Here is a 72,089-nt window from a genome sequence, read left to right as displayed (position 1 = left end):
CATGGTCATTAAAAGTCTTGATACAGAGAAAGGCTGTGGAGTGTCATTCATTCTCATAATTCTGTTTTGGTTGGTATCTGTCATTCCATTTGTTGTATTTCTCTTATAGTGATTGTTCTCTATGGCTGTAGTTAATTTAGCCCAAAAGATGATGTCTCCTGGGTCACAAGTACTCTGTTCAATAACATGTGGAAGGAAGGGCCGAAATTCAAACCCTAGTCTTTGGAGCTAAGGAGAGAGAAGGTAAAGAGGGTTCCAAGTATGGGAGAGTCATTGTGAGCCACTCCTGTTTGCTGCTTTCCCATCAAGCAATTCCTCTGATCCTACATTCACTTTTAAACTCAGCAAAGAAAAACAATTTTGGGAAGAAGTTTATCGTTACACTTTAACTCGCCAGTCCAGGGTGCCAAGAGGAAGAGGAGGTGAGGGAAGTATCGCCCCTGAAAAGGCAGTCCACAACATTTCTTCACCTACTCACACCAGCAGGACTTTTATGTTGCCTTGTTATTATCCACTGTTGACAATAGTGAATGTTGATGTCATCCAAAATAGGGGCAGGCTTGGGCTGCCTCAGAACAATCCTGGAGAGAGGTGAGAGCAAAAGCAGAATTCAAAAGCTCCTTCCATTCCCTCTTGCCTGCTGTCTCTGGCTGGCTGCCTCACGATACAGCCGTGTCCCTATACCCTCCAACCAACAACACACACACACACACACACACACACTTCCACAGTATTTTTGTTAGTTCTTCTTAGCTATGCTTTCTTTTTGCTTCTCTAATTTTGCCAAGGTTGTGTTCCTTCAGGGTTTGTCTGTCCTATCATTATGTAAATGTAAGGTTTATTTCAGGGAAGTTTTCTTGAATTGCTTTTTAAAATATTTGTTCTCTCAATTATTTTTTTGTTGTTTTTCCTGAGGGGACTGGGGGAGACAATTGTACATATTTTGGATTTAATTTGTCTGCCCACTATCTATCATTTTCTCTATAACTTGCTTTAGTCCTGTCTCTATTTCAACTTAATGTTGTTTACCTTTCTTATTTCTACTATCTATGTCCTTTACCACATTTTCAGCAGAGTGCAGTCTCCCTTGTGTTTTTCCTAATTTCTTCTTCATTTCTATGATGAATTGTCTCCTCCCCCCACCCCACACACATACACATGCATACTTCTTCCCTGGGTTTTGACAACACAAGTTTCTCTCTCTCTCTTCTCTCTCTCTTTTAAAATTCATGGATAAAGTATTGGTCACTTTTTTTAATCAGTTCTATGGATAGTAACATTTTCCTGGTTTCTACCACAATTGGTTCCAGTTTTTTTCTTATTGTATCTTGTACAGATTATGTCCTTGTTTCTTTTTTATTACTTGTCTGCAAAGAAGGGACGCTTTTTTTAAACCAGTTATTGGCTCGAGCTGTCTGTGAGGGCAGAGCCTGAGCCATGCTCCTGGCTAAACATAATTATTTTTGTCCAAGTTCATATGTAAGTTTTGCAAGCATAACTTCTTCTCAACTGCTAGAGAAAGTTAGCTGCGAAATTTCTCAGAATGCAGTTTTAGCAATCTTCTAACTTCACCAAAAATAAAGTTATGTCTTCATTCTTTTTGTTGCTTCTTGGTGCTTTCCAGGGAGAAAAGGAGGGGAAATACTGAGTTTTAGCTGCCATCTTTAAACCAGAATTTTACCTAACTTCTCAGAACCTCAGTCTTCTCCTCTGAAAAATGGGGATAAAGTGGATAGGTTAATGCATGCAAAATACTTTGCCAGTGCCTGGTAGGTGCATCACCAACAGTCACTGAGTATTTACTGTTACTATTGCAATAGGGTCACAACTACAAGACCACAAGTTAGAGGCAGACTGGGTCAGAGGCAGGGACTGGCAAGAAGAAGACAGAACACTAGTCCCGAGTAAAGAACACCTCCCACCATAAGCCTGAACATGTCAAATATTCACTTTTCCAGACTCATTTAAATCTAGGGCATGAATATATGACCTCAATTTTGAATTATGCTACCCTCAACATTGAATTGGAGACTACTGGCATGATGCAGCTGGGACTTCTCAGAATCCAATCTGGTGACAGGGAGTGGCAGTGGCAGCCTTCGCTTATGGTTTCAAGATACAGCATGGGCACCAGTTCTAGGGCCTCCATCCCGGATCCTATGCTGTGGTGACAAAGGCTGGCAGTGGTGGTGACAAAGCCCTCCCAACAGCCATTCTGAAGTGTGATCTGGGGTGTTGTTCGTGGTACTGGGGCACAGGAGCCTGATTCATCACCACTTCTGGAAATTCTGTGAGGTACCTACATGCTCTTAATATATACCTTCCTACTTCCGTCTATCCAAACTCAGCCTCTAAGGCTTCCAAGTCAGAAATATGACGGATCCAAAGGAGATTCCATTTGTCGGAGAAATAAAATAGCTAACCGTGCATATATTAGATACCAAACAGCATGCTAAGTATTTTATTTGCATTATTTAATTTTCCCAACGACCTTATGAAGTAGATGCTACAGTAGTTATTTTACAAAAAAAAATATATGTTTTATATATATATATATATATATATATATATATATATAAATGAAGGGCAAAGAGATTATTTATTGTGCTCAAGGCTATGCACAAACTGGGACTTGGGCCGGACCTGATGAGCATCTCTTAAGTCTATGAGCCTCCCCCAGAGACATGGCAGACACAGCGAGCGGCCTGCTCAGCATCCTTTCCTCACTCTTTCCTTCTCAGACTCCCAATTCTGTTTAGATTCCTATTCAAAACATTTTCAAAATTCTGTTAGCGGGTCTGCAAGCAAAAAACTACTTCACACATTTAAGTTGACTTCCAAAATTTGTCATTATATGTTTAAATGTAACAAAGAATGAATTTTCCAGCATGTTGCAAATATTGACAGTTTCAAATAAAACCATTAGATCTCTCTTTAAAATCCATTTTATGGAATTCAATACCATAGTGATTTGGGCCTCAACATTAAAATACCTGAATAATCTTTTTTTAATAGACAGAAACTGTATATCTTTGATTTATTTCTTTGAAATCCTATTTTCACTTCATTTCCACCACAGAAATTTATCCTAATATATTGGCTTAGAGATCTTTTTTTTCTGTTATGATTTTTAAAATTATTCTTATTTTAATTTTTTTTATTGTTGTTCAAATACAGTTGTCTCCGTTTTCCCACCACCACTTTCCCCTGCCCCACCCACCCCCACCTCCCACCCTCAATCCTTCCCCACTTTGGTTTTTTCCATGGGTCCTTGGCTTGGAGATTTTTTTAATGCTCATAACATAAACATTTTCCTACCATATGAACTTAAAAATGACTCCAAGCCTCCCCGATTTTGGTTTCAGGCTACATCACCACAAGTTGGCAATAGATGCAAAATAAAATGTCTGTGAATCATTCTTTCATCAGTCATGATGGTGTTTACCAAAATGTAAACACTTTACCAATTTCAGGGGAAGAAGTAAGACTTGTCAACCAGTCCCAAGATGGTATATTTGAGCATCTATCATCTAGGCAATAGCAACTCCTGAGTGATACGCTGGAGATAAGACACATAGAGGTTTCTCTTACCGCACGGAATCTCACAAGATTTATTGCAGCAATAAAGAATGTAAATCCAAAAAATTTTTAAGACTCATAACCATAAAATTCAAACTTGAAAAAGATAGAGAAACTTTCTAATCTGTTTTCTGAGGCCAGGAAACCCCTGGTAACACAATCGGACAAAGACATTACAAGAAAGAAAAATTATAGGCAAATATCTCTCGTTAAACACAGGCAGGGGAATTTGAAATCAAATATGAGCAAATTGAATCCAGCAATTTTGCAAAGTGTAATATGTAGGAGAGAGAATTTTTTCTGACAAAAATCAGGTTAACAAGAGAAAAGCATAAAAATTGTATGCGATGTAAGTGTTTCATGTGGCAGCAAGATGGGGGTGGGACTTCACAGAAAGAAGAAAAAACCCTCAAAGAAGCCACTAGGCACCAAAACTTTTATACCATTGCACAAAGGACAATAAAGTTGTAGGGAAGTGACAGGACAAAGGAAAGGGGCTTCTGTACCTTTTAGAGTGATAAGTTGTGGGAAGGTAAATACATGGTTATTTATTAAGGTGTAGACTCTTCTTGGTGCCATCTCATCTCAAGTGATAAGCGTGTTCTTCCTTTCCTGATACAGAAACAAGGTGGGGAAGGGCCTTTGCAAGGGAAATTTATGCCCCAGTTTTCAGGGAGGTGGAGAAAGGTAGAGAGCTCACCCCATGTCTGCTTTTTCTTGACTGTCTTCAGCTCTAAATGATCCCCATGTACAGTGGCACATTTTGGAATGGCAGGTTCTAATTGCCTACAAATAGAGCATGATAAGGTGGGTTTATCACAGGAATGCAAGGTTTCTTTAATATTTGAAAATCAATCAACGTAAGTCCCCATATTAGCATATGAAAAGAGAAAACCTGTGTGATCTCAACAGAGGCAGGAAAGACAGTTGATAAAATTCAACACCTGTTTTGGATTAAGGGGAAAAGCTTATAGCAAATTAAGAATAGAAAGGAAAATTTTTAATCTGTTCAAAGGTATCTGCAAGAAAATTTATAGCCAACACTTTACTTAATGGTGAAATATAAAACTCTTTCTCCCTGAGGTTAGAAATAAGAAAAGGGTGTTCAGTATTACCATATCTTTTGACTTGCACAAGATGTTCCTAGCAACACTCCGAAACAAGGAAAATAAAGATAAAAATATAGAAAGAAGAAATATTGTCATTATTCACATATGATTTTGTGCATCAAAAATTCAAAATGATGTGCAAACTATCATTAATAAGTAGATTTAGCAAAGCTGTTGTTGTCAAGTTCAATAACAAAATCAATTATATATGTGTGTATATATATGCTTTAAATAATTAGAAAATAAAATTTTTAAGTATCCTTTACATAGTATTTTTTTTTAAATATCAAAAACATAGGAATAGATCTAATTATAGGAGTGGAAGATCTCTAGTGTGAAAATCAACAAATAGTGTGGAGAGAAATTTTAAAAGAACTGAATAAGTAGGCAAATATTCTATGTTAATTGTCAATATAGATTGGGAGGTGACAATTCTCCCCATATTGATGTGTAGATTCAATGCAATCCCAATCAAAATCCCATCAGTATGCGTGTGGGTATATGTGTGTGTGAGCAAAAGAGCTGACTCTAAAATGTTTATGTTGAAATGCAAAGGATACAGAAAATGATCTTGAAGAAGAGGTTGAAGGATTTCCATTAAGAAACAGACTATGATAACGCTACAGTAATTAAGACAGTGTCATATTGGTGCGGCGATAGAACTGACTACGAAGTCCAGAACCAGATCCACATACTATGGTCCCCTAACTTAAGCCCAAGGTGCTACTGCATATATACTGCATACGATTCCATTTACAAAAATTGCACAAACAGAAAAAAACTAACCTTTGATAATAGAAGGAATAGTGGTTGCTTCTTGGGGGAGGGGGTGACTGGAAAGAGGAACAGGGGAGCCATCTGCATACTGGTAACATTCTATATCTGTCCTGGACTATGGCTTTATGGCTCTATATGTATTTTAAAACTCATAAGCTGTATGCTTGAGATTTGTTCACTTACTGTGTGTTATATACTACAATGAAAACATTTTTGAGGAATGTAAGCCAGAGTCTGACCCCGCATTTTGTGTTTAACAGCTGCCTGCCTATTAAGCTTCACCCCTTCCTCCTCCTGTTCTGCCCCATATCCAGACAAGTGGAGAAGAAAGCCTGGGTGCTCTCTACTTTAGTGCTCAGGGAGGTTAAATCACTCAGGCCCTGGCCCAGGCATGGGGGTCCTTAGCCCAGCCCCATCCCCTAACCGTCATAAGAAACCCAAGCCAGTCTCCTATCCTGGTTCTCCAAGTCATTTCTGGACCTGCTTGAGAGCTTTCCCATTATTCCCAGAAAATCTCTTTATGTGAATATTCAACCTTTTCATAGCCTCTTGGTGTGTGTATGGCATTATTAGTCTTGACATCCAAATCAAATTTTGACGTGGGAGTTCATCCTCCTTCTGCAAATGACCACAACAGAGGGAAAGTGATTTGCTTGCTTTTTTCTGAGGGGTTTTTTTTGGTAAATATTTTTTTAGTTTTCAGTTACTGGTGATATACAATATTATATTAGTTTCAGGTGTACACCCAGTGATTAGACACTTATATAACCTAAAAAATGATCACTTCAATAAAGTTAGTACCCATCTGTAACAACATAGTTATTACAATATTGTTGACTATATTCCATATGCTATAGTTTATATCCCTATGACTATTTTGTAACTACCAATTTGTGCTTCTTAATCCTTTCACCTTTTTCACCCAGCCTCCCACCCCTCTCCCCCCTGGCAACCATCAAAATGTTCTCTGTATCTATGAGTCTCTTTCTGTTTTGTTTGTTCATCTGTTTTGTTTTGTAGATTCTGCATATAAGTTAAAACATATGGTATCTATCTTTCCCTGTCTGACATTTCACTCAGCACAATACCCTTTAGGTTCATCCATGCTGTTGCAAATGGCAAGATCTCATTCTTTTTTATGGCTGAATAACATTCTATTGTATATGTATAGCACTTCCCTTTATCCATTCGTCTATTGATGGGCTACTGTAAATAGCGCTGCAATGGACATATGAATGCCTGTGTCTTTTCAAATTAATGGAGTTTTTTGTTTTTTTTTTCTTTTTTTGCTTCTTTGAGTAAATACCCAGAAGTGGAATTTCTGGGTCATTTGTCTTTTACTGTAGTCTTTGTTTTTAAAGTCTTATTTATTTCTGGTATAAGCCTTGCTACCCCAGTTTCTTCTTCTTGTTTCCATCCTCATAAAATATCTTTTTCCATCCTTTTACTTTCATTCTATCTGAAGTGAGTCTCTTGTAGACAGTATATGTATGGGTCTTATTTCCTTATATATTCCACCCTGTGCATTTTGATTGGAGCATTTGATTCATTTGCATTTAAAGTAATTGTTAATATACATGTAGTTGTTGCCATTTTATTATTTATATTTTTATTTTTCTTCTTAAAAAGACAATTTAACATTTATTATAATATTGGTTTTGTGTTGATGAACTCCTTTATCTGTCCTCTACTTCTAAATGATAGCTTTGCTGGTTAGAGTAATCTTGGTTGTAGGTCCTTGCTTTTCATCCCTTTGAATATTTCTTGCCAATCCTTTCTAGGCTGCAATGTTTCTGTTGAGAACTCAACTGACAGTCTGATAGGAGCTCCCTTGTAGGTAACTAATTGCTTTTCTCTTGCTGCTTTTAAGATTCTGTCTTTAATCTTTGGCATTTTAATTATGATATGTCTTGGTATGGGCCTCTTTGGGTTGATCTTGTTTGGGACTTTCTGCATTTCTTGAACTTGTGTGTCTATTTCCTTTGCCAAGTTAGGGAGGTTTTCTTTCATTACTTTTTCAAATACATTTTCAGCTCCTTGTTCTCTTTCTGGCACCCCAGCTTTGAATGTTGTATACTTGATACTGTCCCAGAGCCCCTTTAAACAATTTTAAATATTTTTTAAATAAGTATTTTCTGTTACCTTATATTCCAAATCACTAAATCAGTCCTCTGCCTCATCTAATCTACTGTTAATTCTGGTTAGTGTATTCTTCATTTTTTATTGTATTCTTCATTTCTCACTGGTCCTTTTTTATGTTTTCTATCTCCATTTTTACATTTCATATTTCTTTGTTGAAGTTCTCATGGACTTGATCTATTCTTTCCCTAAGTTTGTTGAGCATTCCTAGTGTTTTAAATTCTACATCTGATAAATTGTTTATCTCCATTTTATTTTGTTCTTTTTCTGGAGTTTTGTCCTATTCTTTCATTTAGGACATGTTTCTTTGTCTCTCCATTTTGGCTGTCCTCTGCATTTGTTTCTATGAATTAGTTAGAGCTGCTACATCTCCTGGTTTTGGTAGAATGGCTTTGTTTAGTAAGCGTCCTATGGGGCCCAAGTAGTACACCTCCCTGGTCACCCATGTGAGGCACTCAAGGTCCACCCCTTGTGTGGGCTGTGTGCACCCTCCTATTGTAGTTGAGTCCTGATTGCTGTTGGCATGTCAATGGGAAGGCAAGAAGAATCACAGATTGACGAAGACTCAGATTTGGTGTCCTGCACCTGCAGGGGTAAGGCTCAGCAAAGGAACGATGGCCTCTGCCAGCACTTCTGTCTCAGAGAAAGTTGGCCCTCCACCCCTTGCCCTGCAGCCAGGAAATCAGTCCCTCCCATATGTCCCTAGTACCTTTTAAGCTGCTACTCCAGCACTGGAACATAGAGCAAGTGAGTCCATGTAAATTTGTGTGCGGGCCCTTTAAGAGGAATACCTGGGACTCCAGAAGCTTTTTGTCTCACTCAACCACAATCTCTGTTGATTTTCACAGCTAGAAGTTATGGGCATTTCTCTTACTGGCCCTAGAGCCTTGGGCTGAAAGCCTGGTGTGGTGCTGAGACCAGTTGGTCCTCAGGGGAGACCTCTGCAGCTGAGATACCCCTTCAGTTTTTAACTACCACGCATAGGTGTGAGACCCACCCATTCTGCCTCTCAGCACCTCCTACTATCTCAATGTGGCTTCTTCTGTATAGCCTTAGTTATAGGACTTCTGTTCAGCTAGACTTTAAGTGGTTATCAATGATGGTTGTTCTGTAGTTGAGCTGTAATTTTGAAGTGGTCATGGGAGGATGCAAGCAGCATTTACCTAGCCTTCCATCTTGACCAAAAGCCCTTGTTTTTTCTGTTTTATTTTCTGTTGCATCCTCAGCACCTACAGCCTTGTTATGTGCCTTGCACATAATAATCGCTCAATAAATATGTGCTGAATAAATGGAGAGCTATTTGTTAAGTGCAAGGTTAGAAAATAGACAATCTGAATTGGTAGAAGAAGATATGTGAGGATGTTAGTGGAAATTTCAATGTATGTCTCTCTACCAAAAAAATAAAGACCCCAAATCAAGTATGTACTTTAGGAGGTGTTGAGTAGGGTGGAACTACATTCATGGTGAGATAAATATATTCAGAGTTATAAAAAAGGAGTTATCTGGTGAAGGAATAAAAATTGCACAATTTCTGGGGTAAAGATGTCAGGAATTTCACTTTTCATTATGTGAAACAGCAGGCAAATAGGTCTCTAAGGAAATACTCCACATTCTGGTGAGCACAGTGTGGCTCTTGCTTGAAAAAAATAAAATATAAATAAATAAATGAAAACAAAAACAAAAAAAAACTCCTGCTGCTCTGTAGTCATTATCATTGTTCTATCCATAGGATGCTTTATTCAGGGTCAGCTTAGTGATGCTTCATAAAACAGGACTGGAACCCAAGAGGCATGAGCAGGGTAGGACAACCAAGGCTAAGTCAGCAGGCAAGAATGTCTCTGATTAAAAATAACTCCCGTCAGAATTGGAGGCTGCACTGGGCTCCCCACTGAAGGACCAGCAGTGGAGAGTCAAGATTCTCTGGGGACAGTCTTCTTTGGTGGGCCCCATGATTCAGCAACACTGCCTTCCCTGTGTTATCCTGCGTTTCCTCATCTATGAATAAAGCCTCAATGTAAACCCTTTGTCTTGGAAGAGTTTAGCCTTCTCCTAGGCATCAGGTGGCATGTCTGTAATTTCAGATGTATGTCTTATCAGCTCACCCTAGGCATTAGGAAACCTCCAAAGACCCAAGGGGCTGGCTGGCTGTCAGCAGACAGGGAAGTCCAGGTCCTGTCAACTTCTTATGTCTTTCTACATAAGAAGTGAACTTCCTGCCTGTGGAGTAAAAAGGCTCAAACTCAGTGGGAGGCATTCTTAGGATAGCCACTAAATAAGGTCTGTGTTGATAAGCTCACAAGTACCCTTATGTGAACAGTAATTTCATTGGGTAAATAAGTATAGACTCTTTTTTTTACAGGCAAGAAATTAGGATAAGGATTTTTAGAACCACAAGAAAGAAGGGGTTCCACTCTGGTCCTCATCTCAAGCTGAGATAAAAAGTAGAAAGAACTATTTCAGGACGATGGAGGATCATCCAGGCAGGACACCCAGGCTCCCAAAATGCAAGTCACTCTCCTTGAAGTTTTAAATGCACACTGTGTTACATTTCAGAGTGGGATGAAGATCTATGAATGCTAGCCTTGAATGTGACTAAGATGCAGGGTTTGGGGGAAGGGGTTATGCAAATAAGGCTACACCAAAAGTTTGCTTTCCAAAAATAAAACAAAAGCATTTCCAAGAATCCTGTCAGTTAATAGCCACTAATGAAATCTCAGAGTGTTGTGAGAGCTAATTTTAGAATGCCTTCTCAGAGGCAAGGTTATCAGTCAGGCCTAAACACTTTGAAAGGGACTGTGATTATATGCGTTGATGTTTTCTTCATTAACTCTTAACTACCCACCAGAAAAACAGGTGTTAGATATTCATTGCCAGCATTTACTAAACACTTAGAGATATTTCAGTCATTGTCTCACATATTTCACACAGCCTAACCTCGCAATCATCCTATGAGGTGGAAACAGAGGCACAGAGAGGGTAAGGGACTAGGAAATAAGGTGTAAAGCTGCAATTTGAACGCAGGAGCCACCCCCTTGACCACTACCAGTTCTGTCTCTGATAGAATAACACATAGTATTTGAATTCAGTTGTAAAAGCAGAAAAATTCAACCCATAATTACGAGAGCAGGACTAACTGCATTCTGTGTCTCAAGTTAGCATCTCACATAACCTACTTGGTAGGTCAATATTGTTGCTGTCCTTTGGAGGGAGGTGAAGTTGATCTGAGATCGCTGATGCTCAGCCCGAAAACATGACTGACCAATTAGCAATGTCTGTTAAGGGTACAGGTTGAGATGTGGTATACTTGCCAAGAATGTGCCATACTTGCCAAGAATGTGCCATCCCTGATCTAATCGAATCCCATTATTCTACAAACAATAAAACTGAGTCCTAAAGAGAGAAAATGAACTTCCTAAGGCCACAGGAATAGGAAGTAGTCAAGTCCAATCAGAGCTCAGCTTTTCTTTATTTTAAATCCACCAGTGCTCCTATGAAGCCCTTTAGCCTTCTGCTTATAAAGCAACATTCTACCTCCCTTCACCAACTGACAGCATTGCTGTGAACAACCAATGTGCTAATGCTCACAAAACACCTTGGAAATCCATAAAGCCTGATTTTCTAGCAGGGGTTATAAAGATCAGCAGCAGCATCCAGCCATTCCTGACCTACAAGTTTTATCTTTGGAAAGGTTCATTTTCAAAAAATTATATAGTCAGAGCATACCTTCCAGTAAAACATCTCAGGCCTTTATCACCCTAAAGATCTTTGCTAATTATTCTTACTGGGGTACCGTTTTATACTCATATGAACACTGAAGTGCCCATTTAGTAATGGCTGTCTAGTGGCCAAAAGTAGTTAATGCAGCTTCCCAAGATGCCTAAAATTACCGCCAGGGAATAGTTTTAACACTAGGAAAATCACCCTCAGTCATGTAACTGTCTAGCAATTTGAGGAAAGAAACCCATCAGCTCTTCAGGGCACCATGATCATTTTTGTAATTTACCTTTTGGGGCAGTAGCTAGTACTTGAATGCACCAAAAATGAGCCTAATTTTGTTTTGGGCCCAATCTCTCACTCCATCATCTATTAGAAGTCCAATTTTGCAAAAAGCATCATCTTAATGCCAGCGTCACTAAGAAGGGAGCAGATGGACACAAAGAAGACCGAGACAGAGGTACCTTTGGATGGGAGTGAGTTGTGGAACTTCATGTCACCAGAAACAAACAGTAATTTTGACACCACAATTAGTCACTTAAAAGGGCATCCAAGGAATACTTAATGAACTCAAAACCTTTGCAGGTGTTGCAGACATCTCACAACACATAGAACTCTCTTCGTTCATGGATTTAGCTTGACTTTGTGATAAATATTAAAAGGCTTTTATCCAGTTTTCTGCCTCATTAGCTGAGTGAGTCACCACTAGCAAGGAAAGCCTTATTATTTTTTCAAGACAGTCTTTGATACCTCAGAATGTTTAGTTCTATGCCTGATACAAAGTCTTGTATACAGTAGTCAGTCACTAATTATTTGTAATAATTGACGCTGACTGTGTGCTAAGCACACTATCCAAATACTTAGCACTCAGTGCTTACCCACACTACCTTATTCATCAACACTCTCTGCTCCATGCATGACTGTGAAGATGGTCTTCATTTTACAGACAGCAAAGTGAGGTAACTCAGCCCAGATCATATGGCTGCTAAAGAGTGAAGTCAGGATCCCAAGCCAGCCTCCCTGGTTCCAGGACAGCCTATGCCCCATGTTGCATATTGTGAGTTTGGTCAAATAAAACATTCCATTAAATATCTAGGGCAAGATTGTTTGTGAATAGCATTCAATCATGAGATACAATGGCCTGATGTAACATGGCCAGTGTACAATGAATGTGTTTGAGCTTTGACCTTTGAAACCAACTTTACAGAGGATTACACTATTCTTGAAATCTCATCTCTGATCAGTTATTTATGTGTCACATGAGGGCTTGTGCCTCTCATATTACTCTGCTATTTTGGGTTGTTTGCTATTCAGATTACACACTGGAAAATAGATCAGGGATAGAAGAATATGAAATAAAAGATAAGATTGATATAGAGGTTGGGTAAATAAAATTGCTACAATAGCCCCACCCTACAACCTCCAAACCATGCCCTGCTATATTTTTTGGAGGGAAAAAAGAAAAAAAGCTCTAAATCATCTTTCCCTGGCCAGCTTCCTCATCATTGCAATGAAGACAAGGAGAAATTCTGAAGGTGTCTTCCTTTTGAAAATATGTTCCCTGGGCAACCTGAGCTTGTCTCCCACCCTTTGATCTGTCTATAAATCCTTAGTGTGGTCTGCTTCCTGCTCCAGAACTCAGCACCATCCAATCATTCTATCATGCACAGAGTAAAGCCTCCCTCAAAAATAAGAGTACAGATGAGAAGAAGTTTCATTGGTTCTTGTTCTAGCTTTTAGGTCCCTCAAGAGGCTCTGCCAAAGTCAACAATAAAATAAGACATTAGTCTTGTCCAGGAAAGTTATGTCTTTTGAATGAGAGAAGGGTTTCCTATATGAATGGTGCTCCCTTCTGTTCCAGAGTTTGCTCACCTCCTGCTGCGGCCATGTGATCCGGTGACATGACAATCCAGCACAGCACAGTGATTTGAGTGGCCAGCCACTGCTCAGCTCTACTAATCCCTCCCAAGGTAACGGGTTTTTCTATATTTTGTCAGAGACCAATAGGCTAATTTACTATGAGAATAGTTTTCCTGGTTGGAGATCTTGAAGAAAAAATGACTTATTTCTCAGTCATGCTCAGATTGGGTCAACGAGTGAATATGTTTACCAGGAACAAGAAAGGGTGGAATAGAAGCTATCAATTGCTCAGCAGCCAATCCATAATAACAAGACATTTTTATTCTCCAAATTAACAAGTGTCAAGCATTTTGGTCCAGTATTGGAGCCAGAAATCGAGGACTCCATCAACCCAATACTGTGGCTACCACCACCAGACTTATCAGGTTTTAAAAGGAGTCCCTCAAAATTAACAATGTCATATACTCCAAATGCTGTTGAGTGATATAAATTCTGAAGAACTGGTTGACAGACAACCCTTTGTCAGGGACAGAAGAGCTGGTTTTGTCTCCAGAAGACTTTGATATGGTTATATCCAAGCAGTAGAAGAACAAACAAATCCTTACCTTGTGTATTTGGGTTCCCAATCCTCTACGTCCCACCATTGGCATAAATAACATTATTTGGTCAAGATAAAGCAGATTAAAGCAAAAACATCAGGAGTCACCCTTAAGTTCTTAGACCTCTATTACTGACCTGGGTGCTGCGGGCCAAGACAGGCTTTAACAACATGGCTGGAAATGAATACAACTTAAAGGAGTGATGAATATTTATACAAGCAGGTGATGTTGAGCCTCACACTTGTAACATGTTTTCCCCCAAATTCTCAAGTTTCGAGGACACTCATTAATACTCATTTCAGAATCAAGAGTTCTTCCAACTCCATTTAAGACTAGTCTTAAGGTGGCATGTCCAATCAACTCCACCACCACCTCGGGACCCAATCCCTTAGCCTCCCTCCAACCTTTCCCTGATGGAGCCTGAGAATTGGTCGCCAAGGCCCAGGACTGCCTGGGGGGATGCTCAAATGCATCACACAACTGATAGGAACCCCAGAGACGTAATAGGAGAACGTTGCCATCACTGTTTGAAAATTCTCCAAGTTGCTACAAGTAAGCAAGAGAGTTTGAAAAAGTGTCATTGTTAAGTGAATCAAAGTGTCTGTTCAAGGACAGACCCTCAGTCAGTACAACCAGACAAGAAAAATGGAATGGTTCACACAGAGAGGGATTCCCATTCTGTAAAACACTATGAAATTCATTGTTGGATTTCATATAGAAGATTTACTCTATTTCCAGAGGCTCAAGGTTCCCTCTTAAGTTCCTTTGAACAGAATCTGGCTTGATCTCTGCCTTCAGTCTTAAAGCAGTTGGCTATCCTTCATGCTATCTCACCAGAATGGAAGAAAATCAGCACGTATGACTCAGAATTTTTTTTTATTTTTTGCTTAATATCTCCATGGCTATGGAGAAAAGAGCTGGAAGCTTATTCTTGCCACAGAGCTGACTGCCTTTCTGCCTTCTCCTTGCTCCATTAAAACCTTTCCAAGCAAAATTTCTACCTTGAAAGCCTTAGCTGGAAATCAGCAACCTAATGTCATTGGGGGATAGCAAATGTTGGGGTTTGGTTAAAACCCTTCGCATGTCTGGTCAATTTGTTTTGTGTTGGAAGGACATTTCGTCAATATCTGTCTGATTCACTTACACGTGTATCATTCAAAAGTCATTTTGGAAGAACCACTTCACTCCCAGGAAACACTTACACATCTGTTTCTGGAAATATTTAAGAGATACTATAAATCTGGTACCAAGAGAACCACCATGCAAATCTCCCACACATCAAAAGCTTCAGGAAACATGGGCTGCTCTAAACGTGTAATATCATAAAGATTCTCCGAATGCTCCTAAGTGCATAAGTAATGATTCCGTCATTTTATTTGTATATTGAACCAAAGGCAGCTTTTAGAAGAAGAAAGTGAGGGAACTGACCATTTCTTCACCAACCAGCTTCCCAAACCCTTTAATATAGAACTCTACATGTTCTCTCATGTTCACAAGAAAGCACCAGTTCAGATTATAAATAGACAAAAATAATCTCATTTAATTCCCCCAGGAAACTATATTTTCAAAACTCCACAATTTTGGCACGACATTTGGGCCCCATATTAATCTACAAATATATCTTTGTCATGGAAAACCTATTTAAACATGTTTCAAATGGACCCTGAAAGATCATTCAATTTGCCTTTCTTTTCTTTCTTTTCTTTTCTTTTATTTTATTTTTTTTGGTCATTGGTGTCCATCAATACATTAAAATTTTTCATAAAAATAATAATTAATACTTATTAATTAACAGAATTCAACCAATGAAGCGCTGTGTGAGCATTACCATCTACTCTCTCATCTAATCTTCACATCTACCTTATGAAACATGTTCAATCATCGCTCCCACTCTACCTAGAAGGAAGCTCAGGCAAACACACTGCTTGTAAGTGGCAATGATGGAATTCAAATCTAGTCTGTCTGACACCATGGCCTGGCTCTTAACACTATTCTGCCTCGAAGGAAAACAGTCACATAAACATGCTTTCAAAACTTAAAAAAAAATACGAAATAAAAACAACCCATTAATCCACCTACCACAACATTTTTAAGAATCTGATTATTTTTTTCTATGATATTCTCTCCTCATCTGTATGATAATATGTTCTTTTTTATTAGCTTTACATCAAATATTTTCCATGTTATGACAGAAGCCTCATGTTAATCCTTTTCTTCTTGTCTGCATAAACATTTCACTCTGTGGATAGACCATAATTTATTTAACTATTATTCATTTGATCTAGCAGTTAGGTTATTTCTGTGTTTCGTCTAATATTAAAAATATCATTGAACATCTTCATGTACATAGATTTTTTTCCTTAGAATATACTTAGAATTAATTCCAAGAAATGGAATTACTAGGTCAAGGAGCACAGATCTTTTAATAGCCCTTTACCAACCCATTATGTTCCTTTTCAAAAATTTATACCAGTATCTATTTGAGACTGCTTTCTTCATCACATCCTCATGAGCATTAGGCATTTTCTTTTAATGTGTTTTTGTTGTTTTAACAGGCTAAAATAAATAGTGACTCAGTGGTATGTAAAATTACATTTCTACAGCCGCTAATGAGATAAAAAGTTTTTCCATATTTAAATTATTAGATGTATTTTAATACTCTCATTTATCAGGTGAGTAAACAGAGACTCAGTATAAATGACACAAGGAGCAGTAGAATTGGTTTTAGAACCAGGATTTCCCCTCAGTTTTTATCAGTTGAATTAAAAAATGAAAGAATGAATAAAAAAAATAAACAAGCATCTCATTCCAAGTTTCCATCGACTAAAAACCTTGCCTTCCCATACATCTCTGGCTCTCCTAAATGCTAAATTATGTTTCCAAGCCTGCCACAGTGAAGTACTGATATTGTGAGTTGCCTTCCCATTTCACAGGAGCAGTGTGCTGATGTCATAAACACGGTATCGGGGTGATGTAAGCAGATGAGGACAGGTCTGGTTCTAATTCCCCCTGCATTGACCTGCATGACCGTAGACAGGTCATGAGCCACCTTTTTCTCAACTGTGGAAATGAGTACTTGAGCAAGTGATTTCTCAGATCTTTGCCACTTCTGACTACCACGGCTATAAAACAGAGAGCCACATCGGGCATCAAAACAGACCATAATCTCCTTGACACGAAAGCATGCCACAGAATAGTAAGGCACGAACCGTGTTTTGAAGCCCCCAGAACTTTTCCCACCAGGTCAATGTGCCAAATTAGAATGTTTTCCATCAATCACTAATAACGAAAGGAGAGCCCAGTTAGACTGCTCCCTGTGGTTTCACATAGTCAGCGGGTGATTGATCCCCTTTTCTCTAAAAGGAAAGAAAGTGGCTCCGTGGTTAAAAACATGGACTTGGGTCAGTGAGATCCCTGCCTCTCCACCTTCCTAGCAGCTAAGGGTCTGGGCAAGTTGTCACCCTACCATCCAGGGTCAGGAAGGTCCAAGTCTCAAATATCTATTACATGGATAAAAATGGTATCTCCTTATAAGTGTTTTAAGGAAGTTTATGCTTATAGAGTTCTTGCCATAGGCCATGCACTCTGAAACACATTCAATTAATGGTTACCCATAATCGTGAACTTTATCATTAATTTTATTAAGAAGCCAGAAGCTGTCTCTCAGAATCACAGGAGAGTGACAAATGGACTCTTCATAGGTGACTGGGTACCCACTGACCCAGCAAACTCTTTAGGCCAGCTGGGAATGAATTGCCTACTTTCTTTTTTCAGGGAACTGTCTTCAAGGGGCTCAGGCCTCAGACTCGCTGAAACACTGCTGTGTGGCCCGTTTTCTGCAGCCGAGGTGTCTGTTCTCTCTCACACAACAAACACTCCATGGTGCTAACGGAAGTTTAATCTGTGTAGCCCTTGGTACTTCAACTGAGCCCTGAGTCCACCCAGCGTTGGCTCACTATCCCAGGCTCCAATGAGCTTTTATCACCATGATTCTTCTGGATGCCATCGAGTGGTTAAAGACCTTTTCAGAGGAAACGGCTGGTGGCTGGTTCTGGAGACCCTTGGCATAATGGACACCAAAGATTCACTGAGAGTCAGAGGGGTCACAAACTGCCACGGTGATTATTTACATGATAGTTTACAGCCTGTTCATTTCTATTCCGCAGGGGTAGAAGTATCCTTTTGTTAGCAAACATGCCTGCCTTCATCACCTAGCCAAATTATTTCTTTGGATAATTGGGAAACAGAGAATGAGAGAGAAGAAACTTGAGGGTGTGTGCTGATTAATGATTAGCTACAAAGAACAGAAGGTCTTCTAAGGGGTGGCAGAGTGCAAAGGAGGATAATAGGAAGAAAGGTCCCCTTCAGTCTCAGTGGATAATAGATGGCTGCAAAGTTACTCGGGGGCAAGGGTTTTTGTTGTTGTTCTGGTCTGGTTTAATTTTGTTTGGATCGAAAGAACTTGGATTTGGCTTTTTGTTTGTTTTATTTTTGCTTACATCTAAGTATATAGTATCTACTTCAATTAGTTCCCCACCCACCTGCCTTTCTCCTATCATAAACTGAGCACCAGCGTTTGGGGCCCCATGTCAGGTACTTGCCTATGTTAACCCTCAAGCTCTTCTTTTCCCAATGTGTTAAATGCAATCGTATTACCTAGTTCACAAGGTTGCGGCAAGGTTAAAGTAACTTGCCAAAGGATATGAAATAGAAAAGACAGAGCCAGGATTCATATGTACCTTCCTCTTTTTTCCAGCCTCTGGAAGGTAGATGCCCACACAAGCCTAGCAAAACAACAAGAAGAACCCCTTTCCAAACTGCATATACCCAAGTCATAGGACTTACATGACTTCACCCGCCTCAACAGGAGGTGCTTACAAAGAAGGGTGAGAAGGTTGAGCACTATGCATAAAAAGCCCTGGTAATCTTATCCAGAGATACTCAGAGAGGAAAATAAAGATAGGTAGTTTTCTTCTGGTTTTCAGCCAGGGTCTTGTATCAAAGAGTCTCTAAGATACAAGAGGAAAGGAGCCTCCATTCCTCTGAATATATAAGGTTACAAACCAAAAAAAAATCAATTTGGATAAAGAAAACTACAAAGGAATTTCGAAAGAAGTGACTCTTACCTTCTTCCTGTTTGTCCTGAGCTCATCACTGTGCTCATCCAAGACCAGACGAGGGACACCAAATGCCCAAGCACTGATCACTCACTCACTCGTGCACTCATCCAGCTACTGTTTACTGAATGTTTTTCATATGCCACACCCTGTGACAGACACTAGTGCTATGTAGGTGAACAAAGTAGACACACACCCTGCCTTCATCAGACTTACAGATTGGTTGGGGGTCTCAGACATTTTTGTCTGTCTTTTTAATATATAAAATGACAAAATGTAAAAAGTGATATTATAGTATCTGGTTTTGTGTGCCTGGCATCCACTTTCCCTTCTGATAACTGCAGCCCCACCCCATTCACAGTCCCTGTCATTTGGGGAGCTCCCATTCTCATAGTCAGGAGTAGGCAAGGAACCCGGGCTTAGCCAGTGAGGCTTAGCTCACCTGGCCACAGGGATCGGTTCTGTTCCAGACGTGTACATCACCCAAGGCCATCTAGGGTTCAGATCCAAGGGCATCTCGGGTGGCCGAGACAGTGGGATATAAACATGAAGGTATCATGAGGCCATTCAGTGGGGCAGGCCTGCAGAGAATGAATCAACATGAAAGAAAGTGGAGAGTCAGAAAAAGGACATGTTCTAATAGCTGGATTTAGTATCATCCCTGAACTGTCTTTGTGTGTGTGTGTGTGTGTGTGTCTCTCTCTCTCTCTCTCTCTCTCTCACACACACACACACACACACACACACACATACGCATACGTCAAGTCCCCTTCATTGAGTAGTTGAGGCTGAATTGGGGTCTATCATGATGACCAGCACTGCCCAGAGGGCAGGGCACAGGGAGCTAGGGAAGGACAACAGGTAGGAACTACATTATTCCAAGAGCAAAGGAATGTCTTTGTGAGTAAGTTCAAGCTGACTCTAAGAATTTGGAAGAAGGAAGAAGACCCCTGATATAGCTTGGGTGTCAGGCAGAAGTCCTGTTATATCTATAAACAATTACAGTTAAGAAAAGAATCTACTTTTCTGTTTTGTCTTCTAAGTCAGGCCCTCTCCTCCTATACCTGCCAACCTGCTATAATTGGTTAATCATTCCTTCTCTGCTCTCATGTTTTTTCAATTCACCAAGAGAATAACATGGCGCAACACTCTCCCTGGGTCACAAAGTTTATCCGAGTGACCAGCAAAGAGGACATGAAGCTGTCCTTGTGCCTGGTTCTTATATCTAACTTAAAAAGTCTCCAGGAAGCTGGCATTCAGCAGATAGGTATTTTTTCAAAACCTAAGCACAAATAAAAGTGAGAATACCTGGCCCCATCCATATGTAGCCGCTGGCAGAGAGAGCACAACTCTTCACCCTTTGGGCAGCCCTTGAAAGCTGCTGACATCTGGATAGGACAAGAAGCATCTGTATCTAGTCCAGATTTCTTTTGGATCAAAGAGAGATGGATGGCTCTCTCCTGCATGTGCACGCCACTTACAAACACACACACACACACACACACACACACACACACACACACACACACACACACACACCCTCCAAATGACATTTAACTTCTCAAACTTCAGGTTGTATGCCTGGAAGCAAGAAAACCCCAATTTCAGATTCCTTCTCTAGAGACTCTTGTCTCAAACTGAGAAAGCAACCAAAACTAAGATGAAGACCAAAAGCCAGCTCTGGCCCAGTTCTGGGAGGAGGATGTCCCTTTGAGGGGTCTACACCTGCACCCTGAAAGCTGGTGTCTTTTCTCTTCTTGGCAATATCGAAGGCAGTGATCTGGAAAGTGATGGGGTCTTGCCAGCTCAGGGATACATGTCCTGCCCAGAGACATGGCCTCCTTTTTCTTCTCATAAAGAAGGCTAGGAAACTGAATTTGGTCACAGGCCAGGTGCTTAAGGCCCAAGTTCATCATCAATTGGGAATGATTATATTGTGCAACCCCAGAAATTGTTCCCAAGGTGACACTAGGATTCCTGCATGGCTCTTTTCCCTGACAGGTACCAATGTCCCCAAAACACATCAGAGACATCTGACAGTGAACAGTGAGATTGATTGCTCAGTGGAGAGCAAAGGTTTCTCTCAGCAGAAAATTCATCTCCCATAGGCATATGTTTCTTGGCCAATCAAGTGTCAGTTATAATACACTGATCTGCTCATTTCCAGGGCAGGATTACTCACCCCAGGGAAATACAGATGCCGTGTGGGCATAGGTGTCTAAGGGAATCTAGCCAACGTTAGAGGCCTACCACCATGTGAGTCTATTTCCAAACTGCTTACAGTGACTCTAAAAACATCTGCTTTTACTTTTTCACACAGGTTCCTGATGAGACAGACCTGGCACCAAATCCCATCTAGCACATTCTTACTGAGATCATGGGCAAGTTACCTAACATATCTGAACTTCAGAGTCTTCCCGTGTGGCATGGGTTGGAAGTACCTGACTCACAGATGGTCACGTGGATGAAATGACAAATGCAGTTGAAGTGTCCAAGAGAAACTAGTAGGTAGTCAGGGTTCAATCAATGTTAGTCTCCCATGACTGGTCTTTGGATTTCTTTTTCCCTCTTAGAAAATGACAGGTTTGCCCCAGCCTGAGAGAGTTCCAGCTATGTCACCTATCCGTGAGCTCCTCGAGGCCTAGCACTAGGATCTTGAGGGCCTGGCCAGGGGGAGCTATCTTATTTCTGCCCATTGGGTTGATAGTGTCTTTGCAACAGCAAAAAAAAAAATAATTGTGATGAGCAATAACAATGCCAGGAGTGCCAGTTGACTTAACGATGTGCTTAGCTACCCAGGCAACTAGTTGTCTCCACAACACCAGATGAGATAAATTTATTCACCAAATCTCTCTTTTGTAAGAGATTTGGAAATCCTTCCAGCTTCAGGGAGCTCAGCATAAACTCCTAGTGCGGACTGGGCACTGCATGTGGTTTTGCAGGTTAGGCCCTGCAATAGGAGGAGCTGAACCCCAACCTTGGTTCCACTTGCCAAGCCAAGGCCCCTGGCTCCAGGTTTTGTCTCTCTGAGGAAGGGACGCCTGTTTCCACTTCACACAAAAGTACTGTGTGCACCAGCAGCAGCCCTGGTCCAGATCACTGTCCTGGCTGTCTTCATGAGGGTTCTCTCTTCTCCTTGACCCTCAGGTCTACTTTCTAGCTTCCTGAGGTCCTAAGCAAGTTGCTCTCAGGAGTTTTGGGATTCTTGGGCCTCATTCTGTTTTGTCTAGAGGCTGACATTTGTCTGTAAAAGCGCTTGTCACTATTTCACCAAAAAAAAAAAAAAAAAAAACACTCTTCCTTATTGCTTTCCCTTGTCTCTGTGGTGGTATATTTGTCCTACCTCAGGGCCTTTGCACACACTGTTCCCTTAGGTGAGAGCAAACAGTCTTCCTATGGGTGAATCCATCTTGTGTTTCAATAACTGGCTTAAACATCAACTCTTCAGATGGCCTTCCCACACACATCTATTCCAATGGGTCTCACCTCATCCATACTACTCTCTGTCACCTTATGCTGTTTCCAGTAATTGCCGTGTAATAAACAAAAAATAATCATTTATTTGATTATTTGTTCATTTCCTGCCAATTGCTTTGAATTCTAAACTCTCTGAGAAAAGCACAGCCATATCTGTTTTATGCACCAATTATCATTGTATTTCTAGCACGTCCCCTGGAGCAGCCAGCCCTCTTCTTTCTATTTATTGGATAATGAATGAATGAACGAACGAACGAATGCTGGGATCACTCTTCCTCAAGAAATCTTTTCAGGTCAGCACTGTCCCCATTTTTAAGGCAATTTATTCTCCTTGGAATATATGAGACTTGCCTCTCGCAAACTGTAAACCAAAGTACAGAGGGGCCCCATCCTCCCACCGGTGTCGGTCAGGGAGTTCTAGTGGGGAAAACAAAGTGCTCTGAGTGGTTCAGAGATAAGAGTTTTATTCAAGGAATTAGACCATAAGCAAATGGGGGAAAGGAGCTGGGAAAGTGAAGGTCTGGAAGGAGGAGTCAGAAAATCAAAGAAATGGGTTCTAACCAGGCTACCTGATGCAGGTGGGCAAGCTGGGGCTGCCAGGGAGGTTCAAGAAGCCAAGCGCACCTAGCCACTGAAGAGGGCCTGGAAGGGGGATCTGTGCAGAGGCTATTGACGGCTGCTTTTGTGGGTCAGTTCCAAGGCCCTGGGGTCACTATTAATCAGAGAGCCCAGTCAGCAGGAAGAGCTGGACATAGAATGGAGAACATGGCCAAGCCTCGACTCACTGGCACTTGGTGTCCATCTGTCACCATGGATGACCACACCACCTTCCAAGAGGAATAGCTGCCGCTTCATTTCCACCTTCCAAATCCACACGAAGTCCTCCTTGGGCCCACTCTGACCCAGAGCCCCACCGTGAAGGGAATTGTGGAAACACGGCTCCAGGCGTGGCCCTGCTGACAAGGCACCGCCCCACAAACCCCCCTCGCCCTGTCATTGCCACTGCTTCTCTGACCACATCTCTCACTAAGGGGCTGCTGGACCTGGTGGCTCCTTGGCCCAGTCCCGATGACACACTGACCGATAAATTTCTTTTCCTACCTTTTACGACTGGCTTCCAGGGTCTCTGTGACCCGGACTCGCCACAATTCTGCTTGAGTCTGCAGGTAATTCAGTTGGACTGAGCCCCACTAAGTGCTAGAGGGGCTCAGCTCATCTTTATGGTTTGGACAAAGGAGGAATAGCTTCTGGGCAAAGTGCCTTTAGAAGGACGGAAGTAAAGGAACATACTGACTTGACGGGGCGGGATGGGGTGCCGTGCGACATGATCTTTTCCTGTCTCCTCATCAGAATGGCCCCTTAAATGTCCCAGGTGAGCAAGGATTAAATCCACACCTCTTCCCTGATCAAAGATTTTCCTGGTCTGTAGGAAAACCGAGTTCTTCTGAAGTCTCCAAGTGACCCTCCCAAGGCCACCCACACAACGTCTGGCAGGTTCCCGCTTGCAGGAGGGGCCAGAGAAGCAACCTTAGCACCTGTCTGCTGTCTGCCCCCTGCTTATTTGCACATCACTCCAGAGCCCCTGGACTTTGCCACCTGTTCTTCAGTTGTCTCCTTCAGCTATTGGACACAGATTTTTTTCATCTCAAACAGCCTCCCCCAGTGCACATGACAGCACCCCTGATGCTCTGGAACAAACGAGAGCTTCCAAGGCAGCTGTCACATCCCCCACTTGTCTTCTCTGGAGGTGACAAGCTGTCTGGCTAAACCCGTCATCCCACCAGCTCCAGAATGTAAATCACAGGAGGTCTCCTGCCTGAGAAAAACAATTAACATGAAATACCAGGATTACTGTCTGCCACGTTTACAAATCTCTCCAGCTCACATGTATCTCTCCCAACAATTTATGCCTTTGCAGTGTCAAGCTGTTCAAATATCTCGTCTTTTCCCTAAATGGGCTGACTTGCGGTTCTTGGCACTGCTTGGACCATTTGTTGTCAAAACCGAGCTATCAGAGATATGCCCCACCAGAAGAGCTCACGCCATGGAGACAGGTGGCATATTTATCTTCCTGTGTCCCGCCCAAGTGGAGGCATGTGTCCTCTTCCCAGTGAAAAGAAAACACAAATTTTGAAAACTTCCTTTTTTTATTGTATGCTTTGCAGGTTTTGCATCTCCCTTCTGAGCTGCTCATAATAATCAGTCATCTATGGTCCAAGTCATAAAGATAAGAAAGCATCATGACAGTGAGTGTGGAACATTAACTCCATGGTTCCCAACCAAGGGTGATTTCATCTCCTTGGAGGACATTTGGCAACGTCTGGAAAAATCTGTGATTATCACAACTACAAGGCTGAGAGTGAGTGTCTTTTGGGCATCTAGAGGGTAGAGGTCAGAGATGCTATTAAACATCCTATAATACAAAGGAGATCTCCCTCCACCTACAACAAAGGAGTAGCCTGCACAAAATCTTTACAGTGTTGAGGCTGAGAAAATTTGCAGGTAACCTAGTGCAGGCTGGCTTCTCTCCCATTCTGCTCCATGTAGCTCAGAGCTTTGCCTTAAAGCATGTTGGAATTTGGAGCAGGATGAGAGAGTAAAGCCCACGTTGGATGACTCACCACTTCCTGATTTGTTCTATACCTTCAAGAAATGGCCACCTTGAGCAAGATAAGGCAAAAAGAACATTTTACCAAAAACGATGAACGTTTGGGCATTCATCACCTCGGGTCTCAGTCTCCTTCCTTGCAAAATGTGGCCATGAGATACGGCTGCTCTGCCTGGCTCCCAAGGTTACTGTAACACTCAACGGAGGTGCTGCATTAAGAAGCTCACTGGAGAGCCCAGTGTTTTAAGTGGTAGTTAGGAGAATGCATTGAGGTAGTGATGAAGGGAAAAGACATGTTGTCCTAGCAGGTGGCACAAGCATTCCTGTTAAAGTAAGAATTACTGTTGAAGAGAGAATTCCCTTTCCTCTTGGTCTTTTGGGGAGAAAAATTGATGAGTACACTTGAGGCAGAAGAATCAAGCAAGGTTTCAGAGAAGAACTATGAAATTTCTCTGCAGAAGACAAAGAGCGAATTGTGTTGTTCCTCCTCAGGTGGACTCAGCCAGAACTGGAAGGGGTGAAGAACTCCATGAAGCAGTTACCTAAAGGATGTCCTAAAGCAGCGATGCCACCTTTTCCATTTAGGCTTGTTTGGGGAGAAATAATGTGAATTGCGAATCTGCCTACTATCTGGTCCTCAAATTCTCATGAATTCTTTGAGAAAAGTGTCTGTATTTGTGTGTGTGTGTGTGTGTGTGTGTGTGTGTGTATAAATCAAAGAAGGTAGTGAGTTTCACATCTGAATCAACACAATGTGGGGCAGAGGCAAGATACATGGACATAGGAAAAGCTATGATAATATAAGCCATCCCTAACACACACACATGCATTCACAGGAACCTTGAGAAAAGTCATAGGAGTTTAAAAGTTTAACACAGAAGTCTGAATTCATGTTACCCAGATCATGGAAGAGGAAGGCACCTTGCTCAACTCTAGACGTGCTGCCAGCATTAAAGTGGGATGTTTGTGCATTTTTAAGTTGTCCTGCATTCCCAGCCTAATCATTGGCGTACACCTCTGGTTTGCTAACTCCCCACCTCTAGCAGGTGTTACAGATCAGTTGCTGTAGAGGTGCTTGCTTGCTTCACCAGTTACAAAATCTTTCAAAGCATATCCAACCAAAAATGCCATATGACATTTTTGCCAGTACAGAGAGCCTCCCTCCCCCTTCCCAGAGGAGATGTGAATTTTTGAAACTGGAGTTTCTTTCCTCTCTCCCACCAACCTTAAATGGACTTGATGATAATCGTGATTTTGTCTAAGGAGCCATTGTTGGTATTAACTGGATGGCAGCCAAAATGGCTTTTAGAAAAAAAAATAAAAGTTTTTAAAAGATCAATAGTCATTAGTTTGGTTCTACATTAAGCAAAGCACATGTGGTGAAGGGAATAATTAGTAAAGTTAATTGTGGTTTCTCGGAGAACCAAGGGGAATCCACTGAAATGTCTTGACATTCATGAAGAGCAGTGTGTTCAGTGCTCCTGCAACTAGCTGCAATTAGCAAGTGAGGAAACATACATATGGTCTCTGTGTGTGTAATTAATCACACACCTTTATCACAGTAGACACATGCTGCTGAGTGACAGGAGACATCTGCCTTGTGCTGTGGCTCTGTACTCCTGGGTCAGTTCCTATTGTATTTCTTACCTTCCTTGCACCTGTTTTGTGCCTCTTGTACATTCTAGTCCTATCTTTCTGGGGCAGGATTTCTCAGCTACGTCCCCACTAAAATACACATCTACCATCTTCCTGGCATAAAGGAGAGGTTCGGTAACTATTTGATTAATGAATGAGTAAATGAATGGTGAGTCAGTAGGAAGGGTCTTCTTTCATTTGTGTAGATTGCAATGGTCATTGACCCTTTTAGAGCCATAGGGAGGCTGATACAAAGGGCAAAGGAGGGGATTTCAGTTGAATGGGACTAGGATGAGGCTATTTGCCTAAGATAATAGCTCCTGAGGTGCCCGGGTGAAGTATACAAGATGACCTTGGAGAGGGTCACCTCCCTCGTTTTCTGGCACTGTCTTCTCAAACATAACTTTGAATAGTCAGACACTGACTGGATTTCCTCTTGCTACCATTCCTCTCCCAAATTATATCTCTAACACTCTCCACCACCACTAAGAGAAATGTAATCCACCCATATGCAAAGTATAGATACATGTTTACTTGCTTTTTCATTGATTTTGCAAATCTTAGACTAGCAAAGGAGGCAAAGCCTCAGAGAAAGACTAGATCTTGACTCTTTAGTACCTGAAGACTGGAGAAGTCATTCTAGTTTGGGAGTATATATATCTTAGATGTGGAAGCATTCCAGAGTTAAGCTTTGACCCAGAGTTTGTCTGAATCCTATGTCTTCAGGAATCTCATGTAGCCAACAAAAACCTCAAAAAAGTACCTCAAAAAATTCATGACGACTTAATTTTTTACCATAGGAGCTATAATAAAGAGATCCTGAAATTCAGTCAATAGCGTACTTGGACATTGATTGCTTTCTCATGTGTCAGTCTAGGGCAGGTGGCCAGCTCTGTTCCACAAAGTCATCTGGGGAAGCAGGTGAGCAGGGAGGTTCTGTTCTCCTCAACAATGCCTTCTGAGGCTATATGGCATTGACTTGCCAGAAAGAGGGAAAGAAAAAGTGGAACTTCATAGCAAAGGATTTCCATTTAAGCAAGGACACAGAAGTTGCCCCCATCATTCTTGCTCAAATTCCAATGGGGAAAAATCAGTGACAGTAAGGTGCAAGCAAGACCAGGACATGTCATCTCTCTCCAGGTGCAGTTCTTAATTAAGTCCAGGAAGAAGGAAACATGGATTGGGAGAGGGGGACAAATACTGAGAAGAGAGATCTGGTCTTCAGATATTTCATAAAAGTAGCTTTATCTCCATCATTTCAGTTAAAACACGTATCACACAGTACACAATTACCATTCTACCGCTCCATCATGAATTGTTTGAGGCAAGGATTGATATAGAGCTTAACCCACACACAGTGCTAATAAATGTTTGGGACATGAACGACTCAGTGAATGAATGAATGTAATATTACCTGGATCCAAATTTGACTGGGTCCTGCGTTTTTTGGAGGGCATATTTCTTTTTTTCTAAACATTTCCATGGAAATTTTTCCCCTGCCATGATTCTGTTGCCTCTAGATAAATGAGGCTCTGTACCTAATAATCTGACATTCTCTAAAATATTCACTCAGTCTGGAAGTTTCCGAACTCTATTCTCCTCTCTAGCCCATGGGGCCCAGGGTCACTAAGACTCATTCTCTTCTCAGCTCTATGGGCACTTGATATTTACCTAGAAAACCCCTCAGTAACAGAAATTCCAGGAACATGTCAATTATCACAACCAAAAGAAAATCAGGCCCTGATCAATGGGGCTCAGTTGGTTGGGTGTCATCCCACAAAGTGAAGGGTTGCTGGTTCGATTCCCGACCAGGGCACATGCCTGCGTTAGGTTCTGTCCTCAATAGAGGTGTGTACAAGAGGCAACTGATCAATGTTTCTCTCACACATTGATATTTCTTTCCATCTCTTTCTCCTTTCTTCCCCCTCTCTCTCAAATAAATATATACATACATAAATAAAAATTGTTAAAAATTCCAAAGAAAATCAAATCAAAACAAAATGCAATAAGATTTTGTATCAAACACAAGAGAAGGAGAAGGGGAAGGTCATTTACTGGGTACCTATTGCGTTAAAAATGTAAAAAATAAAATTAAGATAAATTCTGAGTAGCCAGAATGTTCACATCACCAACAAGGAGATTATTATTATTGTCTCTGGTTTACAGATGAGACAATGAAAAGCCAGAAGGGTGAATAACTTTCTCAAGGTCACCAGTTAATAAGAGACAATGCAGAATTCAGACCCAGAATTACCTAAGTGAACCAGTTCAAGTCATACTAAACCAAATCACTCACTGAAGATGAGCAAATTCAGACCTCATTTCTGAGTTGACCTGCATAACAGTGGCCTGTCACGTTTTCTTAAAGCCAAAGAAAAGTGTCCCTGTACAAATGGCCTGAGTTAAGTGTAATAAGAGACTTTAGCTGAGTCTTGTATAGGGCACTTTATTGAAAGGATGGGAAAACCACATAAACCTCCCTTTCAGCCAGCAGAGCCTCCAGACCAGGAGACTTTGGGATCACATCACCATCCATTGCATGAGCAAGACAAAGTGTTTTTTAGTGATTGACTCAAGAATGACAGGTGACGAGTTCCCTGCTGGAAGACACTCTTCAGGGAGCAGGCAGACTATTTAAAAAGAAAGCCAATCAAGACCAACTGGCAAATCTAGTTTCCCTCTCACTTAGCCAGGAAACCATTGCCCTTTTAGAAATGCCCATGATGAAAGATAGATGATAAGAATGAGAAGACATTGAACAAAATCATATCTGACTGCCTAATTAGAAAGAGCTCCTGAAGCCAAAACTTGCATATTTTCTTCAAATGCAGGTGAAAACAAGGTGCTGAAAACAAGGGAAAAGAGGAAAACATCATGTAGGCTGATTTGAGTGGTTACAAGGGCTTAGGGCTAATGAACAAATGTCCCACTTGTCTATCAAGAATCCTTCTGTCTTCTAAGGCTGGATTGTAAATGACAATTATCTGACACACATGCTTTACTCTCTAATCTCTGAGAAGACATAATTTATGAATCTTAACAAAACTTTAGAATCCTTCTAAACATAGTAATCCCTCTGCCACTAACAATCCATCTGAATTGGAGGAAAATAATGCCTAAATGTCACCTCTTGCCTAAATCAACTTCCCATTAAGTTTCTTTGATGAAGGGGATCCAGGACAAGCCTAAGGCACAGAGGAGCCTGAACAAGTGTAAGCAGAAAGTCTACCTACCTGTAGACTGGTCAATGGTTGCAACACATGCTGGGCAATTCCCATAATTCCAAGCCTCTAAGCAAAATCCTAAAATATGGTTATAAGGTTTTCTCCACAGGCTGTCTAAAAGATAAATGACACCAAGAGCATGCACTACAACAGCACTGGCAGCTTTGAAGATAAACCAGAGAGAATTATCACAATGTTTCCAAGTTCCTAAAGTTGTTTCTAACCTACCTGAGGTAGACTAATGGTGAACTTAGTCTCTGTTTTGTTCAAAGGATTCTCCTTTGCCCCAACACTTTCCTTAAACATTTATCTCACTCATAGAGTTCTGATTTTTAAATGGCAGCTGAGCCATATTCTACTTAGGTGTGGTAATCAATTCACCTCTCAGGAACCCAACACTTTTCAGAGGGGAACATACACCAATAGCATCTGAGAAAATATAGCAAATTTAACAATAATGTCCCCTATAACTAATGACCAAATCTGTGTTAATCACCAACAGTCTAACTTTGTTCTTGAAATGCGATCCTTAAATTAGCAGCATTATCATTACCAAGTGCTTGTTAGAAATGCAAAATCTCAGGTCTACCAGAAGCCAACTGAATCGCAATCTGCAGTTTACAAGATCCTCAGGGGATTCTGATGCATGTTAAAATTTGAGCAGCACTCAACTAAAAGAGAGACCATTTGGTCTCAAATATCTTCGGTCTTCAAGGCTTATTGACTCCCGTAGAACAGTGTGCTGACTGGTTTTTTTAACCAGCTGCCCCCCCCCCCCCATAGAAGGCTAAGAAGTGCAAATTTGAAAGAAAAGAAGCAAGAAAATAGGATTAGGAATGAGAAAAAATAAGAGGACGAGAAGAGAAAGCTATGAACACACACCAAGGAATACACACACACACACACACACACACACGCGCGCGCACTCGCGAGTAATTAAAATATTTATTTTAGTCACCTTAAAAATTTTGAATGATTTAAGTGGAAATAAGAGAGAATACACGGGGAAGAAAAGCAACATAGAGGGTTAAAAAAATAAAAAGACTGTAACCAGTTTTTGTTACTACATGCCAATCTAAGTTCATGAAAGAATATGATAATCATATTACTTAAATAGCTACACACTACCCACCCTTGTGGGTTATTCCTTTGTGTTCTGTGGTATCCTAATTAGAGAATTAGAAGGATTTATACGCTCAGCAGGCATCAGTCATGATGAGCCCACAGGTCCTTGGAAGAGTTTCAAGGCCTCAAGGTTCTCTGTGAGTTGGATGCAAAGTCTGCAAGGCCTGTGCAAGAAAGTCAGAGATGAGGTGCGCGTGCCTCATTTTGTGAGTACACACTATTTTTCCAAGGTTACTTCTGCCAGTTCCTTTGTTTTCTTTTCCATGCTTATAGTGTGATTATGTGATTCATTCTAAATACACACACACACCCCACCCCCCAGAGTCCCACATCCAAGTATCCAGCATTTCCCACCTTAATCTCCTTAGACTGTTGGTCATCCATTGAGAAAGGGCCTTTCTAACTAAGGAAATGGATCTACTTCTCATTTCTGTGCTATTCTCTGGGGATACAAAGGCAAAGGAGACATGACTGTTGCTTTCAAGACATATTGGAACACTTCCAATAGCCAGGTTCAAGGTTATCTGAGAACACTGAAGAGGCAATGATTTATTCTGCCTCGAGCATGGGAAAGAGATGGGTCAGGGATTATGTGACTCTGTCATCTTTAAACCAAATATTGACAATATTTTTTATACTCCAGTGTTGGAGAGTAACAGTTAATATATGACCTGAAAGCTTCTCTCCAACTAAAGTTCTTCCTGCCCCTTCTTTTCTTAAGGAAATCTCCAAAAAACAAAGAAAACAAGAAACAGAAACTTTATTTTTAATGAAAACCAAAGATTTCTGCAAATCAAAACAATAGGCTATGAAGACCGAAAGCTGGTGAAAGGTATACCAGCTAGGGTCCTGGCAGGAGTCAGATCACACAACTAGGGATACTGAGTTTTTTTAATTAAGTGGTTTACAAAGGTGTCCACGTGGCTAAGAGAAGACCACAAGATGCAGTGGCAGGGCTAACAAGGGCAGAGAACTCTTTTCTACCCGAGGGGTGAAGGGAGAACGTGCGAGAACAGTTCCTAGAATCCAGATACGGAGCAGCAAGGAAAGGTCTGCCTCACAGGGGCTGTGGTTTGGTAGGGGAATACAAAGACTGGTCAGGGAAGATGCTCCTCTTGCCCTCCCATCTCTGCCAAGAGATCCTGTTCTCCAAAGCCAACCAAAACCCAGAGGACAAGGAAGTTTACTGATAAATATTTAACAAGTTTAGCTTTATTGGAAAAAAAGTCAAGCAATTATCACAAAAGTTTATCATCAGCATTTATCATAACTCTCAGACAGAAGCATTATAAGAAAACTACAAATCAACATTTCTTCTGAACATGGATGAAAAATTCTTCATCTATTAGTAAATCAAATCTACCACTTTATAAAAAATAATAAAACATCAAGCCCAAGTAAGCTTTATCCTGAGAATGTAAACTTGGTTGAACTTTCATAGCTCAATCAATGTATTTCAACATGCTAACTGTGTAAAAACAAAAAAAATAAATTTGATCATCTCAAAAGGTACAGCGAAAAACATTTGACAAAATTTTAAATGTATGCATGGTATTAACCCTTGGCAAACTAGTAGTAATAGGCAACATCTTTAACTCAATAAAGGGTATTTACAAAAAAAACTATAGTTAACACCATACTTAATAATAAAAAATTGTTATTATTATTTCATCCTAAGATCAGAAAAATCAAGGATATTTATTCTCATTATGCCTGTTCAACATCATGCTGAATATCCTAGCCAGTGTATTAAGGCAAGAAAAGGAAATAAAAAGGCAAAAAGGAATATAGGCTAAAAATGAAGGAAGGAAGGAAGGAAGGAAGGAAGGAAGGAAGGAAGGAAGACTTCCTTTACTCACAAATAACATGAGTGTTTATGTAGAAAATTCCAAATGAGCTACAAGAAGTCTACTAAATATAATACATGAGTTTAGTAAGGTTGTGAGACACAAAGTCAATATATAAAAATCAATCTTATTTCTATTCCATAGTAATAAAAAATTGGAAATTGAAAACCCCAAATAAAGCTACAGGAAGGTTGCTGTCATATTAGTCTTTATCATCTATTCTGTTTTTTAAATTTTTCAAAAATTCAAATTTATCACCCCAATCACAGAATTTCAGGTGAGGCCCAGAAATCTGTACATTTAGCAAAATCTTCAGGTAGTTCTGGCACATGTGGGCTCAGAACATGCCTTCTTTCCCTGGTCTTGTCTCTCAAAAATGAGCACGTCAAGCTCATCCCCTCCTCCTTACAAGAAACTCAGGAGCTTCCAGTCCAGGCGAATTTCGACACAATTTACTTCACATGTCAGAACCTCACTTTTCTCATATTCATAATAAAAATCATAAAATCTAACTTGAAGAATTTGGAAAGGATTAGAAAAAATGGAACATAAAAAAGTGCTTGTTACAGCATCAGGCACACACCAGATGCTCAAAGGGCACCGTTTCCAGTCTACCCTTTTCCCTTGATTGGCTAAGCGTGCCTCATGCCATACCTTATGCTTATATCATTTTTTAAATCCTATGTTACTATATTTTTAGTCCATGTTTATGATCCGTGTCCCTGAGTTGTTACATCCTTGAAATCACAAATGTGATTTGCGTGTGTCCTCCACATGGTAAAATGCACATCGGGGTCCCTTATCTCATTGATTAGAAAAATGCTAATAAAAACGGCTAATCCATCCATCTGCCCCAGCAGGCTGCCTGAAATTTCTCCATTACCAGTTAGTACCTCAAGTTAAGCCAGAGCTGAGTGCAAATGTGAAAATGCCCAGGGGTGTGTAAGGGAGGGAACACACTGAGTTCTACTCAATGTGCTATAGCGAATGAAGAAGCCTGTGGCCTGCCCTGGCCAGTGTGGCTCAGTTGGCTGAGCGTCATCTCATGAACCAAAATGTCATGGGTTTGATTCCTGGTCAGGGCCTGTGCCTGGGTTGTGGGTTCGGTTCCCAGTCGGGGAGTGTGCAAGAGGCAACCGATCATTTTTCTCTCACGCTGAGGTTTCTCTCCCTCCTTTCCCACCCCCTGCCCTTGCCAAAAAAGAAGGCTTTATCCTCACTCACTGAGTTCTTCCACACAACGCTAGAGACTTAAATCAGGGCAACTTTGAGGAGGTGAGAATAGTAAATGTGGTGAATAGACTTAAGGAGGGGAAACAGCCAAAGCCTAGATCCAATGAAAGGGAAGGTTAGGTCATAAAGAAAGAACTGTGCATCTAAGAGCTAACAAGAGAGGAGACTCATCTGGTTCCTACAGCCAGCCCAGGACAAGATCGAAGAGATGGGGGGGTAATAAGTGGATGGTGGGTGCATAGGAAAGGGAGGGAGAAGCTCTAGAAATCCCACCATACTGCAAAGACACCTTTCCAACTGCCCATTCCCCAAATAGCCAGGCATGCAGCACCGGCTCCTCACAGGCTCCTGAGTAGCAGCAGCGCCACGTGGCCACCCTCAGAGCTGCAGGGGGCACGCTCACAACGCCACCTCCCACCCAAGGCAACAGAGGGTGCTGCATGGAGGCTTGGCCACCTCCTTCCAGGCACCACATAGGAGACGCTATTCACAGCAGCATCTAGTGTCTTCTGTGGCCAGTGCTCGCCTCAGGGAGGGCCTTTTCCTGCTCTTGAGCTCAGACACCAGCTGTGGGAAGACGCAGAGGCTGTGTTCTGGATGAACAAAAGTGAGTTATGGCATTTTCAGATGACTCAGCTAAGGCCTCCTGGCCTGTGGGTACCAGCCGGGTCATATAAGTGGCAGTCACTCACCCCGCAGACTCCCCATATGCTCGCTCTCCTCCTCGCAGCCCTGAGCGAAGGGCGAGCTCTGTGCTCAGGCCTCGCAGAGGCCAGAGTTCTGTGAAGAGGAAATTCAAATCCTTCCACAACTCAAAGTCAGCTTCTCTCAAGGCTTCTCCTGCCCAGTGCCAGGCCCTGAATCCACGGCCTTTCCGACCCCTGCAGCGCCAGTATCTTCATCCAGGCGGAGGCTGCAGGCCAGCGCGCTGCTCATCGCAGAGGACGGCCGCGGGGCATCGCAGGGGAGTGACCTGAGGCTCGTGCATTGTAATTCAATTTTCTATTGTTTATTATACTAGAATGTATGAAACATTTCTGTGTAATGTTAATACTCTATGAAGGATACCTGCTTGCTGCTAGGGCACACAAAACTAAATAAGCATAGTCCCTACTTATATTTCAGGTACAGAGGGTTCATAAAGGTTAATAAATATATTTGTTCACCATGTGCTAGGCATGCTATTATGTTAGAATTTTAAATCTTTCATATCTGTGTATTTATATGCACATATATTAATATATACTTATATATACACTTGTACAATTTCCCTTTTACCTTTATAAATGTGCATATCATTTTTATATATAAATACATGTTATACTCATATATCATGTATATAACATATATATAAGATATATGTTTGTGTTTTGGAAATAACAATGGTATTTTCTTTCTAATAATAAAAGTAATAGAGGAGTGATTAAGAGCACAGGACTTAAAGTCAAACTGCCTTTAACCTTTGGCATTTACTTATTTATTTTTTAAAAAAAGGTCGAAAGGGTCTCCAGTTCAATTCTCAGACAGGGCACATGCTTAGGTTGCAGGCAAGGTCTCCAGTGGGGGGCACTCGAGGGGCAATCATGCATTGATGTTCTCTCCTCTTTCTCCCTCCCTTCCCCTCTCTCTAAAAAAGTAAATAAAAATCTTTAAAAAAAAAAGTCAAACACTTCCTAAAAGGGCACAAAGAAGAAATGAGATTGTCCTGTAAGCCCATCATCACCCCAAAGCAAAAGAGTAACTATTACTTTGCTAAGTAAAATCCGGAAGTTTTTTCTCTGCATCTCACCCCTCTGCACACACTCATGTACAAGGGGGGACCCAAAATAATCAAAAATTGTCTTCTGGAAGGCAGGCCCCTTGTAATACAGGCTTTCCCCACTAGGTGAGTGTTCTAAGAACCCATCCATGTCAGTGTACCAGCTGGCGTTGCTACGAGAGGTTGCTGTTCAGCTTCATTGAATTTTTTGAAGACTCTTTCAACTTGTTTGTCCATTTCATGATGAGTGATTTATGAGCACAAAGGCCCACACAGCACTGAGTGTTCAGCAGTTTTTGACCAAAAGCAGCGTGAGCCCGTACCCCACCCTCCCTATTCACCCAATCTCACCCTGAGTGACTTTTTTTGTTTCCCCAATGAAAAACGCCCTCAGAGGGAAATGTTTTACTGATGTGGAAGAAGTGAAACAAAAAACAGCAGAAGCACTAAAAGGCATCAAAATCGATGAGTTCAAAAACTGTTTTGAGCCGTGGAAAGAGTATCTTGATAGGTGCACTGCATCAACTGGAGGGCACTTTGAAGGTGACTGAAGTATGAACATTCAAAACTAAATACACCATTTTATATAAAGAAATTGCAGGGTCTTTTGGGTCTCTCCTCATACTCTGTTTTTCCAAAAAATAACATTATATTCTACTTTTTGTTCATTTCCTACTTCTCCCCCCAATATGGAATAGACATCTTTATGAGTCAGTATATGGAGAACCCTACTGCCTTTTTATTGCTTCATAGTGTTTCACGGTCTGCAAATCATATTGTCTCCTCTCCTCACTTTATTTCTTTTCTAGTAGAATTGGAATGCCTGGAAGAAAACACCACCAGATAATAGTTGTAACAATGAACATTCTTTTTATTATTCTGACTTTAATGGGAATTTTACCACTGAGCATGAGGCTAGCCATGGATGATAAATACATGTTTAATGCTACAAGCCTATCTATTTATTGATATTTTATTGAGAGTTTTTGTATCAGGAATGGAAGTTAATTTTTAGCAAATGTTTTTTCAGCATCTGTTAAGATGACCAGTTACACTGGTTTACTTCCTTCACTTTTAATAAATTAAATATATTGATTTCCTAGTATTAAATAATTAATAAAGTCCTAAAATGAACCTTACCTTGTCATGGTGATTTTTCTCTTAAAATACTGCTGGATTATGTGTGCTCTAATGACTACAAATGCCCAAGTAGAAACAGTGTGTGTGTGTGTGTGTGTGTGTGTGTGTGTGTGTGTGTAAAATCTTTGCACTGGTATCAAGACTTAGTGCTTTTTTATAAAAATAATTGGAAATTGTTTTTCTATACTTATGGTTAAAAGTCTAAATGAATTTGTTCCCTGGAGGTTGAAAATAGTTGCAAGGAAAATAATTCTTAATTTTCAACTCTGGATTCTATTGTACTTTAGTTTTCTACCTCTCCTAGGGTACTTTTTAGCCATTTACATCTTTTTCCATTTGAAGGTAAAATAGTCACAAAGCCTCAAGGCTCTGCAGCTATGGAATCAGGGCATTTTCCTGTACCTGGCCACCTCCATCCACAGTGTTTCTCTTTTTCTGTGAAAATGGCTTTTTCCATACCTCCTCCTGTTTGCTGGAACCTCCAGGTTAAGGAATCATTCCCCCTACAACATCAGAGTAGAACCACGTGGATGCTGAGATGCTGTAACAAAGATCAAAACATAAAGAGTACGCAGGAAGCGTGACCTTGAGTCCTGTCCTCCATCCCCAATACTGTTACTTTCACAGTGCAGAAAGAAGATTGGGTATGCTTGTTGCCCTTGCCCTTCCCTGGCCTCCAGGCCTCCATTCTTTAACTTCTGAGTGTTATTTTATCTCATCAAATGCCCACTTTATGAAGATATAACTGTGACCTCCATTTTGCAGAGGGAAAGGAACATGGGCAATTTCTCAGCCAAGCTGAGCTCACACACATAGTCAGCAGTGCGGAGCCAGGATTTGAACCCAAGGCTGTGGACTCCAAAGCCCATGGCCCTCCAGTGCTCTCACCAGCATATTTGGAACTAAGCTCCTGTGATCCTTGAAGCTTTATTGCATTCTGCATCTCCCACAGAGTTGCAGATATAGGGCAGTAGTGACAGAGCTAAGTCTCTGTCACTTGCAACCAAAAAGGGATCAACTAATAAAGCTGCTAAGGTGTATTTGTTCAGCTCTACCTGATTGCAAATCCACTTAATGGTACTTTGTTCTCCCTGCTTAGAGCCTGTCTAGCACAGAGACTCCTATAAAAAAAAATGTAATGAAGAAAATCAAGTTTCAAGTAAGTCTGTAGCCATTAGATTGATTCTGGGTTTTAACTATAAATCATAGTTAAACTATTTTAAAATGTACAACAGAATTAGACATTAATAAATATGACATGTAAATGGAGTGAAAAATGCCAAGCCTGAGGCACTGAATCTTGACATCCTACGCGAATACTTTGTGGTCAATCCTGGCTAATTTGGTTATCTCTTTGGATTTTAATTTCCACAGTTGTAATATAAATCACTGAGATTATATGGTATAAAGCGTGTGTGTGAATTTTTGAAGATTTAAAAAGTGCTGGATGCAACTAATAATAAACAAAAGAAAGCTTTTCTGGAGATGAACAGACCTCAAATCTCAAATTCCCTTCATGACAGCAAGAACATGATAACAACCTATTATCACCATTTTTTGGATGAGAAATCTGACCTTGGGCAAGTTTCTTTGCCAAGTTGATCTATCTGAAAAACACAAATCATTCTTAAAGGGTTCCTGAGTTCCACGGTGTAAGGAAAACTAAAACCTCCAGAAAAGCCTCCCTGTCTCCTTTATTTCCTTATCTAAATTGGTCTAGATATCATCTTATGAGTGCAAAAAATCAGTACTCAGGAAACACTGAAATTTGTCTATCTAGGGTTTTCTTTTCTGCTGTGAAGGTATTTTTATGTTTAGAGTTCATCTTCCCTATTTAGGAAGGAAAAATTCATCATCAGGAGGCATACTGCAACTTTTTTTTTATTTTTGCAGTTCTCATCTTGCTGATGTTGCTAAACACTGTCATTTCCTTTAATATTATTTGTAAGAGCAGCAATTGCCTCTAAAATGGCAAAATACCCTCTTTTCCTTGATGCATAATAGTAGCTCTGATGAAATGTGTCCACCTTCCAGTAGCGGAAGTACACTCTTCTCCACCTACCTGAGAATCATTTGGGGGTATTTAATACCATAGGCTCACCTTTAACTAGAAACGTCCAAACGAATCACCTAACAGTGCTGTTTATTGGATTTGCTCATTAAAAACAAATAAGATCCACTTTAAAACTAAACTGCTATTCCTCCTTCTTCCTGTCTTCAGGTTGGAAAGGAATTATTTCCTTGTAACTATAGCTGAGCTTCACTTATCAGCTGATGTGCTTGAAATTAATTATGCAGCCACGAGTTTTGCTGCATCAGGCCTTTCCATGGTCCTAAGGGATAAATGTTGTCTGTAACTATCAAAAAGGAAAAGATTAGGTGATGAGCTCAGCTTTATTTCACCAATATCGGCCATAGAAAGAAAAAAAAATACACCTTTTCTTGAAAAACAGTTTGTCCCCAGGAGCTAACAGATTATCACTGTCTTCTCTGTAAGCAGATAACAAAGAAGGTATTGTTGGGGAAATCATGAGGATATCTTTGCTTTTTTTTGAAAAAAGAAAGAAAGAAAAAAGACTGACTGAACATAGTCCCTTAACTCCAAAAGAAGTCGAAATGTGAGTTAAGCCAATTAGTGGGACTTCTAGAGGAAATAATATTTTCTCCACATTCCTGCTTCTACATCTGCCTGCGATTCTGCAGCCAGAAGCCCTTCTCCATCTCCTGAGTGGTGAGAAACCCAGTCCGTTCTCTGGCCCTCTCTGGTCATCCTCCTCCAGGATAACCCAGTGATGGAGGGTCTTCTGTGGGCTGGGTAACAGGCCCTTTGTGTGACACTGAGTCCTCATGACAAGTCTATGGTAGAGACGAGGAAAGGAAAGTCCACTGGCTCAGCCCCTGGCCTAAACCACTAAAAGGTTAGGAAGAAAAATGGCAGCCCCAACATCCGGGAACTCATAGCTGAGCCTTAACAATATTACAGGTGGATCTGAAGCTTACAGAAAAATCAGATTGTTCTCCTCTTGGTCACAAACAGTCTCACAGACACACAAAGCAGCAAGCACTGGGCTAACCAACTGACTGCTACTGCTTTACCAATTATCATTTAATCCTCTCCAATCTGCCCTGCTTCTAGGTAAGATTTGTTAATCAACTGTAGAAATGCTCTGTCAAGGAAGAACTTCCTCTTTCTTTGACAGTTCCCAAATGTATCTGTATAAATTCCAAATCCTACAATAGTTCTCTCTGACACCCTCTTACTGAGACACCACACGGTTACCCACGGTGTGTGTTCTCCCACTGTTCCAACAAATAGGACAGTCCACCCTCTCACCTCCAGGTGTGCTCCTGTTATCTAAAGCTGGCAGCTTGCAGTCACTCTACCATGTTCTCACTTGTACCCTGAACTGGCCTAGCATCTGTTCTTCTCATCTCTAAAATAAGAATAATCAAAATACCTAACTCCCATGGTGGCTGGGAGGGTTAAATAAAGTTTAATAAGTGCAAGCTCCTCTTACCATTCTCATCACAATCATAATTACTATTATTTTTATAACCGTGACACCTCACTGCCTCACCGATACCTTTCCTGAGAGATCCCAGTTTCAAAAGAGTCACTCTTTCTAAACCTCACACGTGTACTAAGCCCCCACTGCACACAAAACACTTTCTCCTCCCAGAATTTCTTTCAGCTGAAAACTTTTGAAGTTTCCAAGATGTGCAAAGCCTTTGCTCTCTATTAAAAATCATTTGCATGCTGTCTTGTGTATTATTTCTACTTGTATGCTCTTTGTCGTCAATGAGATGGTTTCGGCCTTTAAGGAGCTTACCATATCTTCAAGTTGTAAGCACTATAGCCCCTGGCGCATAGTAAGTGGTCAAGAAAACATGTGTTGATTGATTGAAGCAAGGAGCCAGCATAGACAGAAATGAAGCACTGGAAGGTGTAAAGGAGCTGGCATTTAAAACGGCAGGCTCGAGGCCCAGGGACAGGGAGGTGTACGCCCTTCAGGTGCCCTTTGGCTCAAGCCTTTTCTTGCTGTTGGTTTCCCTGCACTCAGAGTCCTGGTTTCTGCATCCTCCAGGTTAACAAGACCACAGTGCTCTAAGGGGTTGCCTCCTTTCTTACAAAAACAGTAAATTTCATAGCATTCTTTTCCAGAAGTGATTTTTTATACTCCTTTTCTTTCCTACTTCATTAGCAGATTTTTTTTTTCTTGGCTCCAGGTAACATAAATTCCTGTGAATAATGAGGACGTTTCTTTCTAATCACTAAATTTTAACCAACAAACAACTTTCAGCTGTGTGGGTATATATATTTTTCTACACGTAGTGAGCACTCCTCTGATGTCCTAAAACTGTTAGATTTTCAGTATTTCTTAGAAGGTAGGGTAGGTAAACTCCTTTTCCCAATAGTAAATATATCCTTTTCTTTGAACATTACTTGGCTTTTATTATTAAGGAAATAATTATTTTCTTTAAAACTCATGAGCAATGCTCCCTACTCACAGCCTGGCTGATTGGGGAACACCATCCTGAGTGGAGGGTGCTGGTGTGTAACCTAGCTGGACAAAGATGTAAACATTATGCCACCCCTATGGCTCAATTCAAATGACAAAGACTATGTCCCCCTTCTCCATTCCCAGTTACGCCTAAGAACAGCAAGAAAGACAATTCCTCTCTTATTCCACAACTGTTTCCATTCCTTCCTCACTCAGTTCCAGGAATAAGCTGGGAGGGTGGCCACCATGTCATGGCATGTCCTACAGCTGCTTACATGAATGCATTCAATCAACATCTGCACACCTGAGTTAGCCTCAGCGGACTCTTTCCAAGGAGAAAAGCAAGATGCACCTATGTATATGATATTTTCCCACTTACATAAACTCTCCCAATGAAAATTCTCATGTATGTTTCTAAATGTTTATGTATGATTGTTGACACATGAGAAAAGTATAGTTGGATAGATAATCAACTCTATGTTACCCCCAGGGGCAGGGGACATGGGAGTAGCAGGGGGCATAGCACAGAAATTGTTATATTTTTAATACATTTTTGGACTTATTTTCACTTCTTAGAATAAAGTACCTGATCTTTTAAAAACAAGGAATGAAAAAATGTAAAAGCATAAAGATATCTTTTAGTGCTTTCTCACTCTTGAAGTTACACATGCAGTGCTCAAAAACTCCTTCTGACAAGGATAAGAGGTAGAAACCTCAGAAGCCTGCACAGCATGATGTGGAGAAAAGAGCCCTGGGCTTGAGGTAAGGAGACTTGGAAGAAGCGAAATAGATTACTAGATGTCTCCAAAGGAAAATTCTACAATGTTTTGCTCATACTTTTCAGGATGATCTGATTCTAGCCTCTCATTGCCTTTCAGCAATTTTACAGCTTCTTTGTAAGCTGTAGATAGCTAATTGCAATGCAAACGAATTTTTTTCTGTAGACAGGCAGTTGGGGTTTTTTTCAGCAGAGGAATAAGTCCCATTTCCCTCCCTTCCCTCCTTCACTTTCCTGACTTATCAGTCTGTCTGTACTTTGGATTGTTCTTTGGATTGTTCTTTGAATTAGTTATAGCATCTTACCAGTTCCCTTATTAGTGATGAGTTAAATAAACTTTATTTTAAATATGAATGAGTCACAATTCATCACAATTTTACTTTTTATTTTAATTAGCCCTTAACATGAAACTGAACCCCATGGTGACCAAGACTGGAGCCAGCTGTGTAAACTAAGGCAAATTCTTTCACTTCTTTGTTCCCATCCGTCTCCTTACTCTTCTCTCTGTTGCATCCTGTCTCTTGCTCACATCCCTCTGACCACATAGAAATAAAAGACTACATCTGTAATGATGCTCACTGATTATTTCTGGATGGCAGGATGAGATTTGTAGTCTTTTTTCACTAGTCTGCATTGCTTGCATTCTTTATAATGGACATCTGCCATTTTTATAAATCAATCAAGTGTATGTGAGGAAGACCAGACACTTGTCCAAATTTGTCGAGTGACTTTTCCGCTCCTAATTTTTTTTATTTTTTAAAAGATTTTAGTTATTTATTTTTAGAGAGAGGAGAAGGGAAGCAGACAGAGAGGGAGAGAAACATCAATGTGTGGCTGCCTCTCATGCGCCCCCTTCTGGGGAGCTGGCCCACAACCCAGGCTTGTGCTGACTGGGAATCAAACCAGCAACCCTTTGGTTTGCAGGCCAGCACTCAATCTACTGAGCCACAGCAGCCAGGGCACCATTCCTAATATTTTATATCTTTAATCTTCAAAGAACTGGAGTAGAGAGGAATCTGAGATATTAGTAGAGGCCAAAGAAGAAATTAAAAGGTGAGCAGGGTTCAAGGAGCAAAGTTTCCAAAAGGCTGCCCCTTGTGCACAGACGGCTCTGACATACTGTGGCCTTTTCACAGGGAGCCCAACTTGAGACACTCCTAAAGCCCAGAGCCTTGCCTCTGAGTTCCTGTTGCACTATCGCTTCCATGAGGCCCTTTCTAGGTGGCCAGCATTCTGCTGGGGCAGGTGTGACTCCCTGATATATCCCTGACTGCATCATGGGAGCCAGCATCCACCAAAGGCACTTGAGGGAAATATACCACTCTGACAGGTACGGACAACACAGCTAGCTTTGCAGAGGGCGTTGTAAGATGTTCAGCAGCATCCCTGCCTCTCCCCACTAGATGCCAGTAGCACACTCCCCCTCCTCCACTCCCTAGATGTGACAAGCAGCAATGTCTCCAGACATTGCCAAATGTCCTGTAGGAAGCCAGATCCTCCCTAATTGACAATCACTGGTCTGATGCATTGAGCTGCTACTCTCACCAACTATTGTGCTAAATTCTGGAATTAGAATTTTATGCACAACATTCATAGTTAGGGGACGTACACCAGGGGGGTTGGGGGGCAAGGAACAGGTTATCTACTTGCAGACCCTGATCATCATTTTAGCTATAAAGAAGAAGAAAACCCTACCTTTTGCAACAGCATAGGTTGACCTGGGGAGTATTATGCTAAGTGAGATAAGCCAGTCAGAGAAAGACAAGTACCATGTGATTTCACTTACATGTGGAATCTAATTAACAAAATGAACTAACAAACAAAAATAGAGAACAGAGGGGAGAGGGGTTGGGGGGACTGGGTGAAAAGGGTGAAGGGATTGAGCAAAGAAGAAAAACTTATAGACTCAGACAACAGTATGGTAATTACCAGAGGGAGAGGAGGGTGAGTGAGGTAGAAGAGGGTAAATGAAGAAGAAATGGTGATGGAAGGAGACTTGACTTTGGGTGGTGAACACACAGTACAATATACAGATGATATCTTACAGAATTGTACACTTGAAACCTATATAATTTTATTGACCAATGTCACCCCAATAAATTTAATAAAAAATTTTTTAAAGCCCTTCTACAACATTATAGTAATTGAAATGGTATGGCACTTGAAAGATAAAATACAAATGTGTATGTATGTACATAAACAGAACCAAACAGAGTCCAAAAATAGACCCAAACATATATGGTCAATTGATTTTCATCAAAGATACCAATCAAATTCAATGAAAAATAAGAAAGAAAAACTTTAAGCAAATGACAAATAGTGCTAGAACAAGATATCCAGATGGGAAAAAATGAATATTGTCCCTTACATGACATTATACACAAGAAAAATAAATTACAAAACTTCTAGGAAAAAAACAGAGAATGTTTATAACCTTGGGGAACAGAAAAATGAAACCATAAACCATAAAAGACAAAATTGATAAACTGAATTTTATCAAAATTTTTAAAATTTTGTCTTTGGAAAAACAGCATTAAGAAGGCAGAATGGCAAGCCACAAAGAATGTTCACAATACATATGTATGACAGAGGACTTACACCAAGAATAGAGAAAGGACTCTTACAACTGGATAATGAGAAAACAAACTATCCAATTAAAAAAATCAGCAGAGTATTTGAACAGATATTTCACCACAGAGAAAATTCAGACAGAAAATATGAAGAAAGACATGACCTCACTAGTCATCAGGGAAATTCAAAGTAAAAGCACAAAGTGATACCACTACACACCCACTAGAATGGCTAAAATTTAAAAGACTGGCTGTATAAATTTGCTGTTGCTATGTAACACAAAATTAGCTGCAAAATTTTTATCTCACCGTTCTGTAGGCCAGCTGTCTCGGTGGATTTGACTTGGTCTCCAGGAGTCACAAGATTAAAATGAGGGAATCAGCCAGGCTGAGCTCTTACCTGCAGGTCAAGGCTGGTGGATTCAGGATGGAGGGAAGGAACCATCTGCCTCCAGGTGCACTCGCGTCGTTGGAAGAATCGAGTCCTCTGTGGTTGTAAGAATGAAGCCCCCATTTTATTGCTGGCTGTTAGGTGGGAATCACTCACATCTTGAAGGCTGCCCTCCTTTTCCTCACGTGCTCCCCTCCATCCTCAAAGCCAACAAGAGCAGCAAGTCCTTCTCATGCTTCTAATCCTTCTGACTTCTTCTGCTTTACTCTCCTACCATAAACCTGATAGTCCTCTGCTTTTCAGAGATCGTGTGATTAAATGAGGCTCACCTGGATCATCTCCCTGCTTTAAGGTAAACTGTGCCATCCCAGGACACTCTCTTGTCATTCGCAGGGTCACGAGCAGGAGGAAGCTGCACAGGTACGGATGAAGCTCTCAGCCACAGGTCAGACTTCCTTCTCTCTTTGGCTCTCCTGACATCACAGAGAAACTATGCTCTTGTGTCCAAGATGTCTTCAGGGCTGTTTTAGAAGATGTACACATCTCTCAGAAGGGGCTTTTTTGGTTTTTTTACTTATATTTATTTTACTTCCTAATTTTTTCACCCCTTCCTTCCTTCCTTCCTTTTTTATTGTTATTCAATTACAGTTGTCTCCATTTTCTCCCCACCAATCTCCCCCACTCCACCCACCCCCCTCCCCCATCATACCCCTCTTTGGCTTTGTCCATGGGTTCTTTATACATGTTTTTTGACTTCTCTTCCCCTTCGTCCCCCTCCCCTCTGGTTACTGTCAGTTTGTTCTTTCTTTCAATGTCTCTGGTTATATTTTGCTTGCTTGTTTGTTTTGTTGATTAAGTTCCACTTACAGGTGAGATCATATGGTATTTGTCTTTCACCACCTGGAAAGGGACTTCTGTACCGCGGAATACTCTGATCTTTTGATCTTTCCAATGTTTCAGCAAAAGTTTCTATAGCTACCCCCTCAGCCTTTTCTCTATGCCATGTTTCGGCAGCTATTTTTAAATCGTGGCATGTTTTGCTACCTGGAAATACTGACACTTTCTCAATTATCAAGTCCTTGTTTCTTTTTGTGAAATAATTCTTCACTCAACTGATATCTCTCCTCACATTTTACTAGAAGCAGCAAAGAGAAACTACACCGCACCTTCAAAACTTCACTGGAAAATCTTCTCAGCTAAATGTCCAAGTTTGTGATTTGTAAGTTTTGCTTTCCACCTAACTCTAGCAGACAATTCTGTGAGGGTTTCAGCCACTTCCTCTTGTTTTTAGTAACATATTTCTCACTTTGCTCTGAGCCTTTAATGGTCTCAATGTCTATTACTACATACTATTTCTACCAAAAGGCTTTTCAAGGTAATCTAGGCTTTTTCTATTATGCTCCTTAAAATATACTTTTCTCATTAATTGTAAGAGTCAATATTGTTGAGAAGTCAGTTCTTCCCAGATATTTCTATAGATTTAATCCCAATTGAAATCTCAAGTTTATTGTGGAAATTGACAAGCTTACTATAAAATGCATGTGAAACAGAAATCAAATCTAAAATAATCTAAATAATTCTGAAGAATAAATTGGGGGGATTTATGTCACCTAATTGCAAGACTTCTCAAAATGTGATTATGTTAATGTGCTATTATTTTAAGGATAGACAAATGAACCAATGAAAAAAATTGAGTTCATAAATAGATCACACATAGTCACTTGATTTACAGTAAAGACATAGCTACAATTTAATGAGTGAATAGTTTGTCTTTTACATGAATAGTACTTGGGCAATTAGATACCCACATGGATATCTAATGCTTGGGGAGAAAAATCAGCTTTAATTCCTGTTCATGCCATACATAAATATTAATTTGAGAATAGGCTTAGATGGAACTTCTAGGAAAAAAAATAGGAGAAAATTCCTATGACCTTGGAATAGCCAAAGACTTCTTAAACAAGGTAACAAAATTGGACTTCAACAAGTTAAGAACTTTCATTCATCAAAACTAACCCTCAAGAGAATTAAAAGCAATACATAGATTGAAGAAAATATTCTCAACTTATGTGTTTGAAAATCCAATAAGAGACAACCAAACCATATAAAACAGGAATTTTTTTTAAAACCATTTTACAGAAGGGGGTATTCAAATGGTCAATACACCTGTAAAAGGGTGCTCAACATCTTTAAGAAAAAACTAATTTAAATTGGCGTTTCTCACTTTCTCTCTCCCTTTGTCTCTCTCTAAAAACAATGGGGAAAAAATGTCCTCAGGTGAAGATAGAAATAAATAAATATACCATGAGGTTTGCCAATGCACACCCTCCAGAGTGATTCAAATTTAAAAGCCTGGAAACACTAAGTGTTGGGAGAATGTGGAACAATTAGAACTCTCTCACATGCAGCTGCTGGAGACATAAATTGGTACTACCACGTTGGGAAACTTTCAATATCTAATAACGACTGACATATGATTCCTCCATGATCCAACACCTTCACTTCTCTGCATGTGCCCAAGAGAAATGAAAACATGTTCACCAAAATACATGCACAAAAATGTTTGTAGTAGCTACATCTGCAATGGCCCAAAACTGAAAGCAACACAAATATCTATCAAGAGATAAACAGATAAACAACTTGCAGTATATCTATGTAGTAGAATAATTCAGCAGTAAAAAAGGAGCAAACAACTGATACATGCAACAACATGGGTGAAACTCACAAGAATATGTTGGACAAAAGAAGCCAGCCATAAACGGGTCCATACTCCAGCCAGATATGATTACATTTTAGAAGTTCAAGCACAGGCAAAATAAATCAACAGTAGCAGACTAGAATTAATTGAAATGCTCTATGTCTATCTCCCTGCTCCCCTCCACACTTAGAAATAAAAATAAAAATAACATTTAAGACAATGAATAAGCAATCTGCAGAAAAGAAGAAAGAATGTTGAACCAAAGAGCACGTAACATGGGTTTTAGTCACTTTCACATCACTGCATCACAGTTTTGTCTTCTGCAAAATCTGGAAAGTGTTGTGTGTCCTGTCTCACTCACAGGAGGATGGTGAGGAGAAAGATGATATAGTTAGAATTAAAGGGAGATTCTGGGCTTGAAGATCAGGAATTGTCCCCACTCCTGCCACACTGGATTAATCAATCCTGTAACACTGCATATTGCATTTCCCTATTTTATGAATGGAACCACTGGATTATCACCACTTCATTCTCTTCCTCTGCCCTACTTGATAGGCAGATGTTGGCTAACCTTGGATATTTGCCTGCTGAAATATTAGTTCTGGACAAGAAGAGAAAGCCCAAGGCAAACATGTCTGGTAAACCAAAATTCTTCAATGTTTGTGTTCAGATATTTAAGATGCTAGGAGTTCACTGGAGAAAGTGGGCACAGAATCCCCAGGTCAAAACACAAAGGTCATTGCAGCAAACACAAAGCTCTGTCTGTCCCAATGATGCTCTCTCTGACCTTCCCCTCTCTTGTCTTCTCTTATGGTGATATTCTGCGAGGAGGTAGAAATTCAGAAGGACAATGGACAAGTCAGCTGAAAGAGTGACTTCCAATGCTTTGTATGCCAAGCTTGAACCCAGTATACCCACAGGGTTCTCATAGTTAATACAAATGTCACTGCTTAGATCATTTCTCAACTCTATCTTAAGTTATTCCAGAACCCAAAAAGGGTTGCAATTACTTGGAAGATAGGTCATACATAGCAGTCACCTCTGAAGTTAAAAGCCAAAAGGTACCAGATGTAGGTAAGATTTTTACAATCATATTATCTTGACCTATAAATACATTTTACTAGTAAAGGAACCTGCCCTTAAACACTGGAACATGCATTAAAATAAGAACAATGGCTGAAAAGCAGCAGGTCAAAGGGAAGAAAGGACCAGTCCTGATCTTGTCAGCTACTGTTTCCCAGTGGTACAACCACAGTCCGAGGGGAGCTACCCCTGCCCTTACAGCCAGACACAATTACACTCTGGAAGCTTGGTTTACTGTCTCACAGACGCGAGAGCCTGACCATGGTGGCCTCCAGAGCAATAATCCATGACCTTCTAACAGAGATGACTGTGAGAAATTTTATGAAATGAATAAAATCTTATACTCAAAGACGTGTGAGGGGATATGGGTCAGAGGATGAAAGAGAGATAGTAAATGAACTGCAATACTTGAGTTTAATATACAGACAAGTTTTCTCCCTCCATAAGCCTATCAATCTATGTACACTTATCTGTCTTCATTTCTAGCAGAGAACCTGCTACAGACTTTTAAGTTGCTGTCAGGGAGAGGAACTAAAGTGGAACACGAACCAGAAACTAGAATGAATGTGCTCGTTTGCTAAATCCCACAGAGAATCCAAATATTAACTTTCTAATTGAATTTAAAGTTTTTTTTAAACCAGTGAACCAGCTCAAATTGAATCTGAGCCTATATATTTTCTACATAGAAAAAAAAAAAAACACTGAAAGGAAATTTAAGAAGTCTCAGAGGTATCTACTCAAAAGAAATAAAAACATCTGTCCATTGCAGGCAAATGTTTATAGCAGTATTATTCAGAATAACCAAAAACTAGAAACAACTCAAATGTCCTTGAACTGATGAAGGAATAAATAAAATGTAGTATAGTAACCCCGTTTATTCACAGGAGGCATGTTCCAAGACCCCCAGTTAGTGCCTGAAATCACAGATAATACAATATGGTCCACAAAGCCTAAAGTATTCACTATTTTGCCCTTTGCAGAACATATTCACTGGCCCCTTACCTAGACCATCAATCTGGGAAGCTGGGCAAGATGGTCAATTTGGTGATCAGTCTGAGTATCTTGTGGTCCACATTCCCCAACCTCATCTTACTTCCTTTCATGATCTCCCACCCTTGGGTGGACCCTCAATTCTCTCAGGAAAGAATTTGGCATCTGTCATTTGTACCTTGGTGGGAAACACATTTGAGACACAGTGTGACCTCTTTCATGAACAACATTAAGCAATGCCTTTAAAATGTAGATGCCACTAAAGGCATTAGTGAACAAGTGGAAGGATTATTTTAGGGAGAAGGTGGGGTCCCTCAAGAATTCCCTTAAGTTACATCATGCAGGTGACTGCTTTCTTTAATGCTACAAGAAAAAGTAATCCTGTGAATAACCTAATAACAGGTGCCTTTCAAAATCTTACCTGTGTCCCTCCAAAATAGATGCATTCATTTCTATAACAGTTTCATCTACCATGAATGTAGCTAAGAACCAGGAAGTAAATGAAAAAGCCTTCAGGGCAGCCAAATACAGAAATTATGAATCCAATACACTAGAGTACAAGAATTTTTAGCTACAGAGACCCATGATGGCAAAGGACTAAATGGATACTACACTAACCTCTCCCAGGACCAATCTGGAATTACAACTAAATTGCAGAGAAACCATCCTGAATAATGAAATGAACACTAGCTGGAGAGAAGCCTTATAACCAAGGACAAGGACAGATGGAAGAAACCACTTCATCACAACATGACTAGTAGGGGATACAGAAGTGCAAAAGGGCTAACTGTTCTCCCACAGGTGGTAGCTGAAGTTCTGAAGGGATATTTCAGTAGCCAGGGAGCTCCCCTGAGAACTGTGGGGTCTAAACCTCAAGCTGAGCTCCCCAGCCTACAGTAACAGAGCCAGGAAAGGAACAAGATAACATCCAGCTGTGAAAAGAAGCGGGGTTTCTGTCCGTCAGGGAGAGATGGCCAGACACTCAGAGAGCCTCTTAAAGGGCCAATGCATAAAATTTTGTTTACAGCCATTTACCCTGGGCTCCAGCAGAGGGAAGACAGAGTGGACTAGAGATGCATAAAAAGAATCTGTGGCTGGTGGCTCTAGGAAGAGAGCTGAAGGAACAACCACCAGGATCCCTGTGCTGAGTCATACCCCGTACTGCAGAGCAATCTTTCTCAGGCAGAGCATTCCTGTCCAAGTGGCATCAGCCAGAGGAGACGCAATAGCCCTGTCCACAGGAATTACTCTGTCCCACCCTAGGAGCTTTAACCAGACTGCTGATTACAGCTTGAGACTATATCATTGATTAAGTTTAACAACTAAAATGGATCTCTGCAAGCTCTGAGACTTTAGTTGACCCTCCCCTGGGACTGGTGCTGGTAAAAGCCAGCCTTAGTGTGCAGCCTGGTTCTTTCTGCACACAAACAGGGCCTGCAGAGGGAGCCACATGCTATGGATCACTGATAGCTCCAAACAGATTGCCCAGGGCCAGTCTCAGGCATCATTTGACAAAGGTCTGCACCAGAGACTTTGCAGATCAATCTAATACATAGAAACAAACACAAAGAAGCAGCCAAAATGGGAATACTAAGAAACAGACCCCAAATAAAAGAACAAGAGAATTCTCCAGAAAAAAAACTAGATGAAATGGATGCAACCAATTTATCAGGGAGAGTAACAACCATAAGGATACTCAATAGCATGAAAAAAGACATAAAAAAACATAAAAAGAACCAGTCAGAAATAAAGAATACAATACCTGAAATAAATATAATGCTGGAAGGAATAAACAGTAGGTTAGATGAAGCAGAGGATCAAATCAGTGATTTGAATGACAAGGTAGAAAAAAACATCCAAGCAGAGCCACAAAAAGAAAAAATAATTTAAAAAATAAAGGGGAACTTAAGAAATATTTTGGACAATATGAAGTGTAACATCCGCATCATGAGAATACAAGAAGAAGATAGGGAGCAAGGGATCAAGAACCTATTTAAAGATATAATGACAAAAAAATTTACCTAATCTGGTGAAGGAAAAAGGCACAAAAATCCAGGAAGCTCAGAGGTTCTAAAACTAGTTGAACCCAAAGAGGCCTATACTGAGTCACATCATAATTAAAATGACAAGACTTAAAGACAAGGAGAGAATCCTAAGAGCTGCAAGTGAAAAGCAGGCAGTTATATACAAGGAAACACCAATAAAACTGTCATCTGATTTCTCAACAGAAACACTGCAGGCCAGAATGGAGTGGTATGGTATATTCAAGGCAATGAAAAGCAAGGACCTGCAACCAAGGCTACTTTACCCAGCAAGGCTTTCATTTAAAATTGAAGGAGCTTCCCAGACAAGAAAAAGCTAAAGGAGTTTATTAATACCAAACCGTTACTACAACAAATGTTAAAGGGCTTGCTTTAAGTAGAAGAAGAAGAAAAAGAGAAATAAAAAAAACCAGAGGAAAATAGTCTAACAATAAAACAGCACTAAATACATATCTATCAACAATCACCTTAAATGTAAGTGGCTTAAATGCTCCAACCAAAAGACATATGGAAGCTGAATGAATAAGAAAGCAAGACCCATACATAGGCTGCCTCCAAGAGACCGACCTCAGATTGAAAGATAACACACAGACTTAAAGTAAAGGGATGGAAAAAGATATTTTATGCAAATAGAAAGGGGAAAAAAGGTGGGGTAGCAATATTTATATCCAACAAAATAGACTTTAAAACAAAAGCTCCAGTAAGAAACAAAGAAGGACACTACATAATGACAAAGGGAACAATCTAACAAGAGAATATAACCCTAGTAAACATTTACACATCCAACATAGGAACACCTAAATATATAAAGCAAATTTTGGTAGAGATTTGTGTAAGTCGAGAAACTGACAGAAATACAATCATAGTCAGGGCTTCTAACACCCTATTGATTTCAATGGATAGATATGATCAACAGGAGACAACAGCACTAAATGACACACTAAATCAAATAGATTTAATTGATACCTTCAGAACAGTTTACCCCAAAGCAGCAGAATATACATACTTTTAAAGTACACATGGAACATTTTCTAGAATGGATCACATATTAGAACACAAAACGAGTCTCAATAAATTTAAGATGATTGAAATCATACCAAGCATCTTACCACAATGCTATGAAACTAGAAATCAATTACAAGAAGAACACTGAAAACCACACAAAGGCATGGAAGCTAAATAACATGTTATTAAACAATGAATGGATCAACAATGGGATCAAAGCAGAAATTAAAAGATACCATGAAACAAATAAAAATGAGAACACAACAATCCAAAATCTGTGGGACACAAGGAAAGCAATCCTAAGAGAAAAAGTCATAGCATTACAGGCCTATCTAAAACACAAAAACAAGAAAAAGTTCAAATAAACAATCTAACTGTACACTTAAAGGAACTTGAAAAAGAACAACAAACAAAGCCCAAAGTGAGTAGAAGGAAGGAAATAATAAAGATCAGAGCAGAAATAAATAAAATAGGGTCTACAAAAAAAAAAACAACAGAAAAGATCAATGAATCCAAGAGCTGGTTTTTTGTAAAGATGAACAAGATTAACAAACCCTTAACCAGACTCATTCAGAAAAAAGAGAGAGGACCGAAATAAATAAAATCAAAAATGAAAGAGGAGAAATACCTACTGACACCAAAGAAATACAAAGAATTGTAAGAAAATATCATGAACAACTATATGCCAACAAAAGGAAAATCCAGATGAAATGGGTAAATTCCTAAAAGAATACAATCTTCCAAAACTAAATCAGGAAGAATCAGAGAATCTGAATAGACAGACTACACCTAGTGAAATTGAAGCAATAATCAAAAAACTTCTAAAAAACAAAAAGCTCTGGACCAAATGGCTTCTTCACAGGTAAATTTTACCAAACATTCCAAGAAGAACACCTCTCCCTCTCAAACTATTTCAAAAATTGCAGGAGGAGGGAAGGTTCCCAAGCTCATTTTCTGAGGCCAGAAACCAAATTCCAAATTCCAAAACCAAATAAAGACTCTACCAAAAAAAAGAAAATTATAGGCCCATATCCCTGATGAACATAGATGCTGAAATGCTCAACAAAATATTAGCAAACCAAATGCAGCAATGAATCAAAAAGATCACACAATATGATCAAGTGGGATTTATTCCAGGAATGCAAAGTTGGTACAACATTTGCAAATCAATTAATGTGATTTACCACATAAACAAAATGAAGGATAAAAACCACATGATCATATCAATAGATGAAGAACAAGCATTTGATAAAATCCAGCACCCATTTATGATAAAATTTCTCAGCAAAGTGGGAATAGAGGGAACATATCTAAACATAAAGGCTATATATGACAAACCCACTTCTGGCATCATATTCAACAGACAAAAACTAAGCATTCTCCTTAAGATTGGGAACAAGGCAGAGATGTCTGCTTTTACCTCTCTTATTCAACATAGTACTGGAAGTCCTAGTCACAGCAATCAGACAAGAAGAAATAAAAGGCATCCAAATTGGAAAGGAAGAAGTAAAACTGTCTTTATTTGCAGATGATATGATACTGTACATAAAGAACCCCAAAGATTCCACCAAGAAACTATTAGAACTGATAAACGAATTCAGCAAAGTAGCAGGATACAAAATTAATATCCAGAAGTCAGTTGTATTTTTATATGCCAATACAAACTAACAGAAAGGGAAATTAAGAAAAAAAAATCCCATTCTCAATTACTTCAAAGAGAATAAAATACCTAACAATAAACCTAACTGAGGATATAAAAGATCTGTACTGGGAAAATTTTAAGACACTAAAGAAAGAAATTGAAGAAGATACAATTAAGTGGAAGCACATACCGTGTTCATGGAGAGGAAGGATTAACATCATTAAAATGTCCATACTAGCCAAAGCAACCTGTAAATTCAATGGGATTCCTATCAAGAATCCAATGACATACCTCATAGAACTAGAACAAAAATTTCAAAAATTTATATAGATCCATAAAAGGTCCCACATAGCAACAGTGATCCTGAGAAAGAAGAACAAAGTTGCAGGAATCACACTACCTAGTATGAAGCTATAGTATCAGACTATAGTATTCAAAACAGCATGGTGCTCTCATTAAAACAGATACATAGATGAATGGAACAAAATAGAGAGCCCAAATATATAGCCACACCTTTATAGTCAATTAATATTTGACAGAGGAAGCGAGCACATACAATGGGCTAAAAATAGTTTATTCAATAAATGGTGTTGGGGAAATTGGACAGATACATGCAGAAAAATGAAACTAGACCATCTTCTTACACCCCACACAAGAATAAAATCAAAATGGATTAAAGACTTAAATATAGGCCCAAAACCATAAAAATCTTAGAAGTAAGCATAGGCAGCAAAATCTCAGACATCGCTTGTAGCAATTTTTTATAGGATATATCTCCCCATGCAAGGGAAACAAAAGAAAAAATAAATAATGGGACTATATCAAACTAAAAAGGTTTCTCACAGAACAGAAAATCATCAACAAAATAAAAAGACCACCTACAGAATTGGAGAACATATTTACCAATATATCTGATAAGGGGTTAATATCCAAAATTTACAAAGTACTTACAAAACTCAATACCAAAAAACAAACAACCTAATTAAAAAATGGACAAAAGACCTGAGTAGACACTTTTCCAAAGAGGACATACAGATGGCCAATAGACATATGAAAAGATGCTCAGTGTCACTAATCATAGGAGAAATGCAAATTAAAACCACAATGAGATACCATCTCACACTTGTCAGAATGGCTATCGTTAATAAATCAAAAAACAACCAGTGCTGGCAAGGATGTCGAGAAAGGGGAACCCTTTTGCACTGTTGGTGGGAATGCAGACTGGTGCAGCCACTGTGGACAGCAGTATGGAGATGCCTCAAAACATTGAAAATGGATTTGCTTTTTGACCCAGTGATCCCATTTCTGAGAATATATCCAAAGGAACCCAAAACACTAATTCAAAAGAACATAAGCACCCCTATGTTCATTGCAGCATTATTTACAATTACCAAGATATGGAAGCAGCCCAAGTGTCCATCATTGAACAAGTAAATAAAACAGCTATGGGATATTTACACAATGGAATTCTACTCAGCCATAAAAAAGAAGAAAATGTTGCCCTTTGCAACAGTATAGATGGACCTGGAGAACATTATACTAAGTGAAATAAGCCAGTCAGAGAAAAACAAATACCATATGATTTAACTCATATGTGGAATCTAATGAACAAGCTGAACTAACAAGCAAAATAGAGACAGACTTATAGAAAGAGAGCAGGATGACAACTAAGCGGAGGAGGGCAGGGGAGGTAGGGGGTGGAGGGATGGAGCAAAAAGGAAAGAGGACTCATGGACATGGACAACAGTGTGGAGACTGCTGGGGGAAGGAGGGTATAAGGGGACTAAATGGTAATGGGAAAAAACTTTCAGAAACAAATAAAAAAGTAAAATAATTTTTATCTAAGCAATTCACTCTAAGTTTACACATAATTATAAGTTGAGGATCTGGCTTATAATATCTAATTAGAACCAACTTACAAAAAAATTCCCTCAGTAACTTCACCCATTCCATTACCATCCATTCATTCCTTCATTCACTCATTCATTGCCTTCTATATTTTCAAATGACAGTTACCATTTGTAGAACGCTGTATAATCTAAGACTTCTCTGTGTTTGAGTTGGCTTCTATGGGAAACACAAAGATGAGTGAGACTGCGCCCGGCCTTCAAGGACATGGTAATCCACCGAGAGTGCGGATTGTCCGCTACTGACCTTGGCTGAAGACAAGTTGATAAAGGTTCCTGTCACTGTGAGGATTTCAGACCAGGCCATGGCGCCCAGGAGGAGTGGCCTCTGCCCATGTGGGACCCAGCCACGTCCACCCTCCCTTGGCTCGCCAGCCTGGCCCCAGCGCTTCTTTTCAGCCACTCCTCACAACCTCCTCCCTCTAGCTCTGTGCCTTGGGGCCACTTAGCACAAAAATAAAGCTCCTTGCCCTTGATAAACCCAGAAAGCATCACAGACAGTATGAGCCAGTGCAGGTGTGATGCTTAGGTTATCAGCCTCTATGCTTTTCATTTAGAGAATCAGAAAACAAAGTCTGGTATACAACAGGCACTCAATAAATTCCACACACTTTTTTGCACTTGGGAGGTAAGGAGTGCTGTATTTACAAAAGATTTCACCAAAAAGGCTATAAACCATTTTAAGTCCTGGTGTCTAAATAGTTGCCCATTTGAAATATTGGACCAAACAACACTAATCTCCCAAGGCCTCCACCTTCACCACATCTTCGCCTGAGACCTGATGTCCCGGCAAACTTATTTGTATTCCTAGGAGTCCCTTCCACCCCCCTTTCCCACTCCCTGATGCCTGCACCCTGAATATTGCTAAGCAAAGTAGCATTTTTAGGCCAGGCGGAAGAGCATTGATTCAGGTGGGAAATGAATCATGAGAACAGATGTTCATGAAATCAAATATCTGCTTTCATGCAAATATTGTCGGAAATAGACAATGAGAGGACCACAGAGGAAGTGCAATTGACACATTAACCTTGATTCTAAAACAAATTTCTAAGCCACCCACATGTCTGAAGTGAGCCTCCAGGAGTGTGATTCAGAGCAGAGGCAGCCTGAGATGCAAGCAAAATACTCAACTGCCCAAAAGACACTCTTTTAGGGATACCAAGAAGTTCTCCCTGCTCTCCAATAGCTAGACCATCCTTGGGCCAAAGCACTAGAAATTTCATGATTAAAAATTCATTCCTTTGGATTTATTTTCTCTAGCTCAATTTTAAAAGATAGGGTAAGGAAGTTGTCATTTCTAAACAAGGTAAAACCTGAGCTAAAATCATACAAACTATTAGATAATAGTTATACTAATGTTTTATGTCAACACAGCATGTCATAGCTTCTAAATTCCCTGGGAAGTAGGTAGAATAAGCACTCTTTATCCACATTTTACAGATAAGAAAACTGCAGTTCAAAGAGGCAATATGGCTCGCTCAAAGACATGAAATAAGAAGAGCAGAAATAGAGCAGAAGCAGGTCTCCTGACTCCCAGCACAGTGCTTTGCAGAGGTGGCATCCATGGCAGAACCAAAGCGGGTGTGGGCAGGGGAGTAGGTCTTCAGCTCACCAAATAACGTTCATCAACATATCTTTGATCGACGTGAAGTTTTCCTTACCTGTAGATGAAGGAAGTGCATAGCACACTGCTGCATGAGGACCCCCACGCACTCACCTCCAGCCCTTCCAAGCAGATTATATCTGCAAAGTTTCTTCTCAGCAGGAGCTGCGGCACAGAGGGACCACCAAGCACCATGTGGGCTCTGCAGAGCCCACTGGGGAAGACAGGCTACAGGCGGGTCAGCGGCAGCAAGCCCAGGCAGGGGAAGGAGAAGGAGGCGTACACCATGCAGACTCCCCTACGGTTTGAACAGCCATCGTGTATGCTCTGTGCCAGGTTCATTTTTCCTCATATGGCATTTCTCACAATTATCCTGTGAGTAAATATAACTTAATTCCCATAACAAAAGAGAGAGCTAAGATTTAGAGAAAACTAACTTGCCTAAGATTATACAACATGTGAGAATATTTGAATTTAGGCCTTGGGCTTTCCAAACCAGGTCTTAGCTAAAAATCTCATTTTTGTCCCAAGAAATCAAGAGGACACTCTATTCCATACCTCCAAGGCATAAGTCAAGTCTATTATAATAACTGTAAAAGAAATATGGAAGAATAAAAGACTGTAAACACAGCTGAGCATTGACGCACACCTGATTCATTTCTTCAAAGACACAATAGTCACAGAAGCCTCTTGGTCACATCCCAGCATTTGCAATCTCTGTCGTTGGAAATACTCAGTTTCTTCCATTCAATGGGGCCAGCGAACATGAGAAAGAGCAGAGGAGATATGTACATTGTGCATGTCTACCATTCCTTGCCATTTGCATGTAGCATCTCAGCATTAACTTCTGGTGAACTCAAGATGCTTGAGAGTTTAGCAAGACCCAAAGAGAATATAAGCTAAGCACATTGCTTCTAAGATGGAGTGAGCAGTGAACACTGACAGCGATGAGGGCTCTAAGAAACACTAAGCACCAAGGAACCCTATCATAACCTTTCTCACTTCATGATTAGCCAACTGCTGTTGCTAAACCCCAGCCCATTGTGTTCCCCTAACTGCAGAGACACATCCCAAGCCTTCTGAGTGGTCAGGCCGCTCTTTTTGACTTTGGTTAATGGAGGAAGCACTCTACACAGAACTCACCAAAGAAATCATGCTCACAAGTGCTCCTCGAGAATCCTGCTCTCCAATGGAAACAAGGTTCACACAAAAATCAATACACAAATATTTAACGACAAAAATGGGAGACAATCCAAATATCTTCAACTAAGTGGAAAAACAAACTATATTATATCCATACCATGGAATACAACTCAGGAGTGAAAATGAGTGGATTTCTGATACAAACAACACAGGTGAATCTCACCTGCATTTTGCCCACTGAAAGAAGCCATATTTAAAAAAAAAAAAAAAAACCCACCCCTATGGAAGTCTTCTGAGATGGGCTCCATCTAGAAAACCGGAGGCTCACTCAGAGAGGTTTAACGCTCTTTGCAGATGTCAGGATTCAACCTTTAGGAAGACCAGCTGCAGAACTTAGAGCCAGTAAGAAAAGTCAATATGCAAAATCAGCAGAAGATTCAGGTCAAACAAGGCCATTTGCCCCTTCCACTCTGGGCAATTCCACCACAGAATCAGGTGACCAAATCAGTGTGCAGTTCACAACAGCTGCACAAGGCAGTTCTCTGCTATTGTCAACTCAACCCATGTTGGTCTGGCTGACAAGCCCAGAACTAGAACTTTGCCTTGACTATATACACTGTAACATATATATCATGGTCAGTAACTAATGCCAAAAAAGTCTGCTGAGCAAATGAATTTCATTTTCCATCTCAGGGTGACTGAAGCTATTTTCATTCGTGGTAATTTGAATTCAAAGGCAGCCATAGAAAACAAAGAAAGAGAAAGAAACCTTTATTACAATTCATTTTTTAAAAGATATCAGGAGTTATAAGAAGTAAGCCAACCATTTCAGCTAGACCTTGGCTGCAGCTCCAAGTCCAATATACCTGCTGTCCTTAATCTGTTTTTTAAAATCTCTTTTAAAAAGAATCTTTGTTCTTGGCATCATTAGAGTGTGCCAGGCCTCGAACTGGCCCCTACCCAGCACTTTCCAAGCAGTGGGCCATGAAATGCAAACTGGCACTGTGTTCTTTTCCTGAGCTGCCGCTGCAGTCAGTCCGGGACAAGGTGCACCAAGCGTCTTTCATGGCTTGCTGCAGTGGGGGACACAAGCCCGCGAGAACTTGAGAGACTTGCTGCCTGGTTCCTGAAATGACTTTCTCTTAAGAGAAAATGATGAAAGACAATATAACTGTACGTGCTAAAACTTCACACCAAGGTAAGAACAATGAGTTTAAGACTGATGGTTCTCAAGCTTTATTGCACATCAGCATCACTCTGGGTGCTGGTGGACACTTCAGGCTCTTGAGCCCGACTCATAGAAGTTCTGTATCTGCAAATCTGAAATAGACCTCAAAAATCTCCATTTTTAACAAGCCTCCCACAGTGCCAGTAATTCTGATTTTAATGGTCCCAGACCACATCTTGTGGCCCTCCACTAACTAGGGTTTCTGCAAATAAGAGGACCATTGCCAAGAATGGTCAGGAAAGTTCATGCAAAGAAGCCAAGCTTTGTTGGGTAAGTTAGAAGTGTTTTCTCTTGTAAGACCAAATAAAACAAAACAGATGACCTGGCAAAGAGGAAACACACAAACACCCCCTCCTTTCTCATTTCCACCAGTTTCAAACAGTTTGAATGCCTGATCTCATCTTTTTGATGAAGATGTCCTGTGATATGGGAAAGGTCAGTCTCTGGGTTTACAGCTAAGAAAATATTTGCACTAGGAACATGATGGCCAAGAGAAAGGCCAAGTAGGAGCCCCAAAGGGCAGGGCCATGGTTAGTAGATACCACTGTTGGTTTGCTGCTGGGTGGAGTACCCTTTGGGTTTTGGCTTTGAATGAGGGAAGTCCCCAGGAGGCCCATGTAATTGTGGGAACTGCTGTGGAAGCTCTCCACAGGCTCTGGGAGAGGCAAAGAAGGTTAGACGGGTGTGCAAATGTCTCCCAAGGACACTGGCAGCCATCTTCTAAGTCTTTTTTTTTTTTAAGGTTTTTATTTATTTATTTTTAGCAAGAGGGGAAGGGAGGGAGAAAGAGGGACAGAAACATCAATGTGTGTTTACCTCTTGCGCGCCCTCTACTGAGGACCTGGCCAACAACCCAGGCATGTGCCCTGACTGGGAATTGAACCAGCAACCCTTTGGTTCGCAGGCCTGTGCTCAATCAACTGAGCCACACCAGCCAGGACCCTAAGTCTTCTAAGTCTTGACCAACTGAGTGAAAATCTCTCTCTCCTCTCTCTCTCTCTCTCTCCCCCTCTCCCTCTCTCATCTTAAGGTTTACCTAGCAACTGACCCATGAGGACTGGCAGGAAAATGATTTCTCCATGAAAGTTGCCCTAACAGAACAGATCTTCACACAAAGGAAAGAAAGAAGAAAGGAGAAATGAAGGCAAGAAATTCCTGTGATAACTGGAACTAAAAGACAAATAGAAACCTGGAAGTCTGTCCAGGTAAGGGAACTGAATACATGCAGTTTCACTTACAAATGTTTTTTGTACCACTTTGTTTTATGGTTATATGAATTGCCAGTCCAAAATAAATAATAATAATTTGTATGAAGTGCTTAACATGGTGTTTGTCATGAAGTAAACGCCCCATGAACCAGTGTCATCAACCTTAACTGCACATGGAAATAGATGGGAGCTTTAAAAACACGGATGCCTGGATCTCGCCTCCAAAGAACGTGACTTAACTATCCTGGGGTATAACTGGACATCAAAACAGTGTCATCCTCGCATTCGGTTCATACAACCCTGCAAGTTAAATACCCTAAATTCCGTCTTACAGGGGAGAAACTGATATCGTAGTGGTTCAGAGATTTGTACAAAGTTATTCACCTTCTATGTGAGAAACATAAAATGACTCGAACCTATGTCTGTCAGACCTCCCAAATATGTATCCCTCATGGAGATATTTAGAAAAGGAGGGACTTTGAATTTGGGAACAGCCAATGAAGTGTAGAAAATGTAGAGGTTTGGGCAATAAAACTTTGAGAAAAATGAAGCGGAGTGGAGAGAATAAAGCGAGGCCCTAAATTAGCCCCCAGCAGCCCCTGGGAGCAAAAGAGAACTACAAGAATCTTCCCGTGAAGGTGTCAATGTTGCCTCCTCAAAAGCTCTTGAATTTCTTAGCTTCTCCCTATCTCCACTGCTGCCATCGTACTCTAAGCTACCATTTTCTCCCACCTAAACTACTTTATCTTCTGTTTGACTTACTCAACCTACATTGAGTTGCTTGCCACAGAAACCCAACTAAGTGGCTTAACCAAACAGAGTCTCCATTTCACAATAAATAGAGTCAAAAAGTAGGTTGTGTAGGGTGGGACACCATCCACAGAGTTATCAGTGTCCCAGGTACCCTCTAAGTCTTGAGTTTCATGCAGAAAGGAGAGGGGCAGAAAGCAGAGACAGGAGATATCTACATCAGGAGAGCCAAAACTTGACCAGAAATTTTTAGCAGATTTCAGCGTATGCCTCATTGGTCAGATCTGTGTCACAAAGCCATCCTTATCTGCAAGGGAGTCTGAGCAGGTGTATATTGTACCAGATGCATTTTCACTCTGAAAACAAACAAACAAAAATACTGAAGTCGGTTGATAAAGTTGGCTGCTTAAAGGCTGGTTCTACACTTTTTATTCTTGCTTCTCTCTGGTCTTTTTTCCACATAGTAAACAAAGTAATGTTTCTGAAAAGCAAAAATGAAGCCATATGTATATGCTTTATTATTTACGATAGCTAAGATATGGAAGCAACCCAAGTGCTCATCAATAGACAAGTGAGTAAAAAAGTTGTGGTAATATGTATATTATGGAATATTATGTAATGGAATATATATTAGAATATATAATGGAATATATTATGTATGAACTGTATATATATAATGGAATATTACTCAGCCAGAAAGAGGAATGAAATTTTATCATTTGCAACAGCGTGGATGGACAAAGAGAACATTATGTTAAGTGAAATAAGTCAGTCAGGGAAAGGCAAATACTATGTGGAATCTAAAGAACAAAATAAGTGAACAAACAAAATTACCCTTCGAGACAGCATGGATGGAACTGGAGAGCATTATGCTAAGTGAAATAAGCCAGGGGGTGAAAGACAAATACCATATGCTCTCACCTATAAGTAGAACCTAACCAACAAAACAAACAAGCAAGGAAAATATAACCAGCAACATTGAAAGAAAAAAGAAACCAACAGAGTCAAGAGGGAATGGGGGGACAGGGAAAGGGAAGGGAAGGGTCAAGTCAAGGAACATGTATAAAGGACCCATGGACAAAATGAAAGTGGGGAAGGATTGAGGGAGGGAGGTGGGGGAGGGGGGCAGGGGAAAATGTTGGCGGGAAGGTAGAGACAAATGTATTTGAACAATTAAAAAAATAAAAAATAATAATAATAAAAATTTTTAAAAAATAAAGACAAGATCCTTGGAAAATTTATGGAAGAATCATTATGGAATTTTTAATAAAAGCTTTCATTAAAATTAAAAAAAATTAAAACAGACTCAAACACAAAGAAACAGATTGATCATTGCCAGGGGGTGGGGTAGGCTGGGGAACTGGGTAAAAAAGGTGAAGGAATTAAGTCGGTAGCAATAGAATAGTCATGGGGATGTAAAGTGCAGCATAGGAAATATAGTCAATAAGATTGCAATAACGATGTACAGTGTCAGGTAGGTATTTGAAATATCAGGGAACACTTTATAAAGTGTACAATTGTCTAACCACCATGCTGTACACCTGAAACTAACACAAAATAATATTGAATGCAAACTGCAGTTAAAAAATAAAATTTTAGCCCTGGCTGGTGTGGCTCAGTAGGTTGAGTGCCAGACTACAAAGCAAAGGGTCGCTGGTTCAATTCCTAGTCAGGGCACATGCCTGGGTTGCGGGCCAGGTTCCCAGTTGGGGGCATGTGAAAGGCAACCACACACTGATGTTTCTCTCCCTCTCTTTCTCCTTCCCTTCCCCTCTCTCTAAAAATAAATAAATAAAATTTTAAAAAATATTTAAAAATATAAATAAATAACAAAATTTTAGAAATAACAGTAAAGAGAAAAATTGCAATGAAAAAACATGAACCCATAACAGACCCTGACTGAAACCCTCCAAGGACTTCTCACTGCTTTAGTGTGAGCACAATGTGCAGTTCCACAGCCTACAAGGCACTTCGTGACACAGCCCCTGCCACCGGTCCCCCCGGCTCTCTGCACCCCATCCACTAGCCTTTCCTCAGTCTTTGAATTTACCAAGTTCCTACCAGCCCGCAGGCTTTTGAACATGTTGTTCCTTCTGCCTGGAACGCTTCCACCACTTTATATCTCAGCTCAAATGTCCCATCGTTGATGTTGATGGCATCCCTGCCCAGACCCCCTGTTATGTTTTCTCAAAGCCCCTTATGCTTCTGTTCTATCACTCTTGTCACATTTTTTTAATTGTATAAAATAACTGTTTAAGGCCTGTTTTCCTTTGTACAATGTGACGTCCACAAAGGCAAGGCCTCCATTTGTTTTGCTCATCACTATAGTCCTAGCTCAGTGCCTGACACATGGTGGGCACTTGCTGTTTGTGGGAAGAATGACTATGCAGATGAATACGTGAATGGGGAAATTAAGGCAAAATAACTTTGAGTTTCAGAAAGCAGCTAAAGAAATATAGCTGAGAAAAATAACCAAAGATTTTGTGTCTAGAATTCATGTCACTCTGACATCCTGAGGGCTTCTTGAACTCTAGAAGAAGGCTTCTAAGAAGTAGGAATTAATGAGTCTAAGTCATAAAAACCAAAAGCATTGAACATCCACCTGGAGAACTAGACTTTTAAAAATAGGATTATTTGAATGTTTTCTGCAACAAAGCAAAATAACTTTACAAATACCTTGTCAAAACTATGAGAGGTCTTGAAACATTACTAACAAGCAAGTGATAATGAAGGGGAATTAATTATCCATTCACAATATGCAAAATGTCATTGATATGCTCTTTAGTATGCAGTTATTATTATTGGATTTTTTAAGGTGTTTAGAGAAAAGTTGAAGAATATTCTTAAATTTACTCCTGGTTTTGTTCATACAATTCCCAACTCTCCCCATCCCACCCCCATCTCCAGGATATTATGCTCCCAAATGTTTTATTCTGCAAAGCAAAGAGGCCTCTGTGAACTTAAACCTAAGAGTTAAAATAAAACTACTGTGTTTTCCCAAGGAACCGAGATGAGAAAGGGTCAAGAGGTATTGCTACCAAGGGAGGGTGCCGAGCCAGGTCGCACTCAGGCCGCTTTAGCAATTATCTTTTTAATCAGGTTTACTGAAGTACTTTACTTACAACAAAATTCATAATTTTAAATGTATAGTTGATGAGTTTTGACAAATGTCCAGAGTTGTGAAACCACCACCACAATCAAGAAATAGAACAAATCAATCACCATAAGAAGCCCCTTCACAACTATTTATAGTCGATACTCTCTGCCCAATCCAGGCCCTCGGTAACCACTGATCTGCTTTTTATTGCAATCATTTTGCCTTTCATAGACATTCATACAAGTAGAATCATGAACCATTACTCGGAAAACTTCTCAGAAGACATACGCTTCAGTTTCTACTTCTGCAATGTTAAGGAAGTTGGAGTGGCTGATCCCAGAGGTCCCCTCGGCTCTAGTCTTGTATTCCTTTCAGAAACCCTCACCTGTGGGAATTACGTCAAACCCAGGTTACAATTTTCATTCCAAAATAGACAACTTCCTAAATCTGACATTTGGCCCTTTAATAGAATGTGGCACATTTCTGAGGTCTTGCTCCATCCTTGAATCACCTAGTTGGGGTGAGGGTGGGGGTGTAACAAAACTCTTCTAATTAAATGGTTCTTTAGCAAATTCATTTACATGTAAGTTCACTCTCCTCTGGGGCTGCAATGCCTCATTGCAATCAGAGCACCAGAAGAGGACAAAACTGAGTGAAATGTGATTTCCAGCACTCTGTTCATGTGAAAGTCACTCCAAGAACAGAGGAGGGAGGGCCATCAAGACCAAGTGGGCAAAAGGGGTTGGGCAGAAGTTCAAAGGTCAGGGTGGGACATTCAAGTCCACTTTCTCTAAGTCACACAGTGAACCAGAAGTTAACTGTCACTCACTGGCTAATTTCTTGATAATTATCCTATACTTGTTCATACCAGCTGCCTTGATATGAGGATTGCAAAAGGTAACTCTGGTTTTGTTCCAGAATTCTCCTTCAAAATGATAGAAATCACTGGAATAGCCAGAGCCATTTGAACTGAACCTCGAGTTCAAAATTAGGCAACTGGTGATCCTCATAGGGTTCAAATGGTCTAGCCTTAACATCACCAGTGAACGTTTACTGAGCTCCTGCAGCAGACACAATTCTTCTTTACTCCTCTCAGCAACCCAATAACAGCAACCAAAGAGTGTTATTATTACAATTATCATCAAAGCACTACAGTGCCCCTGGACTCAGACCTCCTGGGTTCAAATCCTGGCTCCCCCACTTTCTAGCTCTATGACATTAGGCAAGTGAATGAGCTTCTTTATGCCTTGGTTTCCCCATTGACAAAATGGGGATGGATAGAGTAATACCTATCTCAAGTGCTGTTGGGAGAATTATTGTCAATAAATACAAAGAGCCTGAAGCACAGCCTGACACACAGTAAGGTGTCCCATAAACAGGGGCCATTATTAGTAGCTCCATATTATGTATCAGGCAGGAGAGAGGCTAAGGAATTTGCTCAAGGTCACTCAGCTGGTAAACAGCAGACTGGAGATTCAGACTAACCCATACTACACAGTCTCTTGCCAAGTTATCAAAAACTGATAAGGCATAAAAGCTACATTGTTGTTGCTCTTGGTTTTGATATCTAAGTGCAAAGTTACAAATGCATTTGGTTTCATGGGTGCCACAGTATTGTATTTACATGCCAGTGTTTTTTTTTCTCCATTAATGATTATCATGGCTAGTAATGTTTTCCAAATGGCCTGAAGTTGATGTTCAAGTTCGAACTGTGGGGAACTGTTTCTTTAAGAAACTAGACACTGGGCACAGCTATCTGCTGTTTTTAACCGATGACTAAAAAGAAACTTTTCCAACATTCGCTTTGTATCTGAGCAGATCAGTTCAGATGGGCTTTGAGGTACCATTAAAAGGAAAAGAGGGGGAAAAAAGATGCTTAACCCCGAGAAAAACTGAGGTAAAACGAACATCCTCTCAAGAAAGTGATTGATGTCAGCACAAAGTGTAAGACAGCAGAGCAAAGTGAAGTCACTGCTTCCACCTGCTCTGAAGGAAAATAAAGGGAAATTGATGCAGTCAAAGAGGAAAGCAAATTTGCTGGAGGACAGGGAAGCACTGGGTCAGTCCTGGTATCACAGGATCCTAAATGAAGCAAATAAACGACAATCACCCACCCACCCTCCAAAATTGCATTTCCCTCCCAGGGAATTTTTCCCCATATCCCCATATTTCCTGGCAAGTGAAACAAGAATCTGAAATGCCCTCTGGGGATATCTCTGTTTCATTTTTTTTTTCAATCCACAAAAGGGATCTGCTTAAAATTGCTCTGTAACGGAACACTTCTAGCCTGAAATCTGAGTTGCAGGTTCGTATGGCTTCAGTGTACCTTCCAAAGCCTTCTGTGAGACTTGCTTGTCATTGTCGCCCCCTTTGCCTTACACTCGCAGTTCCCGCCACTGGAACTCAGAGTGGAAATCAGCACGGCAGGGCTGGGCCCCATGATCAATGCCACCTGGGTCTGGTTACACTCATGCTGAACTTAGCAGGACTGAGCTCAGAATTCAGGCGTCACCTCTTCCCAGGAGCACTTCCTTATTATCTCTTACCTCATCCCCAGTCCATATCATACACTGTGACCCATACTTTCTTCCTCATCGCTCCGCCCCATACCTACTGAGGGTGACAATAAAGCCGCAGTGACCCGTTCCGCAAACAGGCAGGTGTGGTCACACATCTCTCATTTTTGCAATTAATAATTTGATTCCTCACCTGTATTATTAGCGGGAAATTTGGTGCGTATGTCCTCCTCCCTTAATACGTACACCCTTGGGGTCTACCCTTCCCTTGGGGTCTGCCCTTCCCTTGGGGTCTACCCTTCCCAAAGATGATCTGTCCACATGGAGACAGCTCCATTCTGTTCGAGCCATCACTCTTGTTCACACCAGGGGTCCCTGTTGGAAACTGGACCCGCACAGTCCCGTGCTTGCCCACTGCCGCTAAGATTCCTTGCCATGGTAGACATTCGCACATGGGCTGCCGTGGGTCTTTAAGGAAGGAGAAATCCCTCTCTCTCTGCTGGGCCTGGCCGAAGTCCGCATGCCGGGGCTTCAAGGTTGCAGCCCTTACTGTCAGTTCTGTCCATGCTCACACAGCGAATCAACCAGGGCAAAATGAGGTAGGACTGAGATAATTACCCTGCACCCAGGGGGGGCACTGCACAGCTCCCTGGGGACAGTGACAAATTTAAGGAGGGGTAAAGCATTAGGAGCAAATAATGCAGTCTTGCACAGCGTAAGAATAAACCGTCACCCATCAGCATGCGTGACCATGCAGGAGAGAGAGCTCTGGATGTCCGCATGGGGGCCCTTGTGGTTTGGTAAGTCCGGCCCTGTGTATTAATATGAATCTGCATAAAATTTTAACTACTAAAAAAACGCATTCATAACCTTTTCCACTTTTACATTTACTTATGTCTTTTTTTAAAAAAAATGATGTGAAACCATAGGGGGGAAAAAATCACACGTGCAATAAAAATTAAAACAAGAATGAAGTAACAATAGCAAGTAAGGAAATAATTGCTTAAAAAATCCTAGGCCATGAAGGGCCTGCAAGTGAACTCTAACTCAGCTGTTGGCTTCCTGGTAGCCAAGGCAAAGAGGGAACCCAGTGGTTTAGATATGTCCTATTGTCTAATAGACATTAAAAAAAAAAATGCCACTTCAGGATGACATTTTTGTCATCGTGACAAATTTTTCTTGTCGTGACAAATATTTTCCTACCTCTAAGAGCTGAGAATGTGCATGTGGTCATGATAATTTAATCTATTAATATGAATATTTAAAATATTTTAAGGAAAGACCACGAAGTTTTAGACAAGGTGGTCGTATAATCTGTCATCTGAATGAGCACACTCCTGCAAGTGAAATGGGGCACTATTAATAATTATGTCGACACACTTATGTTAATGGGAACTGTTCTATGCGAAGTGGTGTACATGTTCATCCTGGATCTAGGACATGTGTCAGTTCATTAACTCGGGGTTAATGCAGTCGTATTCAGCACAATATGCTATATTTTTCAAGAGACATTCTCAAAAATTAAATGTGAACCCCCAAAAGCAAATGGTATTCACAATTCCTATTAGGTAGGTACTTCATTCCTCAGAACCTATTAGGTTCTTTCTTCAGAAGATTAGGAAGTTTTATCTGCTCTTAAATAGTCTACTTAAGAATATGGGTGTATACGCAACATCATTACCAATTCAGATGACTGATGTTTATCCAGACATCTGTACGTATTCCTCTGTATTTTGATTTAAAATAGGAAATAACTGGGCCTTTCTCAACTGCTATTTCCTCAGGACAAAATGTCAACAAACTTTTCTCCATGTGTAAAGTCCAACATTGGGACAATTGTCTTCGGTTCTCAGTATACATGTCCTGCCATCCAAGGCGCATTGACGCTTACTCTGGAAAAGTTAGAGACTGCCTTAAGGTTGATGACCTACATTAAAAATCCAAGCTGCTGCTTCTGCCCATGACAACATGCAAACTTCCTTAGACAAAGTAAATTGCATCTAACTAAATTATAGAAATTAGATACTTCAATAATAATGGATAACATTAATTGAACACTTAGTATGTCCCAGACACAGTGCCAAATAGTTTACTTATATCGTCTCATTTAATTTCACTAGGAGGTATTATTACCTCCATTTTACAAATGAGGACACTGGACACCAGAGAAGCTAAGTAGCTTGTCTATTGTGTAGATGCAAAATGGCAAGGTTAGGACTCAAACTCAAGCCTGTCTGATTCCAGAGCTTAAACCCTTAACCATATAGTAGTTCCCAATCATCTTTCATCCTTTCTGATCCAGTTGGAAATAGCTTAGGGAAAGTGTTCGATGGATAAAGCTCATAAAGGGTAAAGTGAAATATCCTGCTTGACTGTTTCCTCGGTTTTACTGGGAAAAAGTCTTTCCAAAGACCAGCCCAAGAGGAGACCCTAGTAAGACCTCCACCACACAGGAGGTCTGGAGACAAGGCACTTTTCAAATTGAGTCTAGACCCGATGCTTAGAAATATTTATTGTGAATGAGCTGGAGCAAATAAATGCTTTGGGAATGTAATGTGGTTAGAGGATTCAATTACAGAATACTGAAAAGGTCAAATTCTTGGGGAGAGGTTTGCTAAGATAATTGGATAATGACATTTTACATAAAACAGAGGAAGTCTGAAGATGAAAAGGTATATGTGATAAATTGAGTGACTGGCTGCACAAAATAATCATCTCCTCTGTTGGTTATTGAAGACCGCTGTTTCCTTTTCATTTCTGATCACAGGATTTCAAGGTTTTAAAGTCTACTGTCTCAAAAGGTCATCAGCCTCCCTTGATCCCATGTACCTGAAAAAGACCCGAGAAGAAGGAGGGATAAAATTGATCTGTTAAGAGACTTTTGCAATCAATTCTGGTTTATTCATTGCAACAAGTTAATCCAAAATGGTAACAAGACTGTAGATTCTGTTGTACTGTTGACACAGATGCTACTACAGCTTCTCCAGGTCTAAACTTTATAACTGTTGTTGAGAAGAGATGGAGGAAGCTGCATGTGCATGTTCTCACCTTCTTTTGATGGTGTCATTCAAAACCTGACCTTTCTCCAAGATGCTGCTTGCTGAGAGCTCACAGTCATTTTTATCTGCAGGATAAGGGTCAATAGTAGTGGCAAGGATGTTGCCAGCCTGGTTTTGATTTTGGTAGAAAGAGAGGTGCTGTGCCCATGTACATAATTGATTTTAAACTCAAGTCTTTTCATCCATCCCACAGGGGAGGCAAACAAAGAAAAAAGCAGTAAGTATGCATTCAGCTGGCCAGCTGGAGAACACATGAACATGACCTGAACTAGATTAGAAGAGAGAAGCGGGTAACTTGCTCAGGTAATCCAAGCTGCAAGGACAGACACAAAGCGGCCTTAACAGCTGGTCCTTTCAAAGCCCTCCAGCTCTTGTTTCTACTTCTCTCCAGAAGTCAGTCCCATGCTCAGCTACTGCACACCAATGCCTTCCACAAGCCTGGAAGAATGGCTGCTCATGGATCTTGGCCCCCCATTATTCCAGCTTCCGTAACATGGCAGATTATTTGTAACTATCACTGCAGCGATTCCTTCCATCACTATATACAAGACCCTTTGCAATATGATCTTGCTGTTCCTTTTGTTAAGAGGTAGGATATCTTTCCCTTTGTCTGAAATCTGGGCCAGCCCTGTGATTTACTTTGACCAAAATACAATAGAAAGGATGTTTGATGTCAAACCCTTCGCATCAAGAGTTTTCATTTTTGCCCTCGGAGAGTTGCTCCCACTGCCGCAAAGAGAAGAAACACAGGATGGATTTACATGGAAAAAGTGGCGCAGGCAACGGCCAACACCCAGCCCTTAAATACATAGGAAGGACATCATGGGCCCTCCCGCCCCACTCAGGTCATCAGCTGACTTCAGCCACATCAGGGTACACATTTGAGGCCAGCACAAGAACTATGCAGGTAACCCACAGAATCGTGAAAATGATGT

This window comes from Pteronotus mesoamericanus, unplaced genomic scaffold (genome assembly GCF_021234165.1).
Source record: "Pteronotus mesoamericanus isolate MK-2021 breed Mesoamerican mustached bat unplaced genomic scaffold, CSHL_Meso_final contig_657, whole genome shotgun sequence".
Classification (NCBI taxonomy): domain Eukaryota; kingdom Metazoa; phylum Chordata; class Mammalia; order Chiroptera; family Mormoopidae; genus Pteronotus; species Pteronotus mesoamericanus.
Note: the sequence above shows the minus strand (reverse complement) of the source record.